The sequence below is a fragment of the Anas acuta genome, chromosome 5 (genome assembly GCF_963932015.1).
Source record: "Anas acuta chromosome 5, bAnaAcu1.1, whole genome shotgun sequence".
Classification (NCBI taxonomy): domain Eukaryota; kingdom Metazoa; phylum Chordata; class Aves; order Anseriformes; family Anatidae; genus Anas; species Anas acuta.
Genome location: NC_088983.1, coordinates 41579771 through 41651859, shown reverse-complemented (window position 1 = coordinate 41651859; position 72089 = coordinate 41579771). Strand labels below are relative to the sequence as shown.

The 72089-nt window shown below is 36.0% G+C and overlaps 2 long non-coding RNA genes across 2 annotated transcripts; one reads left to right on the top strand and one right to left on the bottom strand.

The window, feature by feature from the left end:
- Window positions 1–29644: 29644 nt before the first annotated feature.
- LOC137857632 (uncharacterized) lies at window positions 29645–43086 on the bottom strand. Its single transcript, XR_011097194.1, has 2 exons — window positions 42945–43086; window positions 29645–29847 (listed from the first exon to the last, which is right to left on the bottom strand). It is a non-coding gene; the product is annotated as an uncharacterized lncRNA (long non-coding RNA).
- Window positions 43087–46456: 3370 nt separating this feature from the next.
- Window positions 46457–49479, top strand: LOC137857631 (uncharacterized). The gene is made up of 4 exons (XR_011097193.1): window positions 46457–46638; window positions 46730–46908; window positions 47993–48089; window positions 48246–49479. It is a non-coding gene; the product is annotated as an uncharacterized lncRNA (long non-coding RNA).
- The last annotated feature ends 22610 nt before the right edge of the window (window positions 49480–72089 follow it).

Below are 72089 nucleotides of genomic sequence, written 5' to 3'. Positions count from 1 at the left end.
GTGGCAGTTAGCATGGCAGGTCGCGTAGGCAGGGCAGAGCGTGCCTCCCCCCTGCCCAACAGTCGAACAGCTCCCCTAATGGCGATCTACTGCTAGTTCAGCTGCAATGGTCTCCACCAGGCACAGTGCGCTCTCCAGGATGTCTGTTCACACCCAGATCGACTGCCCGCTCAAAACTGCAGCAGTTCAGGTCTCCGGGTGCAGGGAGTGCCTGAGCCTGTTGCTACCACCTGCGGGGGGCAGAGACACTGTGTGCGTGAGGTGCGAGCAGGTGGATGACCTGGTCCGCCTCGTGGCAGAACTCAAGGAGGAGGTTGACAGGTTGAGGGATATCAGGGAGTGTGAGTGGGAGACAGACTTGTGGAGCGACTCCCTGTGTGGCCTGAAGGACAGGTGCTGGCATGAAACACCCCAGACGGGGGTGGTTCCCCTGCCCTGTTGCTGTCGGGCAGAGGGAGGGGACCTAGGAGTTGAGGAGGAATGGAAACAGGTCCCTGCTCGACATCTCAGGCGATGCCCCCCCTACCGGCCCCACCTTCCCAGGTGCCCTTACACAACAGGTTTGAGGCCCTGGAGCTTGAGAGGCCAGTAGCTGAGAAAGAGGTAGAAAGTCTACCCAGGAGGATGCCTAAGGCAAGGAAGTTGACTCCACGCCTCAGGACTGCCTCCACCAAGACAGAAGGAAGGGTGATTGTTGTGGGTGACTCCCTTCTCAGGGGAACAGAGGGACCTATTTCTCGGCCTGACCCTACCCGTAGGGAAGTCTGCTGCCTCCCTGGGGCCAGGGTCAGGGACATTGCCAGAAAGCTTCCCAACCTGATTCACTCCTCTGATTATTATCCTCTTTTGATAGTCCAGGCTGGCAGTGATGACATTGAAGAGAGAAGCCTGAAGACCATCAAATGGGACTTCAGGGAACTGGGACAGTTAGTGGATGGAGTGGGAGTACAGGTGGTGTTTTCGTCCATCCCTACAGTGGCAGGGAGGGGTACAGAGAGGACACGGAGAGCCCACATGATAAACACGTGGCTCAGAGACTGGTGCCAACACAGAAATTTTGTGGTTTTTTTTGACCGTGGAGCACTTTACTCAGCACCCGGCCTGATAGCCGTAGACGGGTCCCTATCTCTAAGGGGAAAACGGATCCTACGCCAGGAGCTGGCGGCACTCATTGAGAGGGCTTTAAACTAGGTAAGAAAAGGGACGGGGCTGAAACAAGGCTTGTTAGAGCTGTGCCAGGGATAACAATGGCAAGGCTGGGAGAGAAGGCAGATACACTGAAGTGCATCTACACTAATGCACGCAGCATGGGTAACAAACAGGAGGAGCTGGAAGCCATCGTACGGCAGGCAGGCTACGACTTGGTTGCCATCACAGAAACATGGTGGGACCACTCTCATGACTGGAGTGCTGCAATGTCTGGCTATAGGCTCTTCAGAAGGGACAGGCAGCATGGAAGGGGTGGTGGTGTGGCTCTCTGTATCAGAGAGAGTTTTGATGTCATGGAACTTGAGGCTGGGAATGATAAGGTTGAGTCCCTATGAGTTAGGATCAGCAGGAAGGCCACCAAGGGAAGCATCTTGGTGATGGTCTGTTATAGACCGCTGAACCAGGATGAGGAGATTGACTGATGAGGAGTTCTACAGGCAGCTGACAAAAGTTGCGAAATCATCAGCACTTGTTCTTGTGGGGGACTTCAGCTTCCCAGATATATCCTGGAAGCACAACACAGCCCAGAGAAAGCAGTCTAGGAGGTTTCTGGAGAGCGTGGAGAGCTTCCTGGCACAGCTAGTTAGTGAGCCTACCAGGAGAGTTGCCCCGCTAGACCTTCTCTTCACAAACAGAGAAGGACTGGTGGGAAATGTGGTGGTTGGAAACTGTCTTCGGCAGAGTGACCATGAAATGGTAGAGTTCTCCATTCTTGGAGAAGCCAGGAAGGGGACCAGTAAAACCGCTGTATTGGACTTCCGGAGGGCCAACTTTGAACTGTTCAGGACACTGGTTGGTAGAGTCCCTTGGGAGGTGGTTCTGAAGGGCAAAGGAGTCCAGGAAGGCTGGGCGCTCTTCAAGAAGGAAATCTTAATGGCGCAGGAGCGGTCTGTCCCCACGTGCCCAAAGACGAGCCAGCGTGGAAGAAGACCGGCCTGGCTGAACAGAGCTTGAGTTTAGGAGAAAAAAGGGGGTTTACAATCTTTGGAAAAAAGGGCGGGCCACTTGGGAGGACTATAAGGATGTTGCGAGGCAGTGCAGGGACAAAATTAGAAAGGCCAATGCTCATCTGGAGCTCAATCTGGCTACTGCCGTCAAAGATAACAAAAAACGTTTTTACAAATATATCAATGCAAAACGGAGGACTAAGTTGAATCTCCATCCTTTACTGGATGCGGGGGGGAACTTAGTTATGAAAGACGATGAAAAGGCGGAGGTGCATAATGACTTCTTTGCCTCAGTCTTTAGCAGCAAAACCAGTTGCTCTCTGGATACCCAGTACCCTGAACTGGTGGAGGGGATGGGAAGCAGAATGTGGCCCTCACTATCCATGAGGAAATGGTTGGCGACCTGCTATGGCACTTGGATGTACACAAGTTGATGAGGCCAGATGGGATACAGCTGAGGATACTGAGAGAACTGGCAGAGGAGCTGGCCAAGCCCCTATCCATCATTTATCAACAGCCCTGGCTATGGGGGGAGGTCCCAGTCAACTGGTGGCTAGCAAACATGACGCCCATCTATATGAAGGGCTGGAGGGCAGACCCGGGAAACTATAGGCCTGTCAGTTTGACCTCAGTGCCAGGGAAGCTCATGGAGCAGATTATCTTGAGAGTCATCACGCAGCACTTGCAGGGCAAGCAGGTGATCAGGCCCAGTCAGCATGGGTTTATGGAAGGCAGGTCCTGCTTGACGAACCTGATCTCCTTCTATGACAAAGTGATGCGCTTGGTGGACGAGGGAAAGGCTGTGGATGTTGTCTACCTTGACTTCAGCAAGGCTTTTGACACCGTTTCCCACACCATTCTCCTCAAGAAACTGGCTGCTCTTGGCTTGGACTGGCGTACTCTTCGTTGAGTTAGAGACTGGCTGGATAGCCGGGCCCAAAGAGTCGTGGTGAATGGAGTCAAATCCAGTTGGAGGCCAGTCACTAGTGGCGTTCCCCAGGGCTCGGTGCTGGGGCCGGTCCTCTTTAATATCTTCGTTGATGATCTGGATGAAGGCATTGAGTGCACCCTCAGTAAGTTCGCAGATGACACTAAGTTAGGTGCGTGTGTCCATCTGCTCAAGGGTAGGAAGGCTCTGCAGGAGGATCTGGATAGGCTGGACCAATGGGCTGAGGTCAACTGTATGAAGTTCAACAAGTGCTGGGTCCTTGCATCTGGGGAGCAACAACCCCAAGCAGAACTAAAGGCTGGGAGATGAATGGTTGGAAAGCTGCCAGGCAGAGAAGGACCTGGGAGTATTGGTTGATAATCTGCTGAATATGAGCCAGCAGTGTGCTCAGGTGGCCAAGAAGGCCAACAGCATCCTGGCTTGCATAAGAAGCAGCGTGGCTAGCAGGTCTAGGGAAGTGATTGTCCCCCTGTACTCGGCTCTGGTGAGACTGCACCTCGAGTACTGTGTTCAGTTTTGGGCCCCTCGCTACAAGAAGGACATGGAGGTGCTTGAGCAAGTCCAGAGTAGGGTGACGAAGCTGGCGAGGGGTCTGGAGAACAAGTCCTACGAGGAGTGGCTGAGGGAGCTGGGTTTGTTCAGCCTGGAGAAGAGGAGGCTCAGGGGTGACCTTATCGCTCTTTATAAGTACATTAAGGGAGGCTGTAACGAGGTGGGGATTGGTCTGTTCTCCCACATGCCTGGTGACAGGACAAAGGGGAACAGGCTAAAGTTGCACCAGGGGTGTTTTAGGTTGGATATTAGGAAGAACTTCTTTACTGAGAGGGTTGTGAGGCATTGGAATAGGCTGCCCAGGGAAGTGGTGGAGTCACCATCCCTGGAGGTCTTTAAAGACGTTTAGATGTTGAACGTAGTGACATGGTTTAGTGGAGGACTTGTTAGTGTTAGGTCAGAGGTTGGACTCGATGATCTTGAGGTCTCTTCCAACCTAGACAATTCTGTGATTCTGTGATTTATAGCTGCTATGAAAATTATTGTCATTTCCTTTTCCATGAAGAAAAGTCCCTCCTCTTGCAACATGATGTGTTCAAAGAATTGACAAAGTCTGGGCTACCGCATCAGGAGTAAGATCAGTATAAAATTCAGCATAGCACCATTAATTAAGTTATTAATTAAGTTATTAGCAGCGGAAGTTATTAGCGATGTGCCATATAAATATGTTTCTGTAAATTGGTATACATTGTCAAAAACAGTATCTATTGTATACTATTTATCTCTTTATCACAAATATGTTTCTGTGTTTTTAGTAATGTCAGTTATTTTATTAGCTATTGTATAATTACTAACATAATGCAATATACTGATGAATATTTTCTCAGGATTAAGATTTGATATAAAAATTCTCAAAAATAAAACATTTTATTCACAGAAAAATATGGGATATTTTTAGATAATATTATTTTTCATTTTTGTTGTCTTTACAACATAATTCTGAAATAGATTTTAGCAGGTAAGTGGTGCTGAATTAAAGTCAACTTTTGTGTGCAGGTGATATAAGAAAAGGAACAAAAGTACTATATTTGATACAGGTAGCACATTAAATAAATGTTTATTACATGGCTTTAAAGGACTGGAAAGCAGAAACTCAGAAACTAAACTGACTGTATTCAAACTTCCAATTTGTGATCAGGCTACACATACAATGCCTACTTAAGGTATCTAAGTTCAAATACCTTAGCTCAGAACACCCCTTTAAGTATGGAGGAGAGTCAGAGCAGATAAACAAGGGCCTTGAATAGGTGGTGAATACTTTTGTGTATCTCATATTATTTTCATGTATTTCATATTATTTTCTCAGCATAGTCCCAACTCAGCATGGAAAAAAAAGCCATGAATTCTCAGGATCTAAGTAGTTGCACTGGCAAATTCTGTTCTTGGGTCCAAAACTTTAGAAGTAGCTATCCTCCTCCAATAGAAGACAAGCTGTCTACGCCTTCAACATAGTTTCACAAAGGAATTTATGTAGCACTTTAAACACCTAAATTTAGACTTCTTTTTCAGTTCTCTAAATCCAGATGTGAGACCCTCACAAAGCCCTACTTAGCTGCTACTTAATGTGAGAGGAACTGGAACTAGCTCAGCTCCAAAACACTGCCCCAGTAAATTCTTCTAGGTGCCCAAGTTTCTGATGCTGAATAGCCATATGATGCTGAAAAGCCTGAAGATGCCAAGCAGCTGTGAATGCAAACATGGCAGATTCTCAAATTAAGCATTCTGTGACTTGGCTTGTCTGTTGGGACTAATCTCATAGACATTCTCATGTGCCAACAATCAAATCAGATTTCAGACACCCTATTGCCAGAGGAAGAGATGTTAGGTTATCTCTAAATAATTTACTTCTAGTTCATGTATCGAGGGAGAGGAGAGATCTGATTTCAAATTCCTCTTCCAAATGAAGGACACAAGGAAGATAAGAACCTGAATCTTTGCACTGGGATGTGGTATAAATGAGAAACAGCATTTCATTCCTGCTGCTTTTTTTTTATTTTTTTTTTTTTCCTCAGAGGAAGGTAGAAGCTAGGTGAACAGCTAGGATTAAGAATCCAATGCACAGTTAGCCCCTTTCCCCCATCCTAGGGAAGATCATTTCCTCTGACTACCTTAACAAAATTGATGCCCAGCAGCCTTTTATTTTTCTTGGTTGGTCTTTGTTATAGGCTGGCTTGGGTGGATTTTGATCAACTACTGTATGCTATGGATCCTATTCTTCGGACCTGAAACATTTCCATGTGCAGAAAATTCCTAATTTTGGACTGACTAGTTCACTAGTCAAGCTCCTATCAATCGACTGTTAAAGTTAATCCTACTTGGAAATTTAACTTCTACTGGCTCAAGTCCCACATGTCTGAAATCCTAGCTCAGTAGTGCCTACTCTCAGTCTCATATTGTATCGCTGCAATGCATTCATACCCTGCAACAGATATAAGGTTTGTTCCTCTGCAATTTGAAGTCTATTTCAAATTCTTGCTGCTTTAAGAAATCAGATGTGATTAAGTATCACAGTTTTTAGGGAGCTGTCAGATGGAGAAACTGAGCAAGCAGGTGCACAACTGTTTACAAGCCTGTAGCCTGAGCTTTAAGTTCCTGCAAGCCAGCACTGTTCTGTCATCTGCTTTTAGCATACCATGCACACCTGCAGTACTTAAAAAAATATAATCATAAGAGGATGGAGAAAGCTATTAGAGGATGAAAGGAGTTTTTTAGGAGTGACCATGAAAAATGAATTAAAAAATATTCCACTGGGCTTAATATGCCATACAGAAAATGTACTTAGCCTGGAAAATCAGCTTTTGTCAGGATTGTCTAGACAATTGGCAACCAGTATAAGTGAAGTCCACTACATAGCCTCTCTAAAAACGTCAATTCAAGGATTAGTCTCATCTGAAATTTAAACTTGTTAATGATATAGAAAGGAAGATTTTATACCTGAAAACAGAAAAGAAATAAATTAGGACAATTATTTACTAGCCTTACAGATTATATTGGAATCAGTAGATTTTCTATTTTTACATGAATTTCAGAGAAAAATATACATTTATATATATATTTTTTTTATTTCTAAAGTTGCAAAGGCAAACCTACAGTTAAGAAAAATAATCTCCACTGTTGTAGATTTTAAGATGTGCACTTAAAGTGGGTGAACATAAAGTAGAACGACTGAAGGACAAACTTGAACAACATGTTTCTATAAAAAGAATGAATATGTTTTCAAGTGTAATTGTTACAAGCAGATAGTTGAAAAAATATTTGGAAAGCAAACAAACAAGGAAGGAAATCATTATTTTAGAATAACACCTAGATTTAGGAATTTACTGTATTTAAAGCACACCAGTATTTAAACTCATAAGCACACCTTTATTTAAACTCTAAAACATCCTCATAATAAAGAGAGCAGCTAAATTTGTTCCACTACACTTCAATGTTTTTTATTGCTCTAATATAATATAATATAATATAATATAATATAATATAATATAATATAATATAATATAATATAATATAATATAATATAATATAAAAATATAATATAATATAATATTTATAGTTATATTATGTATATATATAAACATATAATATAATATATATTTTATAATAGAAAAATATTATATATATATAATATATATATAATATATAATATATATATAAACATATTTTATATAAATATATAAATATATGATTTTTATATATAATTATCTATTCTGTAATATTGATAATTTAATGGTATAATTATATTTATAATATTATGTAATATTAAATATTATGTTATATTTATTATATTGTACACATTTTACATAAAAATTTACATTGTAAGTTTTAGACCAAAAATGAGACTGTTTTTTGACATTTTGAAAAAATAAAGTGGGTCTATCAACCTTTTCATATACATAAACTGAACTAGTGCTATAATATTGTTTTGCATCTCCTAGTGAGATATAATAGTTAAAACATTTAAAGATTGTACAATTGTGAATAGTAAGATCTTAGGGAATATGTTTAAATGTTCTTACTGCTGAATTTGACAGTTTTGTTTTCAGTTAGGGTTTTGACAGATTGTTTTCTTGTTAATTTCATCCTGTAGATGACTAAATGACTTACCTATACTGTGTTGTATATTGTGTTGCGAGAAAGATTTGCAACTCAAGTCCAGATTTGTAAGTAATGTAGCTGACATTATTGCTATGCTGTAGCTGAGTTAATCAAGCTGGTGTACAGGTCTGACTCAGTGTGGATGCAGCACTGGAGTACCACAGCTGTATATTTTTTAGATATTAAACAATATGGTACTAGCTATGGCTGTGCACTCTGCTGAAAGACAATATTAGCAACCCTAGGGCTAGCTCTGACATCTTCAGAATGAAACCATGTTACTCCATTTTGCCCTAGTCAGAATACCATGGGTTCTGACATATGGGAGTTAATCTTGCCAAGCTCTTTAATTTTCCTCGAGAAATTACAGATATAGGATGAATTTGTAACATACAATACTGCTATGAGGTAAACCAATGCTTTTATTTTCTGTATTTTCCTTATATAAATTCAGCAATGTGAAACGCTACAAGTCTCCTGTGAAACAACAGGATCATTTTAAGCAGAAGGTGATTTTATTTAGCCTGGACAAAATGCAATGTTCACAGAAATGATATACTGTGACTTATGAATATATTTATCATTTCATCCAGGCTTCATTGCTGTTTTAGTTCATTTTAATGAATTAAAGTTCATTGTGAACTTTAAAAATGAACTTTAGTTCATTTTTATAAGGTGTTATTAAATTCAAAAAGAGAACAAAGAAAAGTGTATAAGCAGTGATGCTATATTAAGAATCTTGAAGGCAAGCAACTGATTTCTGTGGGGAATTTTCTACTCTTCATTATAAAATGATGATATATAATATATATATATATATTATATTATATATTATAAATATAAATATAATAAATTATAAATATAAATATAAATATAATATATTAAGGTTGTGGTGAATGTATTTTCTGTATTTTCTATGCATTTTCTGTATTTTATGTTGATGAGAGAGAAGCTAAAGTCTTCCAATTAGCAATTTCCCTTAAACAAGTAAAACATCAATTACATATGCTGACAAATCATTTTGTTATTTTAGCTGTAAACATGTCCTATGTAGTTCATACAGTAGGGTGTCCTTTGAAGAATTTAGCTTTGCATTATAAATATCACCAGTGTATATAGTGTCTGAAATTTAGAGACAAAGAAAAGCCATTTCGAAAAATACCAGGGAAATGTCCCAAAGATGGGACTGGGCTTTGCCCAGTCTGCATTACCTAAAGATTAACTAGGTCTAAAGTTCCATTCAGTTTTTCAGCAGTGGCAACTTTGATCTCTAGTGGTCTATGACACTGCAGAACAAGAAACAAAAGCTGCATGCTGCTGGAAATAGGAGGGAACCCAGGTTTTAGCCCTGGGATGTTATATAAGAACTGCATAACTTTGACTCTCTGGATTCTGCTGGCATCAGCTGAAATGCAGCAGGAGGAGATATCCACCACCTTGACATCCTATGTGAATCAAGCTCACAGCAACCACCTCCAAGTAAACAGGTCTAATCTGAAAAATTAATAATGAAATAAACAAACATAAAAGGATTAAAGCAGTTATCAAAGCAGTTGAGACTGAATGTGGGGCAAAAGCATGTTTGTATTTACTGAATTACATGTAGTGACTTTCTTCCTTAAAAGTTAGCTAGTTCTATCATTTTTGTATTTAATTTTTGTATCTCTCTCTTGGGTTTTGACCTTCTAGAAAATGTCAGTAACTTTGCAGATGACATTTTGTTTACAGTATTAATAGCCTAGAAAGTTCTCATTAAAATAATTGCATATGTTAACTACAGGAAGATCTCTCTATTCCTTAGTATACATAGGGTTGTTTTATGTTTAATACAAATGCTCAGTCCTAGAGAGATGTTAACGTATTTATTGTTCAGTGTATCAGTATACTTTTAAGAAAGCATCTGTGTCATCTTCTGTGGGTGTGAGAAATTATCAGAGCAATACATTGTTCAAAGTCTCTGCTATTTTCATTGTTATTTTGCAGCTGTTGAATGCCTAAAATTTTTCTTGTTAGCTTTTCTCCTGTCATGCATTACCCAACAAATAAAAAGAAAATTGAGTGGGCATACAAAATTATATATCAAGACTTCCATTTTATTGTGAATAGTGGAAGATATTTGAATCTTGGAACAAATACAGCACTGAGAGAAGTATATTTACATATTAAAGCAATGGCTTATTAATACTGTATAAAGAAAGAGAGGAAGACAGATTTTTTTGAATAGTGTTCTAACATATAGGAAAATAGTCTACAATAAAACAGAAAAAAATGTCCTGGTTAAAAAATAAAGTCTAATGTTGAAAGAAGAGCAATAAACCTAATTTCATTTTATTATGACCAGGAACCCACCAACTTTGCTTATAGATACAAGAAGCTCAAAACTAGGATGGTTCTGATAGGTTAAGCCAGACATAGGCCTGTTGGAACAAGTCCAGAGGAGGGCCACAAGTATGATCAAATGGCTGGAGCACCTCACCTATGAAGACAGGCTGAGAGAGCTGGGGTTGCTCAGTCTGGAGAAAAGAAGGCTCCAGGGAGACTTTATAGCAGTCTTCTGGTACCTAAAGTGGGCCTAGAGGAAAGCTGGGTAGGAACTCGTCATTGAGGAGTGTAATGATAGGACAAGGACTTCAAAGGAGGGTAGATTTAGATTAAATATTAGGAAGAAACTCTTTACTGTGGGGGTGGTGAGACACTGGAAGAGGCTGCCCAGAGAAGCTGTGGAACACTTCCCCATCCCTGGAAATGTTCAAGGCCAGTCTGGATGGGGCTTTGGGCAACCTGACCCAGTGGGAAGTGTCCCTGCCCATGGCAGACGGGTTGGAATTAGCTGATCTTTAAGGTCCTTTCCAATCCAAACCATTCTATGATTCTTAATGGCTCTCCCAAACCACTGATTTAAGCTGAAAAACACATTTCAGGTTTGCTTTTTGCTATGTATCAATTAAGACAGTGATAAATGACAGTCACCAGCTGTGCAACCAGAAATCCAAGATTAACACATGTTTTTGCATCATTTGCATTCCTGGAGAACAGAAATTCCTGAACTGGAAATCCAAAATTAGGCTTAGTCATATGTAGCATTCATATATTGTTAGACCAAACCACATCCTTCTCCATAACTCATACTATGAAGGTGAGAAGAAACAAATATTTTTACCCTGTAGTGGAAATGTTGTCGTCAGATTCAGGGGGTTATGGTAGACTAGAAGCTTGAATCACATATGACAATACAAGCACTTCTTATTTGTAAAACAGTCCTGGCAAAGAGATGCACTTCTGATCATTGAACTTTGATAGTTCAATTAGAATAAATATTTGAATTTTATTGAGGGAAGCGGTTAATGTATACTGTTCCAAACTACCCCCTTGGACTCTGATCCCTTAAACATAGCAGTCTACTCTATACTGATTTGTTGCAAGGAGGAAAGCATTAGTTGCATGGAGGAATCCTTGCCCATACAAAAGGTGAAATTGAATTTTCTTCTAATCTCACCTGTACTGTTCCTGAAGGGCTGTAATATAAAATTTATCAAAAATGCAGTGGCTGCCAAGGCTAAGGAAGGTGGAAATATTTCTGATAACCCAAAATTTTAGATGAATTAAAAGTGGCCCTTGGATATGATCTCTTATATTTGCCAAAGGCTATAGCATCAATTTTATTTAAACATTGAGAGTGATTAATATACACAAAGGCAGTTTACTAATGCTTTACCCATTTGTAGATTAAACAAAGGCTCATTAGCTCACATGAGACAGTTCAGTTTTATTTTTAGCTACAGTATGACTGGTGCAATGCCTCTCCTTTTAGCATTTTCATTTTGCATTGCCTTCAGTCCTGACATGAAAGTTAACATTAATCTGCCAACTCATTCTGATTGGATTGCTTTGGAAGTCACTCCAAAGTCACAATGGTTAAATGGGATGAGGCTGTAAGACAGAAAAGCATTGCAGTTAATACCTCTGCAGTACTGAAGTTAAGCCAGGGCCAGCCCTAATTCCTGAAAGAAAACAAATCCACAATAATCCATCCCTTAATTCTAAACAGAGTGGCACAATGCCAAATAATATAAAACATGTATTCCTTACAAAAGCACTGCATCTTATTCCACCAGTGTTTCTCTTGGCCTTTTATTCATGTAGTTTGAGGTCAGTGAGCAGCATACATGCGAAGGTGTTATCTATACTGACACTTACAGCATTCCAGTATTCTCCTGAAGTAAGAGGACTTGGGGAGGGAATGGTTGCTGAAACAAATCATTGCAGTTTCTGTTGCAACAACTAAAAGGCAAAAATTAAGATTCTTCCCAAACCCACAGCCATTCCCACCCAGAAATCTTCCAAGTATATGCTCAGTCATTTAATCCGTCTAATGTCCAGTTAGGTAAAACTACAATTGTTATTGTTTTTCCATTTCATAATCTGGGTCAGATTTTGGTTGTGCAAAAATCAAGGATGATTCCATTCATGTTTAATTAGTCTCAAGCCAGAGATTTTGATTAGGAGCTTGCTGATTTTAGCCCGAACCTAGACTGTGTTATTTAGAACCTATTTGCCCTACAGTGCTTTTGTGATGATAACTTAGTGTGACAAAAAGGACCAGTTTAGGCATTTCTATCTTCATCCAAAAATGTGTTATCACATAGAAATAAGCCTTAAAATTTTCTTACATGAAATGTCCCACAGAAACAGATATGCATGTTGGGATATGTTAGGTGGCTAACAAATATTTCTAGAATTCAGGCATCATTTAGGACTTGTTAGCTTTCTTTTGTGATAGCTGTTTTATAATATAAGTGTCATAAATTACTAAAATATCATTTATATTATTAAAATGTTATTAAATATGTTTTTTAACCCTGTGTTAAACCAAACTGTGAAAGAAGTTGTTAATTACTTGTCTAGAGTTGACAAAGAAGAACAAAACAGTGAAGTGTCCCACTCATTTCAGGATTGGCAGGCTTTACTGTAAATGAAATCCTGATAACTATTCTGAGGCCTTGAAGTTACATAACTTTACACAGCTTTTAAACATTTTAAGAAATTCACTTGAATGTGTTTTCACATTCAAGTATTCAGTATTCAAACAATTCGAAGTATTCAATATTCAACAGTATTCAAAACAATTCCGTTTTCAAACTGAACAATATATAATTTATATACATGTGCATTTTTCTTTATGAATTCATTTATCTGTCACTTTGTCAGCTTTCTATTTCTTTCTGTTACCTTTGGTATGATTGTCAGGTGTATTGTCAGGTGTATTCTTCATCTTTACAGCAAAAAAATAATAACAAAAAGTGTGGTCTACAGAAATTATTACTTTATAAATGAAGAGAAGTACTTAATGCAGACATTCCAGAAGCCCAGGTGAAAAAAGGAGGCAAAGTATTTCCCGGCTTCCACCACCTGTCATGAATTCTTGACCATTCTTGACAGACAAAAATGACCTTTCCCCGTCCACCATGTGTTAAGCACTGTGATATACATACCTCCAGTGCTATTATTGATGCATGGCTGGATGTGATACATAATGATAAGTAATCATGATTCAGTCCCCAGTATTCTGCTATGTCTGCATTCAGTGTTGTGTGATGAACTGGTGTAACTACTCCATTACAGTAACTCTACATTAATAACATTAATAATCATCTCATCTGTACTGTGCCAATGTAGCTATTTGCTTCTGTTCTGATGGCTAGCTGTAGCTCAGCTGTAGGCACGCACGTATATATGCATGTACGGGAACACTCATGCCTATTGTTAAAATCTATCTGTAAAGGTTGAAAACCATACTTACCTCCAGCAAATGCTGCAAACAATTGACTCGCAAGTGAACTATAAATAATGTTCACAGCATATAGCCAATGTAACATACTGCTCTATTGTTACTGAATATTCAGAACCTGCTGCCTCTGGTAGCTATATACATCATGTTCATGACAGGTTTAGGCTTCGGTAGCCCATAGCCCATGATCCAGCATGTGTTTTGGAACTAGAACATTTTCAAATTAGTAAATACCAGCTACAGGACCAAGTATGATGTGCAAAGTTGAAAAAGCAGTGTCTCTTCTGACATCCTGAGTATTACCACAAAATAATATAAAATATAAGTTTTGGAAGGAGATAAGGGGAGTGACTGACAAATACTGCCAAATACAAAGCAATTTAGGCAGCTACAGGCCCAAGCTTCATCATATGCAAGTCTTTTGATTTGGGCAGATTTCTGAAGGAAGTACTGCAGACATGGCAAATAGGGTGAACAAGGACAGAACCTACCAAACTGGGCTGCTAAATGGTTGACCAGGTTTGGGGTTTGAGCATTTGTTCTGAGAAAGTAAATGAATGAAACAGCTATCCTATTTCTGATCATTCTATTCTTTTGGTATTTAATAAAGCTACCTTGAAGATCAGTCAGACATTGGTTTCAAAATCCAAAGTTATAATAATTTTTACATCTCATGTGACAAATGATGTCTTTCCTTTATGACAAAGACAATCACATAGACAATCACATATAGAAGTACTGAAAATCTTAAGCTACAATTGGGAAAAAAAAAAAAAAAAAGTTTTAGATATTTCAGCTGTTGGATTCCATAACATTTCTTTTTATATATTTTTTTAAAATTTCCCATTGAGCTAGAAAAATCCTTTCATATGTGACTTGTGGGAAAATCTGAAGTTGATTAAATAGAAATTCTATGAAATGCATATAGGCATATGAAATGCAATTGATTTGTGGTTTTATTTGTTTGTTTTTAATCTAAATTCCAAACAAGTAGAAATGCATTCTTTTACTGCCCTGACACAGCACCAGTAATTGAAATACTAAGTCTGTATGTTGGACTGTTCTCTTGCTCTGTAGAAAGGCTAAGAGATTTGAATGAAGATAGAGTCTCAACAGTACCCTCTGTCCTCTACCTTACCACACTCTACTCATTATTTTGTTTCAATCTTCTGTTAGAAGATTCTTCTGTCAGCTTTCATAAAGCTCTTCATCATACATAAATCTGCATAAATTCAAATAAAATTAATCTCCAATGTACACAATATTTTAAATGTGCCAGTTTCTTGCAGAAAAAAAAAAAAAGAAAAAGAAAAAAAAAGAGTTTGAGTAGGTTTTCAGTCAATGAAAAGTATCAAATATTCTCTCCTGGGATTTTTTACTTGTAGGGTTAACTTATTCAGGAGAAGATTTAAAATTTACATTGATTTTGGCCAAAGGATTATGTCATTCTTTTCCCAAAAATATTGTATATTGTTCATATTATTTTTTTTTTCCTAGGGCATGGATGAAGACTACCTAAACCTGTTGTGTCTTACAGAATATTTAATTTTATTATCTTATGGCTTCAGTAAAGGCTTTTGAGATATTTTAGCTTAAGTGAAATAATATTCTCTAAAACTTTTCTCATAGAATAATGGACTTAAAGGTTTTTACTGTTAATTAGTATCAGGATAGGAAGCTGTCATCACAGTCTTGTATTTTCAGATTGAAAATAATGTGTGCTTTTGGTGCTATAGAAATGTATGTTTTAGATTCAGATTCTCTAGGCACCATACAGATTTAGAGGTAGCAGGGGGTAACAGTAACAACAACAAAAAATATAAGAGAAAGACAAGGCTGAGAAAAGTGATTTTTATTTACTCCTGGCTTTGGTTTTGTTATCACTAACAACTATTCTAAACTATTCTAGATATTTGTTAATAACTTGCAGTTACTGGCCACATGTTCAGAGTTTTGCCTGTACGCACTGATATAACATTCAGCTCTCTCTATGAGAAAGGAAAGTACAAGACATTTCTGAAATTCCTAAAGAAAAAAAAAGTTTAAAAAATTTAGGGAAAAAATATATCCAAGCTTTTTTGTTCTTAATAATATAGAAAAAAAATCTCCTACAACTCCCGTTTTTTTTTTTTTTGTTCGTTTGTCTGTTTTTTCATTTTAGAAAACTCTATATTTTTTTTTAAACAGGAAACACAGTAAACAATTGTGCTTATTGTCTCCCCCTTTGTTCTTGTTTTACCCTACTTGATAGTAAATCTAGACCTGAATTTATTCCTGATGCTTTAAAAAACCAGATAAATCTTCTTGCTGCAGTCTTAGAAGATACCAATAAGCTTTGCTGGAAATGATATCAAGTCATGTTGTACAGCTGTTTAACTGTGGGCATAGCCAGGATTTTTGGAAGTAACTAATGGTTCTGTTGCCCAAATGAAAGCTTTTAGAGCATCAAACTGTAGGTAGAGACATATCTTAAAAATCAATATCTAAATGTGTCTGAAGTGGCATACTAAGCATCTTTTAAAAGTCTTAGCTTATCACTTAGGACTAGGAGTTAGCTGTCAGGGAGTCATAATGCAGGTGAGGGTTTTTATTTTAATGTTTATATCGATTTTTCTCTACAGAATGTATCCTCTGAGGAATGTTTGCCAAGTTCCCCAATCAGATTTATTTTTTATGCCAAAAAGTAAATTGAACTGTTCAATTTGATATCTTGGAAAGGGCAAGTTTTTTGAATTCAGCTTGTGGAAAGCAACCTGTGGAAAGGGCTTGTGCTCTTTTTTGAGTGAAAAGATTTGAAAGTGTATAGTATAGGAAAATACTGAAGAGCTGAAGTAAACAAATAAAAAAGTCAACTTGGAACAGCTTAATCATAACTGTATGTTTGATTTCCACTGCAGAAAACAAAACAAAACAAAACAAAACAACAAAAAAAAACACCAAACAGTTATTATTATATGATTCTGTGAAAATCTGAATGTTTTTTTTTTTTTCAATAAAACTGTTGTACTGTGCTATGCATAGTGTATTTACAGAGTATTTTTTACAGAGTATTTTGGAAAATGCAGTGACTTCAGCAGAAGCAAACTTGTCACTCATTTCTTCCAACCTAACTGAGAACACATCCAAAAAAAAAAAAAAAGAAAAAGATACTAAACATTGTAATCTAGATGTAAGCAGGAAAAGTGCTTTTGGAGAAAATCAACAGTAATAACAAAAACCCCAATAGATGCATGTGCTCTGATGTCAAACTTTATGCAAATTCAGTATATTATCTAGGGAAAAAAAAGATAATAATTGTAGAAAGATACACACTGTTTCATACAGAGGCTGCACTTTCAGTTGGCAGAAGAAAATTCAATTCCAGATTTGGGACTGAGATTATTTAGTATGACACTCCCACATGTCCTACAGAGGTCCACTAGAAAATGTCTAACACATAGATGAGTGGAAGAATAGCACATGAGGTACTTTGCACACCTGGTTGTTTGGCACTCATTAGTAAAGTCTCCATTGCTAATTGTAATTACATGTTTTTACATCAGTGACAACATCAGTTTTTTTTTGTTGGTTTGGTTTGGATTGGTTTTTGTTTATTTGTTCGTTTTTAAGGAAAAATAATAATCCAATCCAGAATTATTATTTAATCATTATTTATCTCCATTTATGTATTCATTATTTATTAATAATTATGATTGTTTATTATTTATTATTAAGTATTAATATTTATTATTAATTTATAATTAATTAATTTATATTTAATTAATTAATATTTATTATTAAGTATTAATAATAATTAATTGTTGATAGTAGTAATTTATTTTTATTATTATTCTGAGTCAGCAACTCAGAATTGTTTCTGGCCAATAGAATTTGTGATATTTAGAAATGTCTAATATTTTCAGTATGTAATCCATTGGACAAAATATTAGGACATTGACATATTTTCCAAAGCAATGATAGTAAAGAACATTCTGATTATTGATATGCATAGATCCTAGAAGTAAATGCATGAAGCTATCGTGCCATTAGTGACATACCTTCTTAAACAGATAATATGGAGAAATGAGCACAAGTTCAGTCTTAGAAGTTTTGGAAAGATTAAAAGAATACAAAAAAAAAAATCTTAATATGGAAACGGAGCCATTTCTATCAGCATTATTAATTTCAGTCTACATTCTGCAAAAGAGAATGAATGATAATGTTTTCCTCAACATGATCTGAAAGTATATGATTACTAATGAAATGGAAATAATTAGCATTTATTTATTAGCATCTTCTTTTTTTTAATCAAGAAGGTGGCTCCTGTGGGTTCAACTGTGTACTTGATGAACACCTCTGGGAGGTGCAAAGTAGCAGATATGGGGTCTGTTTTACTTTCATTGTTCTTTTGGGCAACACTTTTTTTTTCCAAGTATAAAGTTCAAGTCTACATTTAGACTAATGTATATTATTATTATTATTATTATTATTATTATTATTATTATTATTATTATTATTATTATTATTATTTTATCGTTTTACAAACATCACCACATAATGTTATAATCTTGGAGTACTACACTATATATCCTGTAAAAATATTCTCCACCAGTATAAATAAAGGCTTTAAACATGTCACTCCTTATTAATATCACAGCATTAGAAACCAGAGACAAAAGGGAGGAAGGCAAATAGTTGTTGCTTTATTTAGAAGCCAAGTACAAGGGAAAAAATATCTCACTAGTTACAAGGCACATGGCGATGTCACAGTCCACAAAGATTTTGGTGCAAGGACCATAACAGTCTGTATCAGTTAATTTTTGTAACACTTAACACTAACTGGAGCAGAAGGAAAATACAGTATGTTCCTTTACTGCCGTTGTTTATAGCTAAATATAGGAATCCTATAGAGCCTGTAGGTAAATTCTTGTTATCTAAGGGATCATTCATTACTCAGTCAAGTTAGTGTAGGAAGACAAAGCCATCATACACTACTGAGATGCCTAATACTTGCTCAAGAGTGTTTAGAAACATCTGACCTGACTTCACTCAAGATAATTTGTCCTATTCAGCATGTTCACAGCCAAATCACTGCTTGCATATCAGCAATATGATAAATGACACTAAAACAGAATGGTACCTGTATGCACACCATGCCCTCACCCATCTTCTTTTCCTGTAAAATTAAATCTGAATGTTCAGTGAGGAAAGAGCTGCAGTGAAAACTGAAAAACATGTTTTCCACAGCCTGGAAGAGTGAGGACTACAGCTGCAGGAGTAGCCAGCCACACTGCCAAACAGTGCTGCCAAAGAGTGATACAGCACCCTCAGTTCACCAAATTGGTGTGTACGTAATGTTGTGTAACCTTATGTGACATGATTATTTGGAGGAGAGGGTATGTTAGTGACTTTAATGTGCCTCTTGGCACATCATGATGTTAACAAGATTGACAAATCTGTACCCAGACTGTATACATACATGCACCCATCATATGCACTACTTTGTAAAGTATGTTTCACCTTTCCAGATTTATCCCAGCATGATTTTTAACAGAATTTTAAAATGACTTAATAGAAGTTAAATTAATAAGTAGCAGAAAAGAAGAATTAATACCTTCAAACACTAATATTTAAATTATCAGAACTTTTAAAAAATTATCTGTTCTGATGGCCCATAAGAAAATTATTATAGCAGCTGCTGATACCAGGAAACAGGATGGTACCTAATATGCACAAATATACAAAATTTCCACGGCAGAAAAGTTCTGTCTATGTGGAATCTATTTCAGCTGTTTTTAAACTTGAATATGAAGTGGTAAGCAGACTGTGTAGAGTATTATCTTCTTAAATGTTTGCAGTTCATGACTGATAAATGCTCCCCAGTAGTCAGAAAAGCTGATAGACTGACTCTTCAAACATAACACTCAGTCTTCACTGTGCTTTCTCTAATTTGTTGATGTTCTCTAATTAGCCATTAGTATGGCATGTGAAAGCATACTGAATGGTTTCTGCACCTAGAGTCTTCAAAAACATTATACATGTAACTCCATGTTGGTGCAGTTGTTAGATCCTGGATAATATCACATGCAGGTTGTTCAAAGGTTTTCTTGAAATGCTCTGTTCTTGTGCAATTTCCAGAAGGGTAACATATCAAATCTGCTGAACCTTGAGATGAGATGCTGTAAAAAGATAGCTCTCTAAAGACTGGCATTGCGAGGCAGACTGTCCTTGATGTAGCTAGACAACATAGCATAGTGGTGCAGCAAAGAGATTAAGACACTATAAACTGAAGCACAAAGCTGAACACTATAAAAATTTAAAGTGCAGTCTATGGTCAGTGGAGGCAGAGAAAGAAGCAATAACTTGTAAACTTTCTTGTTACTCCAGATAATTTGCTGTTGTTTTTTGATGTGTTCAATAGCTACTCAAAGACAAACTGCATCTTATCCTTAGCACAGCTGCATAAAATAGAAATGATTAATTTTACATGAACACATTTTCAGAATTTTGACAAATAAATGTGTTTGCTTTCTCATTTCTACATCAGAAAGTGGACAAAAACATTAACCAGAACATCTGATAACAATGCACAGACTGCACATCCTATGTTTTAAGAGTCCTGAGTGAAAATGTTTCACGGTCTACAAGAACTGTGTGTGTTAAGAAGTTCTCATTCCATGATGCCAAAGAGCACTGAAATACCTAGGCTCAGCTTTCCCCAGCTGCATATGCTCTTTTGTGAGTGGTAATGGGTTCAACCATTCATGTGATGTGTAGGCAGGGAGCGCTCACATTACCCTGTCACAAATGTGTTGCATCCTCATGCCTTGTGGAAGGGGGGAATGTGGTAAATGAAGCTCCCAATAGCTAAAAGCTGGCTGCCATGCAAATTACTGTACATGCACTTCAGTTTCTTCCGATGTGCTGAGGTCCTAATGGGGATATTATGCTGGTGCTTTGGGGATGGATGGTACTGGGAAAAAAGCTGCCCAACTCCTCTCACCCACACTGAACTGCTGTGTTGGATCAGTCTTTCCTCATGACCTTGCAGATCCAAATGCTCCTTCAGTGATTGTTACACAGGCAGTAAAGGCATAGCTGCTTTGAGACACAAAAACATCTTATGTCTGGGATAAAGCAATCATCTAGGCTCAATGCAGTTCATGAAGAAAGGACCCTCCAGAGAGCCATTCATCCCACTTTAAGCAAGTAGTTGTCTAACACACACAAAATTTATTATCCTCCTGCTTCTCTTCATCAGACAGAATATGAATAACTACTTTAGAAAGTGCACTTAATTTTTAGCAGACGAAATTGGTTACTATAGAAAAAGAAAAAAAAAAGACTGATTTAATCACTTTATGTACTCAATATATTTACAAAGGTGATGGGAATATTATTCAAAACCTTTGCACCACAGAATAAGAAAATAATAAATGCCAGTCTAACCTCTTTGAGGCAATATTTTTCATCTTTGGTTATACAACAAAATGTAACATCAGATACTTCACGGGAAATTTTAAATGTCAAACGTCTAGAGCTTAATGTTTTGAGCAAGTGGGAAATTTAACTTCAAATTAGAATTTTCTAATTTACCTTTTCTGTACGCTCATAAAAAAAAAAAAAAAAAAAAGTAAGATCGAAGTGATAGAGCTTGTGAAGTTTCTATCCTCTTTAGTATGAAACTTGTATTGCTGTTCTGCCTGTAATACTTCTTTTGTCAGGTTGTTGGAGGTTTGTTCAGGCTAGCTGTGAGTTCTTGGCTGCATGTGAAATACAGCCAGAAATTAGGTCCCATATGGTTCTGGACACAACCCAATACTAACATCAGAGGGGTAACTTATAATTTGGGAACTCAAATCTACTCCATACCCAGAAATCTGAAAGCACTCAGATCAAAGTTCTGTTTCAGTTGAGCTCTCATCAAAGGTCTAAATGTAATGTACATGACAACAGGAAGCCAATGCAGAGAGGAAAGAGTGAGTAGGCAGAATTCCACTCTCTATGGCCAGGAATAGATCTGCCGTTGCTAGCAGATCTGCCACTAAAGGCAGTGCACAATGCTGTAAATATCACAGCGTTGCACTAGCTCCATCTTACAAAAAGATTACACCAGGGCAATAGTGATGTGGTCTCCTCTGCTATATACAACTGCCGTGTTAAAAGGGGGGAGGGTTGCCATTGTGTTCATACATTTTTTGTTGTGAAAAGTATGTAAGATATTTTTATAGCTGTCTGGATTCCCTCTTTTCCTTCAGGCATTTTTCCTCAGGCAGCCTTCCAAATGTAAGGCTATCATGCAAACAAAACAAATAAATAAAATAATTGAATGAGCACTGCACATATAAAACCTAGGCATTTTAAAGGAACAGGTTAGAAATTTGAGTTTTGCATGGTTTGCAGTTTAAAAAGTAAGAGAGCAGATAAAACATGACAGCTAATCTCCAGTGATCACTGAAAATGTTCTAAACCTGCCTTTTAATGTTTTGCTTTTTAAAGACACATAAATAGTCAATAATTACCTTTAATTTTTAGAACTTGAAATTCTTTTTTTATTCTGCTTTTTTTTTTTTTTCTTTGGTGGCATATTGTTCAGGTTCCATCTGTTCTAATCCATATTTTTTTGCAGATACATGGTAAAATAGTTCTACAAATTCTCTGAAATAAAACTCATATGAGTGAAACAATTGCCATCAGTAACCATTGGGGAAGCCCATTAGCATTGATCTGATGATTTTTGACAAAAATAGATTTCAGGAAGAATTTTGGAGGCCAAAACCAGCATTTTTTCAAGCACAAATTGACCGGTAAGCGTGCATTGTTGTTCCTCTCCTGATAGCTCCAACCCGTGACTCTCCCTCTAGGGCACTGCGGCTGCTGGGCCTCCAGTTTCCAACTTACTCGTGCCTGAGTGAGAGAACTGAGAACAGCTGTAGTGCTGTATTGTTCTGGAAAGACCAGAACTTTCATCATGTAGAACCTTTCTGGTAGTCAACACTGCAGCTGGGAAACAAAGTTAACGTTTCACTGCTGATCTGAACTCCTCCAGTAAGACTGAGTCTTTTCAATGTTTGCATTCATGTGCTGTCCCTATGCAGAAACCTCATGGTAATATGGTAGTATCATGTGTGAGGTATTATGCATTTGATGGGAAATAGTTTATTCTCCTTCCTTCTGTAGAAATCTAAAGACTTGCCTGTTTCCATACACAGATATATAGCAAGGCCACCCCAGTTGAGGCAGAAAAAGGAAGCCAATGAGAATTCAATACTTCAGTATTGGCAGACTTTGGCAGTTCTGCAAGAATGACCAACCTGTGTCTTGAAGGGCAGAAGTTCATGAACAAATGGAAGATGGATGCAGAAGGAAAGAAGACAGAGTCAACAAGTTAAAGCATCAGCAGGGAAATTACACAGATAGTATTACTTCACCAAGAGAGATAGGAGGAAACAGATCCAAACCATTCTACAGAAACATTCACCAAGCTGGAAACATGAAGAGTAAGAGAACACCCAGCTGAGGAGAAATTAGGAGGAATAATGTGTGTTGGTAGATTAAAGAACTGACTGATTACAGAACTGAATAATTAAGTGGAATATTGTGCAATGCAGTACTACAGGCAAAATACAAAAGAGAGAGCAATTTCCTGAAGGGTGCAATCAGCAAACTGGGATTTTCTGAGCTTTTTAAGTGAAAATGTGTTGTATTACTCTTGTGTGAGGGGAGGCAGCCTTAAGCTTAGTTGCACCATCCTCAGTGAAGCAAAGGAAGAGATTGTTCCTGAGAGAATGAAGAGCCTCCTATAATGGACTGATGTGCATGATGGGTAGTGACTTCATGCCTTTATTTAACACAGCGAACTTGTTTTTTGTAGTGCCTCTGCTCCATGGACAAAGAGGAATTTCTCTGTGTATTCTTTTTACCAAGATACATGGGAACTTACTGAGATTTAACCTGGAAAACAAAGAATTAGGAAAGCAAATTTAAACATCTGCATATGCCAGCAAGGACAGTCAACAATCGGCCCTTATTTTCTGGGTGTGCTTTTTGGTCACCTGTGGGAAATACTTTGTTGCAAAAATGGAGCTTCCTTTTCCAGAGGGGTCCGAAACAGCCACCAGTTTATGGAACCGTGGTTGTCATGCACTGGGGGATATGGTTGAAGCAAACACAAATCTTTAGCAATTTCCCAGTCTGTGCTTGCCTTCAGAGCTACCTTAGATGAGTGCTCAAAGATTATATAACCTGGCAGCAGCTCTTTAGGCTGGTTTGTGAGCCTACAATATTTGCCATAGCTTGCTTAAACTAAAAAAGTTGTGCTTGATCAGGGTTATTTAAATACTGTTGTCACAAGTGTAGCTTCTCTCAGATGTCAGACATCATCACGTTTTTTCTAATTAAAACAGTTTGCAATAATTAAATTGTATGTGGCTGTATTTCTACTTAGAAAAGGCTAAATAGCTGGCAAGCCTCCTAAAGTAGGATTAGACTGCAGACCAGCTCAGACAATGCTTCCAGGCATTGGGGATGTACTGCAAAATGAGTTTAATAAAGTCTGATTAGATTACTTTCTCTGGTCAATTTGAAGCACACTGGCCACAGGATAAATCATCTTTTTATCTCACTGTGCTGCTCTTTTTCTTTGCTGAATCATATTTTAAAAACATTAAGCATATTTTTAAACATATATTTATTTAAAGATGCCAGGAAACATAACATTGTGAGTTCCTTGTTGCCCAAGTGCAATTCGATATTATATCTCAGTTTAAAAGATCCACCCATTACCTGAGATGTCTGTAGTGATTTGTTTACCTTCTTATTTTATCTCCCTTTTCTCCCTTTTTTCCATACATAGATGGCCTTGCTAGCATCACTAGTAAATAGTCTTGCATTTCTTAACCTGATCTGTCAATATAAGAGTTTATGTAGTGAAAACAATGGTAGTTAGATGTTTCTGACAAAAAAAAAAAAAAAAAGTTTAGTGTGTTGATTTCCTTCACATTGTGTTAATGCACTGTTTTCAAACTGAACACTAACTGCCATTGGTATCTAGTGCACAGGAAATGCCAGATACACTTCTAATTTGTGCATGGAGCTGTAATATTGCAGGCATATGTAGAGTTTGAAGGCTTGAGACACCTTCCACTTTAGGCATTTAAGGGTCTGAGAATCATCCTCAAGTTCTGCACTGGTGAATGCAACACCTTTGCCTTTTCTAAGCCTAGGCATACCATCACAATACACAGCAGTATTAATATGCTGTGAGAGGAGTCCAGAAGCTGTCCCATGTTAGATAAGGACCAGTTTCATCTGTCTCCAAAAGGACCTGCCACTGCCCACAGCCGAGCCAGTAAGCGTTGTTTGTGCCTCTGTGAGAGCAGATTTAAGAAAGGGAAAAAAAAAATCTTCTGCATAACAGCAGCTGGGAGAGTGAGGAGTGAGAAACAGCCTTGCAGACCCCAAGGTCAGTGCAGAAGGAGGGCAGGAGGTGCTCCAGGCAAGGAGCAGCAGTTCCCCCACAGCTGAGCAGATCTGCACACTGCAGCCTGTGAAGGAGCCCCCGGTGGAGCAGGTGGACTTTCATTGAAGGAGGCTGAGGCCTGTGGGAGGACCCTCGTGGGAGCAGACCCCAGGCTGGACCTGTAGCCCATGAAGAAGACACAGGAGCAAGGCATCTGGGGGGTTGCTGCTGCCTGTGGGGGACCCATGTTAGAGCAGTTTGCTCCTGGAGGATGGACCCTGTGCTACGGAGCCATGTGGGAGCAGTTGTTGAAGAGCTGCTGCCTGTGGGAAGCCCCCGCAGGATCAATTTGGGAAGGATGGCATCCCATGGGAAGGACCCCACCTGGAGCAGGGGCAGAGAGTGACCATGAAGGAGTGGTGGAGACAAAGTACTATAGACTGACCGCAAGCCCCGTTCACTGTTTCTCTCTGCCACCTGGGGGGAAGGTGGAAGAGGGTGGATGAGGGTAAAGTGTTTTTCAGTTATTTTCCTTTGTTTCTCACTTCTGTAGCTCATTAGTAATAGGCAAAAAGTTTTACCAATCTCCCTGCTCTGAGTCAGTTTTGCTTATCATGATGATTGTTGAGTGATCTCCCTGTCCTTAACTCAACCCCTGAGCCCTTTGCATTGTATTTTCTCTCTTTCCCTTTGAGGAGGGGTAGTGAGAGAACAATTGTGGTGAGGCTCAGCTGCCCACCTTAAAAAACCACCACAGATCTTAACAGATTAATGAAAACAGCATCTAATTTTTTTTTCAAGAGTAATCTAATCTCAGGGGGTTATAACTTCCACAATTATTTTCAAGGCAGAAGCTTTTATAGCTTTGTAATTTCTTGAGAAAAATCATTAGGTGGCCTTGAAAGTTACAAAACTCTGTGACTAACTCCACAGCAATATCATTTTCTTCTCCCAATAAATCCAATGGCAAAAAGGATTCAAGCTCACTATGCTTTTTAAATATATTAACTCTGAGGATTTTATCCCTTCTCTATTATATATGAACAATAAAGCTCACTGGTTACTGTGAAATCTTCAGAAATTGAACACTTTGAAAGCTGAATTGCTGCAGTTTGTCTAATTGCTAGTAAAATGTCATTAGGTGCTGTTAAAACTTGGTTAAACCTTACAAACAAACTCACTCAGCAAAACAAGTTAAAATAACTTGGATAGGAGCCAGAAGAGATGAGACAGGATTATTTAAATCTAATATGTGTTAGAATACAGCTTAAGTCCTCTGACCCTAATCACTTTCCACTGGAGTACATCAAATTAGGATCCTGGGACAATTTGCGTAGGAGTCTGAGTAAATGCACTAGTTTTGCCCTGTGAAAGAATTCATGCCCTTTAATAATAAGTGAAAAGGCACAGATGGCTTCATAAGAGTTCCAGAGGCTATCTATATGCATAAGAAATCCCAAGATACAAATTGCAGTGCTGGTCCTGACACCTAGGTATAAACACAGTGAACAATGGGAAGTGTTACACCTTTAGCAACCTCTAATCTTCTTTTTTATGTTAACTCATACATTTCAGTTTGTATAACAAAAATTACTGTGTACATAGTAAGTGTTCATTTTCTTTAGACGTTCTCTTAGACTTGTGTTTTCCTTCAAATCTACCTTTCTCAGCTAATGCCCTAGAAAAAGCTGAGGTGGGAATGGATAACCTGATCCTGTCTGCAGCACTGCACATAGTTAAAGAAATTTCAGTCAATCTTGTGAGCAGGTCACGGTAATGACATCGCCTTAGTGGGGGCATTGAAATTCTCAGGAGAGCTGTGATATGGCAGTACTCAGAGATCCTTTGGACCACTCCCATTGCCTCTGTTCTATGAATAACAGGAATGCCTTGAAGTAACTAAAGAAGGTCATCAGTGCTGACACCTGGGGTTGTTTATTTGGCATGGATATATTTGTTCCTGTTTCTCTGAGTATGATGGGGTTATGGGTAAAGCAGCATATGTGTGGATTTTTTTCACTTTGCTTTACCTTTTCCAGCTTTTCACAATTCCTTCATTATTTCTTGGAATGCTCAGAATAACCCAGTTCTCAAAGCAAGCCTGTGTGCAGTTTGCCATCAAATCACTTACAAAGCACCACACTTCTGATCATTTCTGCTTTCAGCTACATCTTTCTCTCAAAATATCACTCTTATCTTCATAAGGCTCAGAAGAACAGTGCTGAGTGGGCACTATCAGTTTATTATTGAAATTTCACTTTGTAGTAGAAATCAGTAATATATAGGTGAAAATAAACAGTCTTCGACATATTAGCATGATTACAATAGACTACCATAGAAAATTAGTCAGATAAGTATGCAATTAGATATAGATATAAGGATAGATCCTTATGTACCTCCTATCTGCTTTTTGCCCTGCATTCTTATTTAAAGTGACTAAAAGTTAAGTGGTGTGTATCATGGCACATAAGATGAATGGTTAAATGCAGATGTGGTTGTTCTGTATCACAGGAGTGATGTAGCTAACTTTTGTGTAGTTAGGAATACCCTATGAAGCAGACTGAAAATACCAAAACTGTGAAATAACCATTACCTGTATATATGTGTAAGGTGTTTAAATGATAAAAAAATAAAGTAGTGTAGGGAGAACCATCATTTATTTTTACATTGATAAAAAGAATTCAGGCTGATTTTTGGTGTTAAAAGTTAACAACAATAAATATATTCTTAGAAGAATATATTTACAATTTCATGTACAATTTCATATGTACATGAAATTTTGTGATGTTATTTTAAACTAGTTTCAGACAAATGTTTCTGCAGCCTTTGATTCCTTCTGAACTGTATCAAGTTGTTCATTGCTGACACATTAAAAAACAAACAAACAAAAAACCCTACAGCTGTGGCAGATTATTGGTTCTGTTTTCTCAGTTAACATTTTCTATATTATTTTGTCTGAATGGAGTCTCCTGTAGGATAACAGAATTGTGTAAGCATTTCTGCAATCAAAGCAAAAACCCAAGAAACTCCTGGCTTTTCACCAGAACTGAAGCATTCTAGAAAGACTTTCACCTGAGATACTGCAGTGGCAGCATCAATTCTTGTGAACAAACACTATTGTTTCTACCTAGGAAACAAACTCCATCAGTCTGTACAGTAAGGACATTTTAAAAGTGTTCTCCATTCACTATCCTCACAAAATCCTTTCATTTCTCAATAATTAAAGCAACACATTTCTCAATGATCTAAATAATATATTAGCAATGAATAAATCATTTGGCCATAAGGCCACTTTCAAATTTTTATTTATAGTCTCACAATAGAGAAAAAATGCTTACCTTAATCAGTATCTCCTATTCTTCAGCAGTTCTCACTAGACCTAGTGGCTTTAAACTGGATCTAAATCTAAATTCATATTTGTTTTGCAACTTAGACTGGGATGTCAGTCCCTACCAAAATCAATTACTCAGATTAGTTGCAGTGAATGTAACTAATATCAAATATATTTTTTTCAGAATTGTGTCTCATTGCAACATAACCTCTTATTTTCTGAAAGCAAGCTTCATAAGCAATGAAATAAAATTTTGATTCAATGCAATTAAGACCTGCAAATAACCACAGGAAGCTGCTAAAGTTTCTGCTGCAATTTTTGCTGAAGTTCACCTTCTGCCACACAGAGAAATTCTTATAGCAAGTGGAAAAATAATACTACAAAGACTGTTGTGGTCCCTTTGCAGAACTGAGTAAAGGTGTTTTTCAGGACTCTTGTTTCTTTCTTAGACACCCAACCCTTCTTCATCTAGGTTCATATCTACACCATGTCATTTATTGCATGAAAAAAAAATGTTTTATAGAAAATAATTGTTACATTATTGAAAGCTGCAAGTCTAATGGGGATATCCCCAGACCCAGAAGGACCAAGGACACACCTTTAATAGTCAAAATGTTAGATTAATTTCACAGCTCAAGCAGTGTCCTAAATCCACCTTTTCACCAAGAGATTCCCAAACCAAGAGGTTATAGCTTTCACTCTTTCTTCCTCTCACTTCAGAATTTCTCTTATTAATTCAAAGGAGAACATGGTTGGATGGTGTTCTTTGATTTGCTGGCCCTGTTGTTTCCTGTTTAGAGGTCTTCAAGAACACAGAGAGGAGATTTGGAACCAAGGACTTCTACATCCTAAGTGAGATTCAAAATCACTCTGAATCTTTCTCTCTCTGGTCTCTGTTTCAAAACTTCAGTCTCTTTCTTTTTCCATCCTCCTCCCATCATTGTGACCAGCTTTATTTACAACTTTATCATTTTTCAGTCATGTGTAGAAATTACCTTTGTTTCTTACAAGCCTCATACAGTTCCTTCTGATTTCTGTGGTTCTTTGAGGTTCTGATTTAAGTAGTTCAAAGGTTTTAAGGGTTAAAGTTCAAGGGTTTTTTGTTGTTGATAGTGCTGTTTTTTATTTTAGTTACACGTGGATAAGCAGAGCTGGGGTCCATTTTTTTCCTGAAAATCATGTATGGCAGCACTGGGAAGCAGCCCCTATAGCTGTGCCTCCACATTATTTATTAAGCAATATTTTAAAAGTATAATTTCTTCCTAATGAGTAGTTGATAAGATGATTGTTGGATAATTGAGTTACAAATATTTAAATAAAGCAACTTCTAATATAAGAAATAAAATATATTTTTTATTTGTTAATTGCTTGTATGTATCTGACTTAGTAGGTGAGGTAGTCTGAATCTTCCAAAGTCCCCATCATCCTTAGAGTCATCTTGGATGAATAAAGAAGGCAAAAGAGACATTGTGTCTTAAAATAGCAAATTATCACTATAGCACAGAGGGAAAATGTTCATGGCTTCTCCTTAGCAGTCTAAAAAGAGAAAGAAAGAGAGAGAAAAGCATCAGTTTGTTTATTCAAGCTGGTAGAAGTCACAACCTTGCTGCTTTCAGTCTGTCCTTTCCTTCAGTCAGAATGACTGGCAGTTGTAAACATATGTTATTCCCTTTCAAAAATCTAATATGAGCATCCTGGCTAGAACTGCTTGCTGACATGTAGAAATTATCCAAGGATACATTGTTGTTTATCACAGTATGAGCTTCCTGCTATGAATGTGAATACTCTCCAGCCAAAGAGCAAAGCAGTAGTGTTCTGGGAGACACACTACATGTCAGAAACTGAATCTTAATTTTGAGTCTCTGGATGTTTACTGTTTAACTGAAAACTGATTATCATAATTATTCAATGTTGTAAAAAATCAAGGAACTGAGTTACAATTATGATGCATTTGTAAATGAATATGCAATTAACATCTCATATAAACTTAGCTTCGGTGTGCCTTAGCCTTATAAGCATGGTAGAGGCAAGCAGTTGCGCAGGTGATATGAACAGAATGCCACAAAAGCACCTGCAGGATCAAGGTATTTCTGTGAGCTGAACCTGCTCAAAAGTTGGCATACCAGAACAGCTATTGTCTTCCTCAGCTGTAATATTCATAATATTAAATAGTATTCATAATATCTAATATTCGTAATATATACTGTAGCAGGGAAGGATATAATGGTACATTCTTTCTCCTGTTTCTAGAATTTTTGTGCCTTGTAATGCATTAGAATATATCACTAAGAATTTGCTCATCTGAAAACCTCATCTGCCTACTTTGTAGATGCCAGATAAATAACACTGCTCACTGTCTGGAGACTTTAAGGAAATGGAGAAGCAGGCAACAGGTAGAAAGTTCACACCTCTTTAGCCAATCACTTTCACTAATGCATGGTATGTTTAAGAAATCCTTTTACCATAAGCTTGCTTGAGACAACCTTAAGACTTATTACTAATCCCTCTGAAGGATTTTTTCTTTAACTGTCTAACCAAAGAATTCAAGTAAGTGCACTGTGCAAATTAAAAAATGAGACAGGCTGAGGGAAGCAGGCTAGAAAGCCACTGATAAAATATAGGGACTCAGGAGACTTCCAAGTGAGATGATTCACAAGAGTAGTGGAAATGCTTGTTTAAAGCACAAAAATAAAGGTGGGTAATGCAGCTCCATGTTTTATTAGCCCCATGCAGCTATAGCAGCATCTGGTCACAATACTCTCTCTGCATTTTGTAAGAGGGCTAACTGGCTCCTAGTGAACTGGACCAGTCCCAGACGTAAATTTACACTTCCTCCTTTCAGTTGAGCTACAGCGATTTGGTTGCTTGAGAAGTTTCCATAGCCAAAGAGTTCAGAGCCATGTTATATCTTACATACAAAATCAGTGCTATGGAAAAATAAATTCCAGCACCTCTTCCAGCGCTATCAGTACATTAATTATCCTTGCCAAATAAAATGTTTTTCACTTGTAGTGACTAAGAAATGTTTACACTACTGAAGAGAGTAAATTATTGATGATTTATCAAGGATATGGCTTTGTCAAACCTGTTATCGAGGTAAAAAAAGATGGCTAGAAAAAGGAAGTCACAATTTTGAGATTATACACTGCGATCCAAGTTATGGATATAAACTTGGTTATATCTGAAAAATGTCCCACAGAAAGTTACTACTAATATGGACAACATTCAAAAAAGAGACACTAGAATGCTGATTTCAGTATTCATGTACTCGGTTTTAAAATAATAATAATAATTAAAAAAAAAAAAGCTTTCTGCATTTGTCTTGCTTTTAGTCAGTGCTAAACATGAAAACCTGTACCTAAGTGTACCTATGTACCTAATGTACCTGTACCTTTTATTGTTACTAAAAGCAAAGAAAATGAATTTACTGAAAACATTGAAGACAGCCTAAAGTATGATACTTTAGAACTGTAAAAAAGCGCTACTCCAGCAATGAGTGACACTCAGAAGGTGGGCATTATTAGTTCTATTGTAAAATCTAAGCATTCATCTATATTTCCTTCTGTCCTTTCAGATGCACCTGTTACACTATTATTAACTTCTCTCAGAATACTTTCAGGCACTTCAGTCTCTGTGTGTGAGGCTTAGAACCATTTGTCTTTGCAAACGCTCTCTCTCCAAACTGTATCAGAAGTGATAGAGATATACAAGTTCATTCAAAGAATTTCAGGAGTTTTTTAAGGGGGAGACATTTTTTTAAAAAACAAACAGACAAGCAAAAAAGTCCTTACATCTCATCTTTTCTCCAATTACACTGACCTTATAGAACTAGGAAGAATATATATTTTTCAGGACACAGAACTTGAAGAAATCTCTAATATCACATCTGTACCACAAAAATAAATAAATAAATAAAATAAAATAAAATAAAATAAAATAAAATAAAATAAAATAAAATAAAATAAAATAAAATAAAATAAAATAAAATAAAATAAAATAAAATAAAAAAGAAGTGGATTTTTTTTTTCATTAAAATGGAAAATGCATAAGAAACTTTCCTGAGAGACTGTAATTGACATGCTGGTTAAATCTAAATGTAGAAAAGGGCAATAGTGGGCAATGAGGTTAAGCAGAGATCTAAAGATTAGTGGAAGCAATAAACAGAAGGCTTTCAAAAATGAAAAAATATAGCGAGTCTGGGAAGGAGAAAGATTTAAGAACTACAAAGTACAAAAAACAAAAAGCTGTATTGCAACTTGAACTACAGATAATGCTTCAATACATTGTTGCAAGTCATCAGAATGCCTGTTTTAAAATAAATAAGAAAAGGCTCAAGTACTAACAGCTGATGAAGTAGAAGAAATAAATACAGTCAGCTTCACAAAATGGTGTATTTTCTGGTCATTATTGTATTAGAAAGAATAACTATAGTCAGTAATAGGAAGCTAGAGATCAGTTAAAGGGAATAGAGAAAGATAACAATGATAACACAGAAATGATAGTATATTAAATTACAGTATTAGAAGGAAAAATTTGACGAGGTTTAAGTAAAGTTTAGAGGTGTGATATTTCATGAAAGATTTAGGTGGAAGAGCATGGGGACATTTTAGAGATTTTGTTTCTATTCTTTTGTTGTTTTTCTTTTTTATCATGGTTTTGAACATTTTTTAATTTATCAAATCAAGCTTCTCAAAATTATCGTTTATTCAAAATCAAAAACATATAAAAAGTAATATTTTTGCTTCAGAGCAGGTTTCTTTAAGATTACAGAATAAAATTCAGTTACATGAATTTATATTCTCTTCCATGGCTGCAAAATATTATCTCATAGCAGTATACAAAGGAGTTTTGCTTGCACAGTGAAGTGAAAGAAAATAAGAATACAGAAGAATAGAGGAGAACTTTTGTGTTCTCAGAGTGTGCTAAATATAGATTCATGCTAAATTAGTGAGATGATTAAGTGGGTTCATTGTCTTATTTTTAAGAAAGCCAGGGAACCTTTCTTGAGTAGATAAATTCTACACTGTTTTATACATCAGTTCCATTTTGGAAATAAAGATAAGATATTTTCACTAGTTTGAGCAGGAAGCACATTTCCGAATTTGACATAAAATAAAGGTTAGAAAAAGCAGCCTTGTTCAGCATCACATACCACTGCCAAGGCTGTTCCAAATCTATGACCTTGTATGATCAGCTTATGTCTACTTTTCAATGTGCCCCTTCCTAATACATATAAGAGCGTCTAGACTGTAAGAGCTTGATGACCTGTCCTTTTCTGTGCACACATACACACACACACAGTGGAGGAAATTTTACTGTTATTTAGAGATATGTATTTTGCTGACCTAAGTATTCTTCAAATCTACAACGGAGAATGTGGCCACAATTTTTTCTTCTAAAATCAAATCCACTAAAGTAAAAGTGGTGGCTCTTCATCTTTAGACATAAAAGACAGTACTTAATTTAAAGTACGCTAGATAAATTTAAGAACATCTTTAAAACAATCTTTTGCATTTTCTAGCTTTTGTTTAATCTCATAACTCAAAGTAGAGAAATCTTGCCAGTATGAAAATTAACATTCTGCCTGATAGTGTAAAAGAAAACACAACTGTTCACATCAGTACTTTCTCAGACTGATGACTGACCCAGAATTTTGCACCCTTTAGCTATTTATGCAGCTTATGAAGGAAAGTTCTTAGGTTTGTCTCAAGGACTTAATTCAAATAAGACTCCCCTGCAGTTCCACACTTGCTTCATGCAGGTAGAATCAAACACACTCAAAAGGAGTCAATACTGGCTTGGTACAGACAGTGCAAATGACCTCTTCACCATTTTATGTTCTGTGGAGCTGTGCAAGAACACTCACAGGAGCTGAAAACTTACAATTCTAGCATGACAGCTACAGGCTCCTCTCTTTTAGCTACTTGTCCTACTTCCTATATTTTAGTGTCTTTTCACACCAGCTCTCAAAGGTCCATGCAAAATTTGTGAAATTGCCTAGTTTTGTGATGGCTCTGAGAGCATAGTATCAATATTTAATTTCTCCAAATCAATTCATTTCTCTGCATTAGACAGCACAGTGGCTGATACTGCTTCATTCAAGTTTAAAAGACAATCCTTGTATCATTTTTCCACTTCAGGGAAGGTTATATAAGAGGGTACAAAATGACCTGAAGAAAATACATTTGGTCAAAAGTAAAAACTTGAAAACTGTAGGTTCGTACACAGCAGAAAAGGATAGTGAAGGAGTCAAAAATGGGTATCTAAAGGACAGAGTGAAGAAAGGAACAAGAGACACAGGAAGAATCCCAACACAGTAAGCAGAGAAATTATAAAGATTTCAGGGGCATAAGCAATCAGCATTTTACAGTTTTACAGTTACAGTTAGTCAACAACCTTGGTAATGTCATTTCAGTTGTGTGACAAGTTAAGGCAAAAATAATGTTGTTTCTGAAACTATCTATTTTGTATTTCCCTAACATCCATTTACATAAGTTGTTATTATGGACTTCTGATCAGTTTTAGACACAGAATATACTACCTCACCTCTCAGCAAAGATTAAAAAAAAAAAAAAAAAAGTAATAAAAATGCTCTAATACAAAGATTTCAATCCAATTACAAACCACTCTAAAAAACACTAGATCAAATCACAAAATTATCAGAAATTATTACAGATTAAAATAAAAAACAGTGTAGGTAAATAAATGAATTCAACTTCCTATCTTTTGATATATTTTTACCTTATTTGTTCACCAACACACATATGTTTGCCCTTCTGAATGACATAACAGAGAGTGAACAAACATAAACACATAAATGCTTTTCTCTCAGTGCATAGCTTCTATCTGCATTAAAGCAGTGGGATCACCTCACAAATGTTCAGTAGACACTTCTAAACATAGTAGGCATAAATTCTTGGTTTGTTTCTCAGTACAATGAGAAGAGACACAAATTGACTGATTTTGAGTTGGAAGATAAGGAATCCTGGTCCCACCAACTGATGGAGACTTTGACCAAATCTCATTTGACAGGGAGAGTCAAATGTAACCTGTCCAATACGAAAGGATCTAAACCAGAACTATGAGAAAAATATAATTTCTGAATAAATAAAAATAATTATTTCAGTATGCCAGCCTCAAACCCTCTCCCAACAAAAAAGAGTAGAGAATGTATTCTAAACAGCAAGAATTTGCTTTCCAGCCCCAGATAGCTGTGTCTAATGGAAAGATTTACATGTTTGGGGCATTCATTGTATAATGCAGCTTCCTCAGCTGATTTTACTAGAAGTCATTCAGATTAATGTATCTGTGAATCCAGAATGACTTCAGCATAAAGAAGAGCTGGTGGGTTGATGTAATCTTCTCTCTAGGATTATTCTTTCTGAAATTATCAGTTACTCATTTTGCCATTGTTTTGAAAGAAATCTTTCAGTCTCAGATAAAAAGGTGAGGATCTGAGAATCTTATAAGGTGCAGAAGGAAAAAAATTTCTGTAAACAACATATTTTTTGAAAGTTTGCTTTTAGAAGTTAACTGAACAAGCTGATAAATATGACTTACTACAGCCCATGTTAACATGACATGTATGGGTATGTGCCAATGAATATACAGATAAATATATACATACACATGCAAGAAGTTTTATACCACTTAAATATGTCCTTGAATGCCTCTCTCAAACCTTTGCTAGATTTTTTTCTAGATGAAACTTTTCAAATAATGTGTCTCTGTTTGACCCTCTGAGCTCACCAACATACAAAAGCTTTGAATATTGCATAACTGAAAACAAATGACATGTTGTTAGCTTGAATATAATAATTAATTTATAGGTATTTAACCTTAAGTTTACCGAGAGTGAGGACATCTGTTATTTATGCTGTACTGCAAAACCCTTCCAAAAGCTTTTCTAGATCATATAGAGTAACTAAAGTTAGCTGTGATGGGCCTGACTTAAAACAACAGTTTGAAAACATTTTGACTTTAAATGATATCTAACATATTTAAACCTTTTTTTACTGCTATTATATTAAAAGTTATCAGATAATAATCTTTGACAATGGATTTTACTTTTATTGAAAGGTATTTTAAAATTTCTTAAGAGATTATTAACTTCAAACAAAAACTTATAAAATTGCCAATAATACAAACTAATTTCATGAACTTCATTTTGGATCTTTACTTAAGGTTTTGGGTCATATAAAACTTTGGAATGTCATACGAAACCCTTTCATGGTTTAGGAGCATTCAAAACTGATGAGCACTCAAGACAGGATATGTTATATTAACAGCAAATATTGAAAACAGAAATGAAGTCTTAGAGAAAGGAGAACATTTCTTCCATAAATCCACATAGGATACATGTATCATCTCTGTTACGGGTCTCTCATCTGATCTTAGAAGTAAAATTCATTTGAGAGCAGGAAATGAATGAAGACTTCTGTATAATAAACTATAACTGATAAGAGTTATTCCATGCTACGTACTGCATTTCAGCTCTTTTCTGGGAAGATATCACTCAAACTGAAGTGTTCCTTTAATAGCTCCTTATCTCTGGAGTAATTAAAACTACATCAAGTCAAGTAATATCCATGCAAAAACCTTTTTCCAAATTGTGTGCATTTTACGTAATAAACACTATGTGGCATTTTATATAAACAAAAGCAAGCAAAAAAAAAAAAAACAACAAACAACTACAATAATAAACTTTCTCTATATTCTATCCATTTAGATGACCAGGTTTACTTCTCCTAGACAACAGGATTTTACTTTTTATAAGAAAATGCTGAATTTAAAAATAATGAGAAACAAAAGACATCTTTAAAAAAGCATCTTTACATACATAATATATAGTTCTCTGAATTGCCTTCTGTCTAGTTATTTCATTTTTTTCCAGAAACCACTTTTGTATTGTTTTGCCAGTTCTGAAAGGACAAGACACTTGCTTTGAAAAATATTTTGAAAAAAACAATGTGGACAACAATGCTGATGTTCTTTTTTTTATGTCATTGAAAAAAATAGAACTGATTTATGTTGCCAAAATAATGTCAAAGTAAACAATATAGGAAAATGAAATGGTATTTTGAATTAGATTAAGCATTTATGTAGTATGTGAATTTAAATCCAAAACAATTAAATTCATTCAAATCAGAATATAGTTAAAAGGTACCTCTGGATGAAGGCTTTATTCTATAATAATCCAATTGTAGTTGTACCAACAAAATGTATGGCACCAAAAACATATCATAAAGTAATAAGTCAGCAAATATCAAAGTGTGACAGCTGATAGTTTTTGGTTTGTTTGTTACTTATTTGTTTTTGAAAATAGTGGTTCTTGTACATTACCTGACATCTCAACAAATGTCCTCTCAAGGACACTGAGACAGGCAAGCTTCAGTGAAGTGACTCAAACAAAGGAGGATTTTAGTAATATTTAATCTGAAAAACTAGGATAAATTGAGCTTATCCCAATTTGTAAAATCATTTTAAATCTGATTCGCTTGAAGTGGATAATTTAATTTCAAAAGGTCAGGAGTTTACCTAAAAATCTGGGTGTATTTAATAGGTGATAAAGTTTGCATCAAAGGAAGTTTGCCCTTATATGTAATTATAGAATTAAATGAAATTATAGAATATTCCTGGTAAGGCCCAGGACAACATTAGTTGTCATTTTTTCCAGAATCATACAGAAGGCAAATTAATGGCATGATGCCTATTTTATCTAAAACTGAACTATTTAGTTCAGTTTGGAATGGTTTAGATCAATTCAAAATACCTGAAGATTTTTCTGCAACTACATTTAAAACTAACATTTAAAAAAGTCAGCCTACAGTCAAGCTGGACACATTTTACTTACAGCAAAAGAGATGTGAGAAAAAACAAATAAACCATAACAAACAGTTGGGAAATCTGGACTCTGATGTAACCCATGAATTTTACATCCAGCACAAAAGCTTTAAGGACTGTGAAGATATTTACATTTGAAGAGAAATACAGAGAGTAAAACATACTGTTATCATAATGAAAACTTAGGCATTTCCAGAACCAAATGACTTTTCAGTTTATTTTTGTGTTTGAAACACATTTCTAAAATCACAAAGCTCTACAACACCTAATAAAGTTCAGAAGAACTTTAAAAGCAGTAATTTTTCTTAATATCCCCCATTATGGTGGTGAGAGAAAGTTTCCAAGCTAACAGCTAATCCTACCCATCCCATCTGCCTGATTATCTCCACTAATCACAGGTTTCTTCTTTCACAAAAGCCTACCATGTGTTGAGAAGACAAACAAATTTAGATATTTTTCACAATTGTTGGAACAAAGGGATTAAATGACCAAGTCTGGTGCTCTCATGGAGAACAACCTGCTAGGAGCATTCAATCAAATGAATCATGGCCTCAGAGCTGTTCATTTCATCAGCTGAAGGCATTTCATGGTATGGCTATTTAAAAGCTGGCAGTGGATGTATGGACTTCATCAGTTATGAAAAAACTTTTGCTTAAAGATAAATGAAATTCTGCTCTTGTTCCAGGATCCTCGTGACTGTGTTGTGAATAAGTATTTAACACAGTGAAAGTAAATCACTGCAACTTTCAATTAACTCCAGCTTCCCTTTGCAGTTAAAATGTTCTACACAAAGGGGTAATAAATAATAAAATAAAAATAAAATAAAATAAAATAAAATAAAATAAAATAAAATAAAATAAAATAAAATAAAATAAAATAGCAACAAAGCAATACATTAATATAGAATTGTAAGAGAAAAATTACAGCAACTGTCTCCCACCATAAGAGCCTTCATTTTTGATTTCTTCAAGAGACTGGCAAGTCTTAGTCATTTTACATTTAAAACTGCAGCAGATGAGCAGCCATGTTACAGATATCTGCATGCAAAATATAACATTGACTCCTAGGCTGCCAGGCAGAATCTCCTTTGAAAGTTGAGCTCAAAAAGTTCCATCAACATCAGTATGAAACAAGTGCAGGGAGGATTTCAATTGCAATCCTTCAGGATAACAGCTTTACTACTGTAAGATATAACTGAGAAATAAGCTTACTGTAGAGCTTGGCAATCCTTAGACAGCCAGGTGAATTGAGGAGGTTGAATACTTGGTTCTCTCTCTATCTATGTATATATTTTCATGCAAAACTGAGCTTGTTTCAGATTTATTCATGACTGTTTCAGATTAATCTCCATTAAGTTTCATAAACTTCTAGGGTAAAGGTGAAGGGAAGACAAATTTTTGTTTCCAATACTGAGAAGGTTCTGCTTTTAAAATTCCCCAAAGGAGCAGAGATTTGATTTTTATCCTGTATTTGCTTATGGCAGGCACTGGCTATGTTGCCAGGTTCACTTCTTTTTCTGATGGTGCTTAATCTTTTTCACTTGTGACAGAAATTCAACATCTGAACACAGGCCTTCAGAAATGGAAGTGCCAACATGTGTTTGTCTTCAACTTGTAGTTCAGACAGACCCTATAGTAACTTCTGTCAGAGATAATAAATTTGCCACATTTCACTAGATTTTTTTCATCAAATGCCCCCTGCATTACCTACTAAAGATAGCAGGTTCTCAGCTTGCAGCATCTTCTACCACAGTAAAAGTTAATCAAAAAACATATGTTACCTGTGCTGCTGTAAGCAACAGAAACAAGATGAGGGACTTTCTACTTTCTCTGTCAAGCATAAGCTTAGATGAGATAGATACAAAGTTGCTTAAACTTGCTACAGGCATTTTATCCCAACAGCTAGCATCTGTTTCCAGTGAACCATTTTATCAAGGTATAATTTCACTGGAGTGTGAAGTGCCAAAAGTTATCCTCACACAAGCTGTTCTGTTGTAAATGTTAGGTATGCTTAGGCCTTTGTTGTTGTTTTATTTTATGCATAATTACAAATTATCTACAAATTATCTAACATGTATCTCACAGAATGCTTACAATTTTTTCCATACATCTTTATGAAGAACTTTGACTTAGTAGGAGAAATTTGGCAGAACAGAATGATCCAAATTTTAAATTCTGTGATATTCTTCCAAAAATGTTTACATACAAAGTACTTACTAAGGAAGAGACTGCGTTTTCAGGCAAGGTTTGATTTCTTGGATGATCAGATCAGATATATTTTATTATTTTATTTTATTTTAAGTGAAATACTAGAACTGTTAATATTACTTACTAGATAAAAAGAAGTTCTGAGCAAGAGGCAATTTTTTCCACTTAGAACGTTGGTTTGTGAACATTAAGAAATTCTGATGTGAAAAGATCACAAGCAAGCCATACAACCATGCAAACTCTTGTTCTTATCTGTATAAAAATAAAAGATGTTCTCTAGTTTACTTGCATAATGTTTTCTTTTCAAATACAGTGTAGTTATGAAAAGACAGTCATAACTATTCGTGCACCCAGTAATATTTGACTTTTTTCAGTATGAGAAAAAAATAGATGCTTTCCATCTGACAAAGTGGTATTCTGAAATGTTCTATTCTGAAACTGGAAAAAAAAAAAAAAAAAAAAAAAAAGTATTAATCAAAGAAAACTCCTCTAGGACACTTTTTAAAAAATTAAATAGCAGGAATTTCTTACAGGAGGAAAATCATAATTTCTACTTCTCTGAGCCATATGAAACTCTCATATTTAATATGCAGCTGTTACTTTGCTAGTGCTTATTCTGCTAAAATGTGTACTGTCAACAGGAAGGCCAGCACCCAGGTATCATTTGAGCTAGTAGATGTTCATTGTATGTGAGCTGACAGTACTTCTACTAGAAGTGTGGGTCCAGTCATATCAGAGCCTGCGTTATGGAAAGATAGAGCTGCTGGTTGATGACACGCCATGAATGTCCCTCAGAAAGAGGGAAAAAAGTGAGAATATCTAACTTCCTTCCTTAGATACTTAAGGTAAGTATCCTTAAACTCAGTATTATGGAGAAAGATACATGTAGATTCTTACATAAAATGATCTGGTGTATGTTTCTAGCAGAGTTCATGCTGAAATATGAGTCCAAAATAGTCTCCTGGTTTAGACATAAGTCATGTTAGCAGCATTAACAGCAATGAACTGTGGTAAACTGAGTTTGTTGCATAAATAAAAACCTAAACAAAATTTATCTAACCTATTTTGGCAAATTCCACTATTTTTAATGTTAGCCAGAAGTCTGGAGACCTTACCTGTCCCACTGAAGAAATACTACTTTAAAGGAATCCTTTTCATCCTTTCATTTACTATTTAAATGGAACAACTAGTGAAACTTTGAAAGTGGAACAGCTGAATAATAAACTGAAATTTGCTTCTAGCAAGAAAAAAAAAAAAGTTTTATTTTTTCTCTTCTTCTTTCTTCTGAGCTTCCATATCTCTAGTCCTTTGCGGCTCCCAATGGATTGAAGATAATGGCCTTCAACACAGACACTATAAAACAGGCAAGATGTCTGTAATGTATAATTCAGCTCAAGACTCCTTCAATTCATGTGGATTAAGAAATGGCACCGTTATCACCTTTTACAAAGAGCTAGCGTTGTTTATTGGTTGTATCTTATTCTTTAACCCATGTGTGCTAATCTGCATGGGAGAGAATATCAAGAGTGATGAGTAGGCTGGATTCCCCAGGGGATCAGAATTATTTATGAAGTTACTCCAGCTCAGTGAACAGAGTAATTCACGTCAAACTTTGTGACTTAAACCCAGTGAATTACAAACTTTGCTCCAGGAGATGATTTGAAACCTGGAGATCAGAAGAAGGCCATGACTAAGCAGTGGGTAAAGCACATATTCTCAAAAGTTCCAAAATTCTCTGTGCAGTTTTCCATTACAATGAAAGATCACATTAATAAAACTTTTTCCACATATTGTCCTATGTTTTATGTGACACAATTATTTGTCTGTAGTGACAGACAAGTTCATTTTTGCTTCTTAATAAAATTCATTTCTTAATCTTAAAATGTTCACAGTGTCTATGTAAGAAATTATTGTAGCAAAAGCATACAGCAAAGGGTATTGTCAAATAGTATGGTCCCTGGAATATTTCTGTATCAAAGAAAAACAAAACAAAACAAAACAAAAAAACATTATATGAAAAATCTTATCAGTTTTGAGCAAATTATCATTTGCTCTTTGTGTTCCAGCCATAGCTGTCAAATTAACATGATGGTGCTATTGGGAACTCTTTAGTTGTTACTCAGATCATTCAGTCCTATTTTTGTTTCTCCTTCAGCTGCTGCCCCATGACACAGCACGTCCTGCTCCTGTATACAGGAAAGGAAGGAAAGGCTCACAAAGTTCTATGCTATTTAAGTCTGCCATTAAGAATTTTCATAAAATCAGTTGATTTCATTTTAAGAGCATATCACAATAAAAGTCAAATAAATTAAACTAGTAGGTAACAGATTCAGAACAAACAGAAGAAAGTACTTCTTCACAGAATTAGTAGTTAAGAGTAACTGAGTTTCTTCATGGATTTGTTCACCAAGATTGAAAAGACAAATGGGCAAATTTACAGAAGAAATAGGGGACATTAAACACTCTGGCATTCTTCTCATTTCCCAGCATTCATTATAAAAACATATATAGCTAAGCTAATCTTTCCAGACTGTCTTTGCTGTCTTTGAGAAAGAAAAGCACTTCTTAGGAAAAACTTATTACCTATTTAGGACATCTGCTTCAAAATGAGATTCCACCAGCTCTGCTGACGATTCTCTTAACTGTGAAGAACCTCAGCTAATAGGTTCAAACTGAAACGTTGTATTCAGCAGTCAAACAAACAAATCCCACAGGTTTTGCTCTTCCCCAGGCATTTGCTATTGGGTCTAATCACAGACAGTTTGCTCGGACATGCGTATCTTTGTTCTGACCTCTGGTAGGTCCATTCCTGTGCACACTGCACGTTCCCTCTGAAGTTGATCTAGTCATAGACAGAAGGGAAGTTCCTGAATATCTTATTTCTTTTAGAAAAGAATAGCTATATACACATAGACAGAAGGGAAGTTACTGAACATCTTATTTCTTTTAGAAAAGCATAGTTATACACACAAAGGATGACTTGTTTCACCTAAATCTGGCAGAACATTAATCACGTGTCAGCATTTCTGATTCTTGCAAGGTAAATTGCTGTGTCATTTGGCACCTGCTCTAACTAAGCAGTGCTTGTGTGAAACTAAGCAGATGTCCCATGCCTTTCCCAGATATTTTCCAAGAGAAGGAAGCATACTGAAAAGAAATCACGTGCCTCTGGATCAACCTGTTTCTTGTTTTCTGAACTATTACAATCATTACACTAGATATTTAGTTTTGTGAGTTATTACTTAAAAACTAACTCCTGTGTAAGGAGATGCATAGCTGTGGTGGGAGGAGCAATACTGGCGCTTTCTAATTTGCTGGCTTTGCTAAAGTATTCATTCTCAAAGCACTGCTCATGTTCCCCTGCTTTGTTTAATTGGATAAGAAACAACTTTTATTGTCTCATTTAATTTTCAAAATGTTGATTCTGAGTATACCGAGGAAGGGATATACTAAAAGGAAATTTTAAAAAAAGGATTTTTTTTGTACCATACACCATAGATAGCTACAAAGATCAATGCAAGGATAAAATCAGTAAGTTGGAGAATATAACTGTTTACCTACTCCAGCTTTTTCCCAGCTAGAAGTCCCTAAGTGTCCAAATAGACCATACAGCTGATGCTTCAACTTAATGAGTGGTTTTTGTGGTGTGTTTTTTCTGTCAAAATTAAATCTTAAGTGTGGCATCTCTTTTCATCACCTTCTGAAATAAACAAACAACTGTGACCTAGGTAAATCTAGCCTACATATAGAATGACTCAGGAGCCAGGCATATTTAATGTCTTCAGCATGATACTTCAGCTGTTACAGCTGCTACAGAAATAGAGTTAAGGGAGGAATCCAGTATTTCTTTTTAATTATGCTTTTCTGTGTTATATCATTTGTAGAGGTTTCTATTGTTTCTCACCAAAGCTGTTTTTGTGCATGTCTCACCGCTCTAGTACAGTAATAATGTACTCACTACACTGAATTCCAGTTAATTTTAAAGGCCTTCATTGAAACCGATTTCCTATGTTCAAAAGTTGCAGTGATATATATATATATATATATATCATATATATATATATCATATAGATGCTCAGAGGTTATATATATAATTAATATTTAATATTAATATCTGTAATTAATATATAATATTAATACTTTATATTAAAATAGTAATATTATTATTATATAATAATATAGTATATAGTATATATTAAAATAGTAATATTAATTAATTAATATTAATTATATTTAAAATATTGGTATTAAAATATTAATAATTTAATATTAATGTCTGTAATTAATAATTACAGAGAGATGCTCAGAGGTTATATATATATAATATTATATAACATATATAAAATTATATAATATATATATATAACCTCTCTCTCTCTATATATATAACCTCTGAGCATCTCTCTGTAACCTAATGAACCAGGCAGGATTTTCAAGGGCAACCATCCAATATTGCAACCATAGAAGCCAGGTTCAGGTGCTGCAATTCCTCAGGAAAACATTTAGGAACACTATCAGTTTTTCATGAATTCTGACTATGAAATTTTACTTCTACTCCTGAACCATTTTTTCTACAGTCTCCTGACATCTAAGCCATTCAGAACTAGACTAAGCCTATTTTTAAAAGACAGCTTCCTTCCTTTAGATCTTTCCTTTTTTTCACATTTTAATGATTTTTCATTATCACTTTGCTTTGGGGGAGGGAAGGTTTATTATGAGAAGGATTATTCATTTTTCACCCCTATTTCTTTATATTTTTATCCTCTCACTTTCAGCCTCTCTGGACCACCTGAGATGAGGGCACACCCTGGCCTCTTAGCATGGAGGCTCAAAAGGTACCCGGGCCAAGAGCCTCGGCTCTGTTCTGTATGTTAGATCCTTAGATGTTTGGCTGATTACATTAGGGCAGCTGTCAGAGCATGGACAGGAGGTGGACGGTGTTCAGGGATCACCTCTCTATACAAATATAGCTGCAAGAGCCACCCTGGGGGATTGGGACATACAGCTTTTTATTTTTATTTATTTATTTTTGTATGAACCTTCAAGAACCTGACGAAAAATTATAAAAAGAAGGGGAAAACAAACAAACAAACAAACAAAAACAACAACAAAAAAAACAACCCTTGACACAATATACTTGATGAAAACTCTTTCTGCTACAGGACATTCAGAAAGCAGCAAACCAGGCAGTGGAATCCACAAAGCCACACTTTTGATTTTGAATTCATATTTCCAGCCTTTTTGTGCCTAATTTATCACCTTTGTTCCCTTCTCTGTCCTATTTGTTTGCTGCACCCACTTGTTTGGGACTTGTAGTCTTTATTAGGTCTTTCCATAGGAACTAGATGGGTATGCTTCAGAAAGTCCCCAGAAATAATATAAAATTGTTGTTTGCCCATTAATATTTAAGTCTCATTAAATATATAAAAAAGATATCAAATAACTGGAGTTCCTACATATTGAATAATATTATGTTTTTAAATATGTAAAACAAAGTAGAGCTATTCTCAGGTGATGCATGCAACTCCAAAGTCTCAGTAAATACATGTATAGATAAGGTTAAAAGAATAATACAATTCTGTAGTAGGAGGGACTTTATCTGGCATGCAGTTCTAGAGTTTCATGTTACTGATATTAAGTAGCACACCAAAAATAGCAATACCTTTTCATTTTACGTTAGAAAACCACTTTTTAATGTCTTTTGGGCTGACAGGCATGATAAACTTTTTTTTTTTTTTTCTGGATGTGCAACTCACTGCAATATCTGTTTTGAATAATAAAGTAAAACCTTAAAAATTAAACATTCTTTCAGTTACTTACAAGGCATTAAAAAAAAAAAAAAAAAAAAGCTAAGTCAAAAGGAAAAAAAAAAATGCATTCCTTTTCTTATGATTAGTTAGCATCTAGACCTGTATGTCCTTCTCTTTTTCTTTTTATTAACGCTGGACAAAAAGCACTATGCAAAGCGTAGCTCAGATTTCCATTAACTACCAAAGCTCTCTGATTTCCTGTTAATTTAGGAATGAGCACACTGTTCCCTGGTAAGAAGCTGCTATGCTAAACATGCTCCCACTCCTTTACCAGGATATTATATGATCTGTCTTCCATCAGAGCTGAACTCAGGGATTTTTAGTGTCAACAAATTAAACCAAATGTCATGCAGCTGTCTTGCCTAACAGCCTTGCTCAACGGGGAGCCTGGCAAGCTCACTTTGTCTGAAATAACCCCCCTAAGATCAGCACACAGTTTCAGATATGCAGACAGGCAGAAAAGCAAGGTCAGCAACAAAACACTGAATGATTCAGAGTCTTGAGACAAAATTCTATGGCTAATGATGCTAACAGACTTTTTTTTTCTCTCTCTTACAGTGCAAGGAATAACTGTAACTCACCTAATTCAGGCCAAATCCATCAGTATCTATATTCCTTATGTGAGGAGTTGAAAAATCTGTCATAGAGACTGGCTAATTTTCTTTTCTTCTTCCTTTTTAAATGGGATGTGAGGACATCGTGTTTGATGTGACAACCAACCTAATTCCATCTTTGAGGTTTGTTAGTTCATTACTATTTAGACAGACATTAAACAAATAAGGCTTTGGGCACTTCAGCTCTAATGGCTGTACTATTGAATTCTTTGTTATTCTACATTATCTTCTAACCATTAATGGCTTTTAGACTATGAGTTGTCAGGCTCTATTCAGTTGTTTGCTGTGGTCACTTAGAGTTTGTTGCTCTTCTAACTGATGTTAAAAAAATTACAGTTATTGATTGTTAAAGTCTATGTTACCCTGTAAAAGATAAAAATAGTGACCTGCATTCTCTGTGCAGTGACTTTTTATATAAAGCAAGGAACATGTTACTGAGAATGGAAATATCTGATAGTTAGGCATCACTGTGATGCTAGGAGTCCTGAAAAAAATTTGTCTGGGATGATATTTTCAAAGTATTTCACTAGTAAGTATAAGTTCCAAAAGACATATGTTTTTAAAAAGTAATTTACATTTTCAAAATGACATGGCAAACAAAGTCTCATTGCAGTTTACTAATACTTATGCTCCCTAGGTTATAGATTTAAAAATGAAGTCTTGACTCAAGATTTTTCTTGACCATTATAGAAACTCTACTTTTAGTATTAAACAAAATCTAAACTCAAAATACATTTTTGAGAGGGAGAGTAACTATCAATATAGAAGCATATATGTGGCCACTGGGTTTGAAAATATCACCCTCTTTTTTTCCCCCTTTGTTTTTCCATCTGTAATTTTGAGACATAACATATATCAGTGAGATACAATCTGAATCTAGAAAACTAAGTATGAACCTTAATGAAAAGAAAGTATCTAATATACTGAATGTCTATTCGTTCACATATTATTTAAAGTAATGCCTTACAAAATAAGCACTTGCCCTGTAATGACTGTGACACAATCTTTAAATCAGTGATAAAATATTAGTAATTCATTATTCATTAAAGTGGTGAAGTCTAAACTCTATTTGTGGCCTACTTAATTTTTTTTAAGTATTTCTTTATCAAAATATTCAAACGACAAATTCTTTAACACCAGAAACATCATTTTATCTCTGCCACATTTTTATAAAATAAAGCTATGTGTTTCTTCTATTTTGTTACAGAGCTCTGATTTTTTTCTCATCTGTTCAGATGACCAGTTCTGTTTTTTGACAAATTTTGAAATGTTGTAAATAACTGACACCTCCACTTTTTATTCAGGTAAACTGTTTTCAAAATAATCTAAATAGCATTGTGGATCTTGAGATTCTTCTGCTGAAGTGAAAATAAAATATTCAGGGATTGGGTCCAGTATTTTTTGCCCATGGTGATAAATGGCTTGTCTGACAAGTTAATATTTCTTTTCCATTTCCTTAGAATGATCAAAATCAAAATCCCACGTAAGACTGAACATTTGTTTATCCATAAAAACCCTTCGTTATTCAACCTTGCATGCTGGATGAATATCACTTCTGAACTTTCTCTCACCAAGAAGAAGCTGTGGAAAGCCATTAAGGCTTACATGCCATGCCTGAAAATATGTTTTAGACAAACAGAAACAGCAGAACTTTATGTGTGAATATCTGAGTGACTTTCTATAATCATTGCAAAGTAGATCACAGTCCAGAATACTCTTTTCTTGCCTTATCTACTATTGCTATAATAATTACTTTTGAGAAAATACACTCACAGAGTAGCTTTGCAATTTAAGGACACTGACTGACTAAGATAATGCAGCAATAACTGTATGCCAGTAGAGAATATTATGATCTTCTTTCATTAGTAACAAAGCATTAAATCTGTCTAAATAGAGCCTTGCCTAATTAGCTTTAATAACAAAAGGGAGTCTTCCAAACTGCATCATTTAAGCTTGCTGCAGGAAGGGATTCCAAAACTAGACTCAAGGTGGGGTGCAGAATATTCTCCTCTAACTCCTCTTCTATTCAAGTTCCTCTTAAGCTTATTAATGCAAAAAGAATCCTAATGCTAATATAATCCTCTTAGGTTTGTAGTTTTTCTTCTGCAAGAAGTAGGGTAGGATGACCACTGCACTATTTAACCTTCATTAAACATTCATTAAACCTTTTTCTATTTATTCTTTTATTTTCAAAGAGTGAGCAACGGAGTTCACATAGGCATCATTTACTATTTCGCTTCGGCATTTTATCAGGATTTCTTTCCTACTTGGACATAGCCAAATAGTCTTTGAGGATCTTGATACATGAAAGATAAGTAATTTTGGTCTGTATTGTGAATGTTAAACTGAGATTATATTCCTAAAAGAAATTGGTTTTATAGAACACACTACAGCAAATGCAAACTTTTTAATCGTGGCTGACAAATGGGGTGGTGTACCAGAAACACCCTCATAAACATTCACTGATTAGTCTTCATTGAATATTTGCTTTGCTTTGATCATGAGTTATCACATTCATATTTAAAAAGTTTGTGCTCAAACTTTCATATTTATTAAGTTTGTGCTCAAATTCCACCTAAGTCTACAAGAATTAAGTATTTACTGTAAATTAAGGATGTATGTTAGTGATTTTTGAAGCTGTGATCAGAATAAATGATTGGTAAAATGGAGATGTATAGTCAGGTAGACTTCTTTTCTTACCTTTGTTTTCCTTCCTTCCATCAATAAATATTTCACCTCTAGAAAAAAAATAATATATATATATATATATATATATTGCTCAATCTATTGATCTTACATTTTCTTATTTTTTCATGCATATATAATGAGGATTGTTAAGAACTACAAACATTTTTTTCATTTTTTTAAACATCAACTCTTTTATATCAAAATTTTAAAACTCTGAAGTGGGAGATAAATATATCTGTATCTGTGTGCCAAATTTTCTCAAAATTGTTTGATAACATTTTTTAAATTTTAATAGAAAAGGAAGCAGAAATAAATTTTCTCAAAGTTTACAGCATTTATACAATATATGTGTCCTACCACATCACTGAAAACAGTAAAGATAGACAGGGCTACATAACATCATGAAATAAGTTTTTCATGAAAAAAAACTACTGTTTTATGAACAAGACTGTGTCCTTTAGTCAAGCGTGTTGTTTTTTTGTTTGTTTGGTTTTTATTTATTTATTTTATTATATTAATCGTAAGATACCACTTGTTTTCAAACAATTCCAAAACCTTCACTTTTTATATAGTGCACATAGTACGTGACACCTCATTACACAGCTAAAGGAATTTTAAATGGAAATCTGTCATTATACAATCATTTAAAAGAAAAAAAAAATAAAATAGCAGCTTCTCTGTTGTATTGACTAGTCACTAGGTAATTTCTGTGTATGTTCCACCTTTACAACGTGGACTGAGATGATTTGGGCCGAGCTTCCAAATGGTTAATTTCCTATACCTATATGCTTCAACAATCATTAACAGGCTTATGCTCTGTGCTATGTAAGTCCCACATGAAAACTGACTCTTTTGGTGCATCAGCTGTTTTTAACTTCTACAATCAGATTTCTCAGCCATACAGATCTCCTGTTTCTGCAGCATTCTTACCTAACCAGAAAACTACACTTCAGGGCAGCTGTATTAACTCTGCTTCTGACTGCTTGCCACAAATTACACACTTTTAGGAGAAGAGGCAATAACAGTGGCTAAATACTAAATGTGAAATCAGTCCCAATGGCCATCTTAGGATTTCTGGTGGATGAAAGGAAGGTGTTTCTCTAACAAGTTGAGGAGAGTAAATATTCAAAGTTCAGATTATATAATTGGAATATTTGAGCTAGTTCTAAAAAGTGGACTGAATAAAAGCCAACTTTTATGATACTCTTTGCAGCTGTGCAACGTAACAGAATTAAAGCTCTGCGGATGGACTGAAAGGTATTAAATTTTCAGTATCTTTCAGATGAACATTTTGGTCATCTCATTTATATGAAAGAATGGTTACTTGGTTTGTGTTAACTTGAAAATATGAATGTGAATAAGAAAGTACTAAAGATATTACACTGTCTACACCTGGATCATTCAGTGTACTCTGAACTGCCATATTTAAATCCTAAATTCCTTGAGGCTTGAACCATTTCTTCTTCATTTTGCTAAAGATGAGGCATATGCCAATGATTTGTAAACAACATCTTGTGAAAACAACTCTCAGAGAGTTTTAGAGTAACATAAAAACAATTAGAAGTTTGATATTCATTCATTGGTCTGACATAGGGAAAGCATACACTGCATATCTCAGTGAAAAAAATGCTACTGTCAGCTTCAAGATTTGGTTGCTGAACAAACTTTACAATCTTCACAGTGTGAAACTAAAAATTAAGACCATAAATGCAGCTGGGACACTCAACAGGCCATATTTCATATTTAATTGCTTGCTAATTAAAAGTAATTGCAATTCAAAACCCAGAGTTTTCCTTAAGAGGCTGAATTGTGAAATATGCACTAAAAGATACCATGGGGAATATTCCAACACAGCTTGAATCTGGATAATTTTATCTTGTCACTAAATAAATTTATTTGCTATGGCAGCACAGTAAAAGCAGAAGCAAGTATCAAAGGGAGGTCCAGCTGGTGCCATGAGAAGTTTGTGTTGCTATTGCAATAACTTAATAAGTAACTCTGAGGATCCGTACCCCTTGGATGCTAGAGATAGACCCACATTCACAAACCTCAGAATGCCTGACAATAGATCACAAATAGCCCTTGCATGCTGTGATCCCTATATACTAAATTTCTAAAATAAATGTCTTAAAACTGAATTAAAGGAATTACATAAGTTAGAGGTGGAAACAAACTGCGATCTCTGCACTATCAAGCCCCAGACTGGTGACCTATAAAATTTTCATGAAAGTTCTGGATACTGTTTGTGGGATAATGTTGTTCTCTTTAACAAAGTCTACAAACTGCATTGAAATTGAGGATGCTTCTTATGCATACCACATAATCCTTTGAGAGATGGGCTATTTAGACATGGATATCATTCTCAGTGGTATATGAATTCTAATTTTAAAATGGGAGTGAATTCAAAGAGGAACACAGGTGACATGTACCACCCGGTTTCAGAGATTCCTTAACCACAAAGTGCAGTTTGTTAATTTGGTTAAACTCAGTGCCATGTGTTTAGTTAGACCATGAGCTAGGTCCAGAGTAAGGGTGGGTTCTGAGTTGTTCTCCTGCACAGACATGACTACAGTTACATAATTTTCAATTTTTCAATTACACACTTAAATTCAAAACTGCAATTCTCCTAACCTCCAACTCAGCTGCCACACCGTTTTTTAGGTGCTCAGCCTGTAGACACCCTACTTTAAAATGCTTAAATTCAGCCTATGCTCCAAGTTCAACTTTTGCAGTAAAAATCCTTTGTCTTTATAGGAACAGGAAACACAATGCTTACCTCAAATCAAAATCCCGTCAGGATCCTGAGTTTATATATTTATCTTTTGAATTTTGGGGAGAACTTGATTTAGTACATTATCCCCTTACATACCTAAGACATAATTGCTGTTAGGCTCCTCATAAAATACATTGTTAACCTGCATTGTCTTCTATAAAAAAGACTCCATTCCTTTCCCCAAAGCACAAATTCAGGTTGTGAAAGAGATTAATTAATTCTAACAGATTATACAGACCCTCACCAGCGCCTGGACAAAGCCCTAAGAAACAAATTGCAAGATGTTATTGGAGACAGACCACTTTCTTTCTCTGAGGCTAAGTCGCTGGTCAGAATTCATTACAAAAGTAAAGTGATCCATCATCTGTGAAGTATGCAACAGAACTTCACATTGCTTAAAGAGGGCTTCAGACCTGTCAGGTATTTGTATGAAAGGCATCGGCAATTGATTAGCTACTACTGTAAGTAGACAGCCATTGTTGCATGCTCTGTAGGTAATATTATCACAGGAAAAAAAATAATAAATAAATCAATAGCTGTGACCTACCAGACTTCCAAGATATTCATTTTTCAATTAGTATTAGTACTATTTTTTACAAATTCCACTGTTCATTAGCTAGACTTGACAGTCTTGACAGCTGGTGCTTTGGAGCACTCCTGTATCGTATTCTTCAGTGACCTTGATGAACCTTTCAAATCACTTTAGCTCTGTTTTGAAGAACAGATTGTCCATGCTGAATATATAACCTGCACTTCTACTGAGGCAGCTTTCTTGGCCAGCTTGTGTCTTCCAATTTCTGAACATCTGCTGCTCAGAAAATCCAAGTCATCATCTAAATATTGGATGAACTTAAAGGTAACCAAGTTCATAAGAACATAATTCGTCTAATTTCCCACATAATATATTGACAGGAATATGCATTTTTCAATTCCTATAACACTGTGTGTTGCAAAATGAAACAGCTGAAAATGAAATTTTGATCGTGTAAATCAATTGGCAAAGTTGGCTATATTGGAAACTGTTACAGAAACCTTTACTATCATACTCAAAGGGAAAACTAAAATAAGTAAAATAAAATAAAATAAAATAAAATAAAATAAAATAAAATAAAATAAAATAAAAATATAAGGGAATGATTTGTTTCTTTAAAATCTTAATGTTTTATTTAATTTCAATGTTATGGTTTCCATGCCAACTGGTAGCACCCTGCCCTGCAATCCTGTACTCTTTCCTGACAGTCAGACTCATCTCTATCTGTCACTGTAAAGTCAGGATTTTTGAACTGCTGCCCAGACCATCAGCAGAGTCGCTTCTCTCCTTTGTCTTTCCAGTACGAGATAAGTGCTTATAAGTCACATTAACTAAAATTGAGGCAAAGCAACAAATTGAACAAATAACTATAATTACCAGCAGGGAGAGAAGAGACCTGTTTATAAATGCTCAGTTTGCTGAGTGCATGGATGTTAATATGACTCACTCCAAAGCAATTATGTTGTAGCTTCTGACAGGTGTGATATGGGACTGTTGATTTTGGCAAATATCTGTAGCACAAATACTCTGTTCAAACTTGAAAAGTGCATGTCAGCATTCAATATTGTGGTCTTATATTATTCTTGAATTCCCACCTTGTTTCTCAAGAAACTGAACTTTAATCCTGTCAACGCAATATTCCAATATAAATCTCTGGCCTATTTAATTTCATTGATATTTTTGTTTGTCTCTTTCTTAGAATAATTGTTGATAGAAACTTTTGCAAACTACCTTGCTTTATGACCCTTTTTCTAATGTCTAAAAGGGACCTGAGTTTGGCAGAGAAAGTGATCTATGATTAATCATCTATGCAAATTATCTCCCATTTTCTTATGCCTAAAAATAAGAGCATTACTTTAACAACTCATTTTCTTCCTTTGGCAAAGTTGATTTTGCCATACCAAAGCCTGAGCTGCTTCTATATGAGCCTGTATAGCCTGGAAGTCCCACAGTCTTCACAGCCAGTCTTTTAGCAGGACTTTCTCTGCAGTCTAATCTGTGTTAACAGGACTGCATACCTTCAGGGTCAAAGCTCACTGTTTGGCCTGAATATTTTTCCAGCACAGTGAGCTTGGATCTATGTACAAAAGACATACGTTGACCAGATTTTAAAATGGATTTAGGTTCACAATGGGTTTATCTATTTTTGACAAATATTCTAGATCAGTCCATTCCCATTTTGTTTTAAAACCCCAAATACAACAGAAATGAACATAAGAAAATATAACAATGACATTAGAGCCCAAAAAATAAAAACTCTTCCTACTCCTTTTAGTTACCCATATTTATTGCAGATATCAATGGGATTCTTTCACAAGATTTTCTCCTTTTTGATCACAAATATTTACAGATTAATCAGAAAGAAATAAAAAGATCAAGAAATAAAAGATCAAGAATGATCTTTATAAATAGTAATGAGGACTTGTGGGGTGACATTTTCACTTCTGTTGATCAATGTTTAATTTTTCTAATGTCTCAACATTTCCTCAAGAAGTTCCCACACAATATCTAGAATACTTGGTTAGTCATGGCCATTGCACATTGCCATTTCCATTCTCTGACATGTGTCAAGCTCTGGCAGATAAAACACTTGTAATCAACAAAATTTTGCTGACTGGTACATGAAGATAGTGATCCGGATGCCAAGCTAGAACACTTCAAAATGGGATGGTTTGATAAAGATCAGTGTTTAACCCATCTTAAAAATCAAGCACTATAAATGTAGTCCTATTTGGCACTAAAACTAAGGGAAATAAAAGTGCATATTTCCTAAAGTTTATCACTTGGCTTCTACACACATTCATTTCAGGAAAATTCGATTAATTGAAGGTGAATGAGAGTATCCTTCAAGCAGGGACATAAACTCAGCTAAAGTAAACTCATTTTTTCTTGCAGGAAATGTTTGAGGAATGTGTCTTCTTTCTTTGCCAAGTTCTGATATTTATTGACCTTCAGGTGAATGTAAAGTAGACCACAGTTATCACTGCAGCCTTGTCATAAAGTTTATACCCTCAGAATTAAAAAAGTAGAAAAAAATAGAATGACCAAATGCAATTTGTGCTCAAATTTTGAACTCCTAGTTAAAAATAAAAAATAATAAAAAAAAAGACTGATTTCCTCCCCACTGTTCATTCTAATGCCTTCTAACAAGAAATAAATACATTCTAATAAAAAATAATAATTAAATTATACACTGGAAATTTTAGCAAGGGTAATGAAATTATTCCCCATACTACTAGCAGATGTACAAGAGACTTGTACCGTCCAGAGAATGTGGTAAGTGACTTAAGTGAAATACTTGCCTTACACAGCAGTCTTACATAGCATGCTATAACTAGTAATCTACCCAGGATCAGAGCCAAAGAGGGATTAACCCATCACAGAAAGACATTCTATTTTAAGCAGCAGGCACAAATGCCTACTGACTGAACACACTGAGCTTTGTGCAATATGCCACTGCAGTTTGCTGCTTGATGAAAAAGAATGCTATAATTTATCTTAAGCTCATAATACTGTGTCGATGCATCACACCTGTCAAACTGATGTTAGTGTAGTAAATGTGATGGTAAATCAGATGCACCTTCCCAAACCCTTCTTTGGTGACTCTTGTAGTCAGGAGAAAAAAAAAAAAAAAAAAAAAAAAAAGAGAGAGAGAGAGAGAGAGAAAGAGAAAGAAAACCAGTTATGGCTTTACAGCATCATTCTTTATTCTTTCAGTGTATAAAGAATCAGATCCTTCCTACCATCTCAGAAGGTCCCACATTTACAACAGAGAATTTAGGTTTGCTAGCAAATTTTTATCCCCTTATTAAACTGAACATTGAGTCACTTGTACAAGTGACTGTACTGCCCAGAGAACTGTGCTTTAATCTTTGTACTAAAATTCATAAATCTGATACAGCAATTGGAAAATATTTCTCTGCAAGGGAGTGAATGTGAATCCTTTTTGAAGTATTGTCTATATTAATGACTTGTTGCCTCTGTCTAGTCTTCTACTACATTTGATGACACTGTAGACCTTAGCTTCTGGTCATGAGAGCTTCCATTTGTAATGAAGGTTTAAAAGTTGAAAAGGCTAAGTATCCTACAAGTATCTGCAACCCCTCCAGTTTAAGGATTTGTTTAACCATATGTAGTTTTTCCATCTGTTTTTCAGTAATACAGTTGATTCAAAAGTATGTATTGTTACATCCCCATATGTGCCCATGTGCTCTAAGACTGCAGTCATTTCCCTTGGATTGCTTCACACCTACATGAGCCAAGGGGTCTGACATACAACACTGCAGAGGTTCAAAAACACTGCTCAGCTATCGAGGGAAATGCTTGTAGCAGGAGGGGAGTTATATAACTCTAAAATTCTAGGTATGTTACCTTGAAGGCATTTTTGATCAGCTTTCTTCAGATGATATATGAAGGAATATGACTTTTAGACCCCAAACTTGGCTTGAGAATAAACTGCTTCATGTTGCTTTGTACAGTACACCTTAATCCTTTTTGATTTATTCTGGTTATACTCTGCAATTATTTATTTTAAAGCATAGTGTAGAGTGCTCTCTGGCATTTAAATGGTTAGTCAAGATCCCTGTCTGATACGAGCTATCTGCACTCATCTGACAGTTTAAATGAGCTGAAAAATTGAGACTTTATCTGGCTTTGTACATCAATAAAATAGGTATGGAAGTTAATAAGACCGTTTTTATAAGCATTTAATTGTTATTTCATAAATTAGATTTACTTTCTATAGAAACATTTCTCATCTAGTGCAGTAGAGGAATGAGCAGCTATTTCCTGTGTTGCTTTTTCTTCATGAATGAATGTGTAGTACTCTTATTTACTGCACACCAATTGATCTCTGTTTTGAACACACAATTACTTACCTCCTTGTGTAGTTCTCTTTGTAGAGATTTTGCAGCTCTTTACAATGATTACTGAGCTTTGTACCATTTTGGTGAGCTGATATCCTTATTACCAGTGCATAAAGTCAAAATTCTGCAGTAATGTAGATATCCAGTTTCAAACAATTTTGCAAAGAATTTGTCAATATATACCATCATTTGTGTACAAAACATAGGTTTTTGCTTTTAATTGCACCCTTAAATGCCCAGTATTCCAAACAAAAGGCTCAGCAATTCAACTTATATCTTCAGAAAATAATAATTTCATGTGGACACCCAGTCTAAATTTACACTATACAAAAACTATGTAACAGATTCAAGGATAGAACCCAGAGTGACCTCTTTTTTTTCTTTCAATTTTTTTTTCCTTTTATTTTTGGGGGGGGGTGGGGGGGGGGGCGGGGGAGGGTTATCCATCCCACCTTATATATCTCTCAAATTCTACAACACATGGAACAGTTATCCCAGAGACAGCTAACTAATTCAGCCCTAATTCAGACACAGTACGGATCTACCTGGTGCACTGCAGTCAGCATGGCTGAGGGGAAGATGGTGGGTGATCATGTCATGTTAGATCAGAGTGGTATAGGTTACCAAACTCACAGGGCCCATCTTGATCATCCAGTCTGACAACCTGTATAGGAACAGGCCGTGGGAACTGCCCAGGATGAATTTTGCTTTCATAATGTATAAGTACCGAGGTACAGAATAAAAAATGTGTGCACTTTTATTCTGACAGCCCACAATTTTGAATGCTTGCTTTTTTGCAATGCAGATCTTTTTCAGGAGAGGAAGAAGGGTAGAACAATTTCCTGTTTAATTCGTATCTGTTGGTTTTTGAAGCAATTGGAATTATCTATAAATATCCTCCTGACTCAATTTCCTTCCCACTGGGGTGTGTAAAATAATGGATTTGTAGAGTGCCAGTGAAGTGGCCATGTTGTCTTCCTACAGCAGATGCCAAGGGAGGCAGGCTCTGGAAGCACTCCACAAGATGAAGATATGCCGTTTGTGGGGCAGTGAATGAGGCTGGGGAATGGGACATGGAGCCATGCTTACAGCTGGGGAAGGGGGAGCTGGGACCAAAGCAGGGGAGGGGATTTGTTATACCTTTTTCCCCGTGTGCTGTCATTACTGTGTTCACAGTCTGTGCAATGTGTACCTTGGAAAGATGCCCACCTCTATGACTATTTTGCTACTTTATTTACTAACAGACTAAGTCCTGTTTCTAAGTCGCTTACCAATTTTAGTGGCAAACACCTACCCCGCTATGGCACTTATAAGTGAGACCACTTAGCTAGTTTCACCTAGGAAGGTATCTGACAGACAGATTGTTTCCTTGTTGATAGTTTGTAACTAACAAGCAGTAAAACTTGGCAATGTGTCTGTATGTATTAAATATCAAAACTCTGTGTCAGTGTCTCATCATAATAGGGTAGACTGAGCATTCAGTAAATTGCTGAAGGAATCTCTTCTGCTCTTCAGTTGCAGGCGTTGATGCACAGGGGTTTTGTGACCTAGATGACATGTTTTAAAACACATGAGGTGTGCACCAAGCCCCAGGTTTGACCAGTCACACAGTCCTCCTCCTGCTTTCCTGAGGGGACAATATGTCACTATGTTCTTACATCTAGATGTATTACTTTCTATAAAGCATAGCCACAATATTAAAAGCTTGAAACTGTGGGCCAAATTCCGCTCTCAGGCATACTTGAATAAATCTGGAATTCAATAGCTAGATATTTTTTGGGTCTGAGTACATACAAAATCTATTTCTCTCATCAAAATGTCTTTTAATTCAGTCATCCAAGATGTCTGATCCCAACCATTTACATTTGTTTTGCAAAAGGAAATGGCCAGCATAACTGTCCAAGTACTTCAAATATCATTTTACCCACAGTCATCACGCAGTTAATGCTGTGAAAGTCACAGTGCTGTGCTTGGGGGATGGGGCAGAGCCCTGCTTATTTCCTACCTAAGAAGGAAAGAGATCTTTCTTTTTTACTGCTATTCATCTGACAGCAGAGCTGGAGGGACCAATTCAAATTTAAGAGCTAAATTTAATCTGAAATGATCAATACCCTGGAACTTGTCATGTCCCAAAAGATTAGGCCAAACAGCAGCATCATGTATTCTGAGCTTGTGTTGCAAACCACTGTGTGGTTACTAATTCTATAAGGGAGAGAATCCATATCCTCCTCCTCACTCATTTTCAGTGGATAAGCCCATTCTAATCAATTTGATGTTCAGTCCTCAGAGAAGCGGCTGGTAATACACAGAAGAACCTTATCTGGAAACAAGCAAGAATGAATTTCACAACTCTGTCATAAGAGAAAATATTTTTTAATCCAAACATGTAATGCCTTTACCACAGTAAGTGAATATTTGTTCCTGATGAACAAATCCTTTAATGGCACAACGCACACAAAGCTGTGTACTGCAGGCTTAGGCATCAATCCACACACATCTTAATACAAGACCAGGGTCTTAGCTATTTTCCAATCATCACCCTAGGATGGATCTAAAAGTCAGTGTGTCACCGGTCCTGGCAGTTTCTCTTAATGCAATATGCAGAAATGAGCTTTGGATTCTGAGCGATGTGACAACCAGTTTGGATGAAGCTTTTTCTAGGGGCTAGATTATTTTTCCTATGTTGCAGTGTGCAGAAGGTTGTGGGGCTTTGCAGTGGATTTTTTTGTTGGTGGTGGTGGTGGTGTTTTTTCTTTTTTTGTTTGGTTAGGTTTTTTTTGGGGGGGGGGAAAGGGGGAGATTGTTGATTGTTGAAACAAGCTGAAACTTCACTCTGATTATTTGAAAAATGGTATAGAAATATGGCAGATTTCTGTGCAATTGTGACTGTTTTAGTACAAAACATTTGGATTCTAAAGGGAGAGGTACCTTAATTGATAATATTGTGTACAGAACCACCAGACCTCAGGAGTATAACACATAATGAGTTATTACAATCTGGTGACCTATTATTCCTTGTTTTGCTTAGCTAGAAACAGTGGACCGGACACTGGGCCAGATGAAGCACCTGTATGTATAACATCAGTGGCATTTAAAGGCAGATTTTGTTCAAAAGGGATAGTATGAACTATGTATTTTTCTGAACCAGGGCCATAGATGTACACCCTTGAAATCAAAGATTTAATTACTTCCGTGAGAAAAAAAGCAAAAAAAAAGGCAAAACAAACAAACAAACAAAAAAAAAAAACGCACTCTGAACAGGGTTAGAAGAAAATTTACTCTACTGAATTCAGTTTAGCTTCAGCACTTTCAGAATATTGGAAACTCTTGAAAAGTTTCAGAGTCAATGTACATATATTTATATTCACTTATGCGAAAAATAATATAGAATAAAAAATTTTAATGACATGCAATATTAGCCACATATATCTTTAACCACGCTGAGAAGTAAAATTTCTTGTCTGATTCTACACTGAAATTAAAGCAGATATATCTAAATACACTTATAGTGTAAGTATATAAAATGCATAATTATTATTGTTTTAAACTAGGTCCAGATTATCAACAAATTTTAACATAGAAGCATAATGTATCTTCTTTGTTGTTTGCTGAGAAATCAAAGACATCTGAAACAAAAGGAAAAGGCCAAGACCTGCATGGACAGAAAATTGAGGCCTAGCACTGTTTTTAACTGCAGTTTTTACTTAACACCCAGTTGCTGGGCCAACTGCAGAAGCAACTGTTTGGCTTGGGGCCCTCTTTTGCTTCTCTTTCTTTTGATATGACTGACATGGCTCTCTGTCAACAGTTCTTCCTCTCTGAATAGCTGGTGTAGAGACTGTGGAAAAGGTACTTTGCAGACACCTTAAAGAAGAGAGAGAAAAGGATGAAGATACCTGTTGTCTTTAGTGCCACGAGGTGCCACCCCAAAACCACACCCCACTCACAAAAAAAAAAAATAAAAAAAAATCTTTAAAACAGTTTTTTCATTATTTATTGGTTTATTTATATGAAAGGTGTACAGTTCTGAGCACTGCCACCCACAAGAAATGGCGACTTGGCAACTGTTTAAATATTCTGTAGAGGAAGAAAAACACATTTTCTGCTCTGTTTTGTAACTGACATTACCACCAGGCTGCCCAGTGATAAATGTCCAGGAAGAGCCAAATTCTCCTTTCTGACTGACAAATGAACAATCCAATGCGCTTCAAGATATTACTTTGCTATCCCACTCTCATTCTAAGCATGTGTAACATTCACTAATTCAGAGCATCCAGTCCCCAGCCTCTTCTTGCTCCATTTAAAGCCAATGTCAGACTTTCTGTAGTGTGCAGTGTCATAGTGAAATTTGCCCCAGTCCCACTCAGCTGCTGCTACCTTGAAAACATCCCTGTTTGGCTTTTTAAATTTGCAGCACAGATGACAGCAAATAAGCTAGTCCACACAAAGTGACCTCCTTCTGCAGCAGCTCACAAAACATAAATGGTAATGTAAATCCAAAACGTCTCCCTGCTGAGAGGTCCTCTACCTTTCAGGTTCATATCCCATCCTTGAGTTTTCAGCAGAGTAGCATTCTGTACTTGGTACCATTTACCTATTTTAATAATCACTCAGCTTCTGAATCTGACCAAACATCTGTATTTCTATAAATCTCTATTTCTACATTACATAATGCACAACCATTCAGAGACACCATGGTTCATCTCACAGACAAGCAGAGGTTATTGGCTCAAGCAGAGCTAATACAGCTAATGCAGCAAGGGCTCCCAGAGTTATGCTGTATAAACAGAACCTGATCAAATGTCACTCTGATGCCTTCAATGGCAAGAAGAGCCCTATCAAACCAAATAAGGCCAGGATCTCACCATAAATATATTTCAGTCATTTAAGTGGGAGGCAAGCATGCAAAGTTGTTGTGTTTTGTTTGTTTTTTTTTTTAAGCAAAATCACCATTTCATGGTGATACTTAATGATTTTTCAGGGTCAAAAAAAAAGAGAATCCTGGCCCTTAGGACTCTCAGAAATACCATGGAAAGACGTAAGGATAAGCATAAGACTTTACAGAAGATTTAACTAGGACATAAACTGGTATTTTGCATGGAGGAAGGTTTCACCACTGAGCATTTAAATACAGGGATTTAGTTCACAGATAACACTAACTGTGGTATGAAAGAATACAGCACTCCTAGATGAACTGAAATATCTTTCACAACAGCAAGGACTCAGAAAGTAAGGTTTCTGGCATCTCTAAAAGAAGAAAGACTACTGAGACAACTGGCACCATCAGAAAGTTCCTGGTTCCCTGTTTAATAACCACTACAGAAAAACTGTGTTAATAACAATATGTTTGAAAAGGTATTTGAAATCCAAGTACCTTTATTGAATTCTCTCGTGTTCTACTCAGTGCTTTTAGACCCATATAGAACTGGAATTCTGTTTCTATGAAGAATGCAGAAAGCCTGCTACAACTTACATCTGTGTCTGCCAGAAAATTCTGACTGAGAGATTTAATGGCCAATGGTTCCACATATGTTTCTGTCAACATGATCCTTGACTCCAACTGCATCCTACAGAGAAATGTTTGAACACACGAGAGCTACAGCTGAGCCACACAATGACAAAGGCAAAACTGACACAGTGATCTGGTTTTAGAATGGAGACAATATCTTAATTCATCATCAAGAATGGAAGATGTACTGCTTGAATAGAATGCCACAGTTTTTAGCTGGATTGCCATAAAATAGCAAGTAAGCTTGATAGGACTATATTAATTACTATCTGTTAAATTATTCTAAGGTTTCTATTGCATGAATTCACAATTTTATATCTGGTACAACTTGCTTTATTGTGTTGTTGGTTTACCTGCTGTACCTTTTAGCTAAATTTCCTTCACTTTTCCTGTATATAGAACATTTTCATTTCATCAATATTCAATCATGTTAACACATGTTAAGATGTAAGGCTTTAAGGGGCATCAGAGAGCTTGTTGTTCACTTACTCCTTTCAAAGATGTGGACTTAGAAACTCTGACCTAAGCACTAGAGGCTGGATCCAGAGGCTATCCATAAGCTATTCAACAAGGAAAAGCTAATGCATAAAATCTGAGTCAAAATCAAGCAAACTCAATGCTGTGGGCTGAGATTTTGTTTGTGTTTCAAATCAAAACCTGGATAATAAACTCCTATTAAATAAATCCATATGTCATTCCATTCTAATTGCACTGTCTACTGATAATGAAAAGAGAAGAATCTTCTTGGGCAGAGCAGGTGTTTGAAAAAAAAGCAACCAGTCTGAACCCCAAGCCCACAACATGGTTGTGTTCCACTGGGTTAAGTTACGAAGAAATCCAAATCATCCTGTGCGTGGGTGAAAGGAGGGAGAGTCCCATGCCTTTGCTTCTCCTTAGGCTCCTCATAAGTCTACCACTGCCCCTCCTCTTTGAATAGGTTTATCACTGAATCTAAACAGCAGCCAAGACTTATTCAGGATGACAGCAGCTGCAAAGTTGTTAAAAATATACACAATTTCATTGTGGAGGTGGAGAGATTGCCTTTACTGAACATAGACAGGAATCCTACTGTCCCAGTATTTTTGGCCACAGATTGCTATATTTTGACACATAGTCCAGGAACCACAATCCCTGTTGTCTTTGTTTCGTCTTTGTCATCCTTGTGGACGATGTTTTAAATATAACCTTTTAAAGTAAAATTGTGAGGCCGCATTTTTGTTCCACTTAAACAAGGCTCTTATGTTCAGAGATGAGAAAAGAGAAATGTTTTTTCCACCTGCTATCAATTCATGGGCCAAGCTGCCTGGGATGGCTAAAAAAAGAAAAAAAAAAAAAAAAAAAAAAAAAAGCATTCCACAACTCCACATGGATTCCAGTGGATTGCTTAGCCAAGATTTTCAGCTTTCAGCTGCTCCTGTTGGTTTGCATGGCAAAGTGCACAGAAAATGCCATGCCAGCCATTCTTTCAGAGCAGATGGGTAACCACATATTTACTAATCATCACAGAAACTGTTATAGGTGTTTAAATCCTCTTTATAAAAACAATTTGCTTTTCAGCCATTTATTGCACAGCTATTAAGCAGAATCTCTAACACACATTAAAATTGTTGCTTTCTTTCCAAGATCCAGTTGGGCAATGAATGACAGTGACCACAACATGCTCACACTGTAGCTGTGACTCCTAGCAGCCCTATTCTCACAGCTAAAATTGACCAAGATTTTACAGTTTTGTGTTTCTGAAAACAAGGTTGCTAATTAACACCTATGTAGAACATAGTAGCTAAAAGCGGGAGATTTTTAGCTTAGCCTATCTTTTTTCCACGAAGATACAAGTTACCTATAGAAATGCATTCAGGCCAAACTAAGAGATATATCAGGTACAACTATCATGTCTTAAAGCTACGTTTTGCTTTCTAGCCACTTACCCAGGTCATTAAACCAATCTGGATAAAGGTCTGAGTTCCTTGGCCTCTATGAAAGATTCACAAAACACCTAAAACAAATTCTAAAAATATATCCTAAGATTCAAATCACCCTTTCTATAGCTGAAGGCAGACAATACTTGAAAATACTTTTACATTTGTCTTTTTCCCTTGTTTTAAGCCAAATGGAAAGACAGAATAATTTCTTCTCTACATAGTGAAGAAATGGTGAATATCTGGCCCTGTGTCCTCTCAAAATCACTGTTGCCCTCTTCGATTATCTTCATCCTCCATCATAAAATTAATACAGAAACAACTTAAAATATCAAAGCAGATAAAGGCAGCCCTGTTCTGCAGTTTCACAGTTGCCAGGGGCATTGGCCACAGGAGGCAGCACTGCAGAATGCACAAGCACTGGCACTTGTCTGCATAGAGTCTCCTTGCCCCTTATTCACCTCAGCAACCTTTTTGTATTTCTTTTTTTTTCAGCTGAAATCATCAAAAGAGTTTGAGGCAGCTAGTTTTCATGTCCTATGATTCAAAATGATGTAAAACTTTCTGGATGCTGCATTATTGTTAGTACTATTAATAAAAAGCATGTTATTAGTACATTGCTGCTATCCGTTTATATGTTCTGCACCATTTGCTACATTGCTCCTTTTTAGGCTTCTCTCCTCTCTAGTTTGAGCAAATTTCCTTCTGAGTGAATTTAACATCATTAGTTCTTGCTTTTTTATAAACCAGATCAAATTCTGTCTTTATTTCAGCTATTTATATTTTCAGTAATTTATTGCATTATCTGCAGAGTGTCTACTGTACATTGCAAGACGTTTTGTTGTTTCTTAAAATTCACTTTCAAGCAATAAATAAGAATAGCTTAAGACACCATCTTGTGTCCTCAAGAAACAGTGTCATTTGTTTACAGCTAAGAATCATGACAGCAGCTGCATGCAGTCCAGGATTGCAGTGATTACTATGCCATGGTATCACAAGAATGTTATCTCTATTTGTAGCTGCAGACATATTAGAGCTATCACTCAGAAAGAAGATGTCTGCATGAAATCTCTGATGAGTGAAACAGATACTGACACCTAAAAACTTGGCACCTAAAATTGTAAGAGAAACTGTGATAGAAACAAGTCACAGAAATAATCCATTTCTTACAAAAGATAGGAACCTAAAAAGCAGGAAAGACAAGTTGCCCCAGGAACAGCAGAACTGAGAAAATATGCTTTTATCCCGGTCTCTCTCCCTGTTGCTCACCTCATTATAATAATTACAGACCTTTCTGTCTCCCTTTGAAACATCCACTGGGAGAGAGACAGCAGGAGCTGTGGCTTGTTAGCAGCTACATTTGCATTGATAGGCCATGGAGTTATTCTTAAATAGAGAATAAGACAGCTGAGCTTGTCCTCAATGAGAGTTTATATTTGGTTTTTCTTTCTGTCTTGTTCTCCTGCTTCCCCTGCTGCTAATTTTCTTAAAACATTTTAGAGTTTAATTCTCTTTGAAAGTTACTTATCTTTCAAATTTATTTAAGTCACTGATAGGAGTCAAAAGTGATTAGGTCTAGATGTCTCAGTAGACAGAGAGTTTGATTGCATAAGCCTATTAATACTGCCTTTCCCTGGGTTAGACAGGTATGGCACTGCTAAATTGGAATGGTTCTGGAATTAAACTTTCAAAGTAACATTTCCAATTGTCACCTAACATGTAGACACCCTATTCTAAAAAGTACAGATGCTGGTCTAAGGCTTTTAATTTATTCATATTAATGGAGCCAGAAAGTATCAGAACATTAATGGGAATCTGAAAGGAGTGGCAATGTCTTGTCCAAGCATGATGGTACAGGATAAAATAAAGTTGAATAAAATAAAGTTATAAATAAAGTAAATAGAAGTGGGTGGTATCCCAGGTCAACAGTAGTACCAAAGGTTTTGTACCCTCCCCCCAGCGGGTTGAGAGTGACTCACGGTATTTTGAGAACAGAGGATGTGAACGTTTATTTACAGGCTGTATGGACAGATGATAGAGCCAAGCATATTCCACACCTCTTTTTAAGCACATGCTGCTACTCTAATGGAGGATGACATTCATCACTCTTCTTATAACTAGTATAAGTTCCACTTCTATTGTTGTTCTATTGAAGAGCAAGATCAACTTTAAGTCACAGTCATGGCCCAGAAGAAGACATGGTTGTGTGCTGACTCTGAAAAGGAATTTACACTATATCAGGTTGAGATACATACTATCTTTCTCTTCCTCTCCTCAACAGCTAGCAGAAATTTACTTCAATTGCAAAATTTTGTCAAAGATCATAGACAATTATTTGACGTACAAGTAAGCAAATAACATACTCAGGCTCAAAAGTAATTCTATGTGTAGAGGGCTGTAGGGAGTGGAGACAGTTGTGGAAGTGGGTGTTGAAAGAGGTTGAACTGGAATGTTTACTGATGAAAGAGACAGAAACCAGAAAAGTGTAGGACTTTGAAGAATGAAATCACTCAGAAATTGGAGGCATCTGAAACATCAGGGAAACAGAAATAGTGGCCTGAAAGATGTCTAACTAGTATGACAGAATGAAAAAAAAATAGTGTTAAAGAACTGCAGATCCTCAGAGAGGCAAGTCTTATCATCAGTTAGTTTATAGCACAGAAGACAGAAGTAGACAAATGGAGATTGAGTTTTGGACAAAGACCATGAAAAGGAGAACATAAATTGTGGGCAAACATTGGTTTGTATCGTGAAATATTTTATTGGAAGGAGGTTTTATACATACACACACACATATTTGCACACACACACATATATAAAGAATAATTCTTAATACAAGAAGTATAGTTGTACTGCCCCCAAATAAAACTTTTTCAACCTAAATACAGTAGCTTCATAATATGTACAGAGCAAGAATCCAAAAGCTATACTTGACATTTCATCATCATTCTAGCAGTCTACGGTTTAGACATTCAAACATTTTGAACCAGAAGTTAGACTAATATTGTTGTATTCAAAGTCCCAATGAAGTTTGCATCCATTAATCTGTCAAGTTATTATGCTTAAAGTATTAAGTATATTTCTTGTCAAGAAAAATGGAGGGCAGAACTTGAAGCAATTTCTTTGAAAAGGAAATTCAATGTCTGTGAACAGAAGGGGTCGATCAAGGATATGGTGACTGTAAAGCACCAAATCTAATCAAAAGACTTCATTCCAGCTCCTGCAGACTCCAAAAAAATTCCCAGGTATGGAACAATGAAGAATAAACAGAAAGTAATCAATTATGCCTTATGGCTAACCTCACTGAACTCAGTGACAGAACCTCCTTTTACCTTGTGAAAATGCCCTAAGCTCTAAACGGAATGACTTAGCAGTGCTAACTGCCATGAATAATGGAAAAATATTAAGAGATCAAGAGAAAAGTAATATTCCTCCAGTAAGCCAGAAATGAAAATTATGCCTCTCATCCCAAAATAAAGAAAAAATATTTTCCATGTAATCTACAAACCTTTGTTTTCATTTGTTATGTGTCCTTTAAACATACATAAACACAAGAAATGATAGTATTTTCAGAATTTGCTCATAAATTTGTTTATTACATTTATATGGTAAGTCAGAGCATGACAGTAGCTTTGTTTAGTCAGTGTGATATATTTAAATGATTCATACAATTTTGAAGTAGTGTAAGCTATACAAAGTTATTCCATAGATATCATGTAACACAGGAATTCTATAGACTTTCCATATCTCTTTATGAAAAAAATAAAAAATGTAAATTCATTGAATTATGAACTCTAACATGTATTCCATCTCTGCACAAGGAGAGCTTTAATTTTGTCTGGTTTTAACTGCTGATCTAGTTTTCGGTTCCATTTCATTCCTGAGTTCCATATTGCGACCACAGCTATGGACAATCAACATTTATGTTCACATACCAACAGGTCATATAAAAGTTTTCTATTGAGCAGCAGGCAAGTTGTTTCCTGACACACTGCACAGCCTTGAGAGGATTTCTAGAATTTACCCCACAAACTACATAAATTTTACCCTCAACAGAGCTTAGCAAGTCAAAGCCAAGCAGCATTTTTTTTTCTTGATGATTCCTGGTGAGTGTAATGTGTATGAACAGCACTGAGGCTTCTACCCAGTGTTAGCAAGTTTGCTTCACTTGTTAATGAGGTATTCTACAATACAGTTCACTAGAGTTTTTGTCACTGATACTTTACCATGGACCTAGGGAAATTTCCACTGCACTCAGTCAAATGCTTTTACAAGTAACAGTTCTTATAGGATTGCCGGATCCTGTCTCAAATATCTTTCAGAGTGCTTGTTGACAAGCACAGAGGAAGAGAATTTCCTGTGTAATGCCTTTGATGAACACTGTACATGCACAACTTGACAGGTCCTTGGATGATTTCATGTTTAGTACTAGATTCAAATTAAATCTTTACCTTGAGTTCTCAATGTTTAGAGATTTTCATTTATTGTTAATGAAGTGAGCCTGCGTCCCCTCACTATTATTTTCTCAGCAATATACAATGCTACAAATATTTTTTGCATGGCATTCATGTTTAGATATTGGGTGTCTCTAGGCAGTTTACCTAGAGAAAGTTTCATTTTTGAAGATCACAGTGATAAAAGTACCAAGAACAATTTAAGTGCAAATGTTGTCAAATACAATAGTTCTTAAACTATTTTTTGTGCTTTTAAAAATGCAGCAAAATACATACCTTACTGTTCTATTCTGGCTCTGACACTGCCTAGCCAAGGTCATTTCAGGTGATCTATAAATAAATATCCTAGTCTCTTGAAGACTACACAGGGGAAAAAAAAAAAAAAAAAAAAAAAAGTATAGTTGACTGCTACAAGGAGAAGATCCAGCCCATTATTTGAATTACACATTCATCTGTTTCAGTCAGTGTGGTTTATAAAGAGGGTTTAAGAGTTAATTGAAAATGTCAAATAGCACATAAGATATTTTTAAACTGTAGAAGAGATATAATATTGCTGTTGCTTTTGTGAATCAGCTTTTTTTTTTCTTTCTTTCTTTTTTTTTTTTCCCCCAAAGACCCATGGAATAAACAAATCTGTTTTCTAAAGATTTATTACGTAAACAAGGGATTTTAAGGACTTTATATCATCTTCTTTTTGGCCCTGGACTAGCTGTTATGCTGAGCCTGAATTTTATGTATTCCTTGCCCCTTTGCTTTCTGATTAAATTATTGTATGGAGTTTAGCCCCTTGTGTTATTTCTCAAGGTTAAATATTTAAAAGAGAAATATTAAATCAAAACTAACACAGCAATTATATATATTTTTTAAATAAATCTTTATTAAAATTCCCTTTTAAATTCCTTCCTGCCACATTACAGGAAGGAAGAATGAAAATAACTCTTTCTACAGGTAGACTTGTATTTCATCAACATTCAGTTTCTTAATGTCCTGGCTACTCAGAGATTAAGCACACTTTAACAATGTAATTTTACATGATCTGTTAATATGGCTCACATGTGGAATCTCACATATTTATCCTCTTTTCCTTGTTTTAGCATTAGTTAACATAAGCTGAGTGCCCCAATGTGCCTGCTGCTGAGATGCAACTCACAGACCATTGCTTCCAACCTTTCATGAAATCACAAATGGAATCTGATTTTTGTGGTCTGGAATTTCTTATTGTCTCAATGAACAGCATTTCTGCTTTATTATGTTACATACCCTTTTTGAAACCTCTGGGAGCCACTGCTTTTGTTAATCTCTGGATCACTATAATAAGTAGTGTGTTTTTTTGTTATTAAGTCTAGATGTTAAATTCAAAATGATGACAAATAAATTGTTTTGAAGACTTAGTTTGAAGCATTACATTCACATGTTCTAAGAAAATACCTTAACTTTTTCTTCAAATATATAAATCCAGAAATATATAAATCCAGAATATTTTAGGTTATCTGAACCTGCAGTGCTTCTGTTATTTGACAGCTGGCAGAGGACCTCTGATTATAAGGACCATCACTCCTCTGCTCTTGATCTTCCTGTTTTTATTACAAAGCAGCCGAATTGCCACAGATCTATGTTATTATACTCTTATCTCAGGATATTTTTATGTCTTTTAGATAATGGATGAAGTGGGAATTTTCTCGTAAATATGCACTTGTGTCATCAATTATTAACAATTCACAGACATGCCAATTTATTTCTACACAGAAGAATGAATTGAGATAAAAATTGAGTTTCTCGTTCTTTAACCACAGATGTGGAAAACCTAACCTACCCCAAATATGCCCGTAATACCTTCGCTCTTTGAGGTACCAAGAGCACATTAACTCAATAGTTAAGTACAGCATCCTTGTTAATTGCACTGACGTGAAGTGCAAGGATGGAGATTCCATTGCCCGCAAAAACTAGGCCGGGATTTTTTTTTCCACCTTCACTACATTTCACATTTTCTGACAATCTTTAAACTAGTAAGCTGAAGGTAGCAGACAGTTATTTATGAGGTAATAGTAATTTTTCTTCCAGATAGCGATAAAACACAGATGTCATGAATCCTAGGCCATGGTCTCACAATTGCAATGAAAAAGTTTAAGTTAACATTTCCTCCCCAATAAGATATTTTCCCACCTGAAGGGTGGACACATTTCCACTGGAGTTGCCATCACCTCTTCAGTTGCCCTTCTTCAGTCACTTGCTGTCATCAGACCAGAACTCCTACATACTTGCAAGTCTTCACAGTTCAGAGGAAACAGTACAACCTGCAATCAGTGTGAGATTAATTTAACCCACCTTGCAGTTCTCCATTGGGAACAGAAATGATAACACATCACTCTGGCCAGGATCAGAAGATTGCTTGTGAGGATGCAATTTAAGCAACCCAATCTCCCCCTACCACCCCAACCCCAAAACAAAAAATGAAATGAAATGAAATGAAATGAAATGAAATGAAATGAAATGAAATGAAATGAAATGAAATGAAATAAATCAGCTTGGTCAAATAGGCAAGCAACATGCTCTCATGGAGACACGAGAAAGACAGGAGGCACCAAGGAGGAACACAGACTAAATCACACTACCTATTTGTGTCCCACTGGGCTTTTAATTCCTGTCAAGAAAGAACAACTTAGTCTACTGACCTGCCCGTGCCCTCATCCACCCATCTTTTTTTGTTGTTGTTTTTGTTTTTAATTATTTACTTCACTTGCTTGAATGTTTTAAAAAGGGCCTTTAAGTGACTCACACAGAACTAACGTATGTGATTCAGCAAGGCAGCACTCTGGCACACAGGTCCACCTGCCCCAAAGAAACAGCAAGGTTAGACTGACCATAAAATTTTCTCAGCATAATAGGAGGTTTCCAGATTGACAGCGTGCTGCAGCTGGCAATGCCTGTTCTACCAGCTGAGATGATGGACAGAGAATGTTCTTGTCACTCCCTCTGCTTTTACATTAAACTGGAAAAAAGAAAAAAAAAAAACAAAACAGGATTTAAATAACTGACTCAGTAGAACCATATTTCATACTGTACAGCCT